Source organism: Oncorhynchus gorbuscha, linkage group LG16 (assembly GCF_021184085.1).
Source record: "Oncorhynchus gorbuscha isolate QuinsamMale2020 ecotype Even-year linkage group LG16, OgorEven_v1.0, whole genome shotgun sequence".
NCBI lineage: Eukaryota > Metazoa > Chordata > Actinopteri > Salmoniformes > Salmonidae > Oncorhynchus > Oncorhynchus gorbuscha.
The window spans coordinates 81,656,875-81,717,822 of record NC_060188.1 but is presented as its reverse complement, the minus strand read 5'-3'; the positions used below and the strand labels follow the sequence as shown (position 1 = coordinate 81,717,822).

Below are 60,948 nucleotides of genomic sequence, written 5' to 3'. Positions count from 1 at the left end.
AGATTTTTTCCTTTGCCTCAATTCGTCAGTCTGGTCCAGATCATCATGGCATTTGTAGTCCTTTATGATAGCCACATTATCAGCTAATTAGTATGTGAATATATTGATAAAAGTCACCTTGTCCTAAAGAGATTTACACAGTTATCAGAAAAGGGCAAGCCTACACGAAACACAGCCCTTATTTTAAATGTTTGTTAAATCCCATATGGGGTAAAATGTATGGTGGAAAAAAGATTGGAACCATTTCCCTGTTTGATCTCTAGGTTTTATGACTGATTGCGGTGGATTAACACCAGATATCTATATCTCTAGTGTAAACAAACACATTTTTATGGGGATTTTTAATTATGATAATTAGATTTCCGCAGGTGCGCAGACATCGACTCTAGGGGTCTTACACACACACACTCTCTCTTATGCGAACATGCACACAAGTGTCCCTGAAACACAAGTACGTGTAAACAAACAAACACTACTTCCTTATACACAGACAAAATGTAGATTCAAAGTAATGGTCACTGTAAAGTTGGATAAAAGGCAAATGCTACAGAACGTAGAATATAATTGTCATGTAAAATATGGAATCGTATTGGCCACACATTGGGCCACAACCTGTGCAATGTTCTGAATGTTTCATCTCATTGAATACATCCGAGAGCTACATAATATGCTTAGTGTGTGTGTGTAGGGGGGGTTTACATTTTGGATTATATTTTTTAAACCTTTATTTAATTAGGCAAGTCAATTAACAACAAATTCTTATTTACAATAAATGCCTAACCGAGATGACACTGGGCCAAATGTGCATCGCCCTATGGGACTTCCAGTCACGGCCGGTTGTGAATCAGTCTAGGATCAAACCAGGGTCTGTAGTGATGCCTCTAGCACTGAGATGCTGTGCCGTAGACCGCTGCGCCACTCGGGATTTGGTGTAAGATTGCTGGCAGGCACACCCAATGTGCCTTCAGTTCCCCCTATAGGCCAAAGAAACCAGACACATCTCAGTAAATGTTTGAGTCTGTCCCTGAGAGAAGACAATACATTGTCACATCACACCAGCCGTTTAGGGAGAGACCATGTCACCACATACCTTACAGGCCCAACTCATTGAACAGACAATGTTGCACTGGCGAAAAGTCTTTATTGGAGTCAAATAGACGATGAACAGTACACATTTCATTGTCCTGTATACAAGATTCACTGGAGAATGTCAGAAACAGGAACCTGAATAGATATACATAGTGCATATAACATATCTGTTCAGTATTTACAGATAGGGAGAGATGAAGGAAGAGGTCAACTTTAGAATATCAGTGGTATGAATATGAAAATGATTGAATTTGAACCAATGCTATACGATGAGGCATTGTCCCAGAGAGGTGACATGTACAGTGCTTCGTTCTCTCTCTTCCCAGCTGTAGCATCACAGTAGACCGAACATCACAAAGCCCACCACATTTGACTCACCATCTCCTAGGTACACACATGACACAGTAGACTGTGTTGTGTTGGGTGTCATTATGGTGGACAGAGAAAAGAACACGCAGTAGCTTGTAGAAGTGTTATTTCTATTTTGACAACATTTTGGAACAAGCATGTACAGCATTAACTGCTGCCTCTTCACTCACTTTCTCCTCGTGGGTATCAGGCAGAATACAACAGCAGTCCGTTGTGTTGGACGAGAGAGGCAACAGAATTGGCTGTACTCTAGTAACTCCCGCTAAGCCAAAGGAAATTACAACAAAAGACCCAGTATTGTGTTGGATTTCAGCATGGTAGACAAAGAGGACCTCTATACAAGGTGTCCCCAAAAGTGGTGTTTTTTATGGTACTGTACTAAGAACTCTTTCTGTCAACCCTTATCCTCAACCCAACCATGATACGCTAACATATCCCAATGGACTCTGGACCCAAAGAGGCACATCTCCCAGCCTTTTGGCAGGTTGAAAATCAGCACTGGTGACTAAGAGGTAAGCATTAGAGGTCACACTGATTCTGACTTTCAGAAACAAGGTTCATCCTCTACTGATCTGACGTGGAAGCATATGAAAGGTGAAAGCAACATGGGACTAGGTTCATACCTTCACTAAAACAACTGTCTTATATTAATTTATCTTAATTCAACCGAGGAGGAGAGGAGTTAATGTAGATGAAGGAAAGAAGACGAGGAGAGGAAGCAACTTAAGACTTGTGAGGTGCCCCATCAGTCATCCCTCCTTCCTGTGGGGTCTAGTTGGTGGTAGTTGGGGTGACCTGTGAGGAGGAGCTGCTGCTTCCAGAGCTCTTGGTGGTCTTCTGCCCCCTGGTGGCGCTGGGCTGGCGTGGCACCCTCTGGCTGGAACCCTCTCTGCTCTTCTCCCCGTGGCCAGCACCCGTTTTACTACGCACTGCAAAAACAAAGAGAAGGGTGAGAGGGATGGTTTGCAGTGTGTGTGTGTGTGTGTATGTGTGTGTGTGTAGCTGTCATGCAAGGCAAAATGGCTGTGTTTGGGGTGGGATAAGAACATGCAGATGAGCATGTTCAGATGAGAGACCAATGAGACACTTATGAGAGCATGACAGACAGCAATGAAGATGGAACACGTTATTCAGTCTAGACTCTTCCTAAATCGCCCTATGGGGAAAATGTCCACCCCCTCAAGCAGGTGTATCAAATTCAAAACCATGCAGTCAAAAACTTTTTGTCAAATATAGCGCTGCAGTCTACATGAGTAGAGAAAACACAAAAACAGCAAGATGAGGTTAACGAACAAACGCACATACACTCAGAGTCCAGTTTATTAGGTAGACCTATTTAGTACTGGGTCGGACCCCTCTTTGTCTCCAGAACAGCCAGAATTATTTGGGGCATGGAAATGTTGCTCAATTGGTATCAAGGGACCTAACGTGTGCCAGGAAAACATTCCCCACACCATTACACCACCGCCACCAGCCTGTACTGTTGACACCAGGCAGGATGGGGCCATGGACTCATGTTGCTTATGCCAAATCCTGACTGTGCCATCAGCATGACGCAACAGGAGCCAGGATTCGTCGGTCCAGGCAATGCTTTTCCACTCCTCAATTGTCCAGTGTTGGGGATCACATGCCCACAAGAGTCGCTTTTTGCTTTAGCCGATAGGAGTGGAACCCAGTGTGGTCGTCTGCTGCAATAGCTCATCCGTGAAAGGACAGACATGTTTTGTGTTCCAAGATACCGTTCTGCACACCACTGTTGTACTGCTATGTTATTTTCCTGTTTGTGGCCCATCTGTTAACTTGCACAACTCTTGACATTCTCTTTCGACTTCTCATTAACAAGCTGTTTTCACCCACAGGACTGCTGCTGATTGGATGTTTTTTGTTTGTTGCACTATTCTCGGTAAACCCTAGACTGTTGTGTGTGAGATACTTGAAACGGTGTGTCTGGCACTGACGATCATGCCACGCTCAAAGTCGCTGAGGTCACTCGTTTTAGCCATTTAAACTTTCAAACGAACAGTAACTGAATGTCTCGATGCCTGTCTGCCTGCTTTATATAGCAAGCCACGGCCACGTGACTCCCTGTCTGTAGGAGCAACCCATTTTCATGAACAGGGCGGTGTACCTAATACACTGAGTATACCTGAGTCCACACGCACACACACTGCTAAGATCCTACACACTGTACACGTAAACCCAGTGCACAAGGTGAAGACATTGAAGTACTGGAGCCAGACGGGCAAAAAAACAGAGAGGTTCAAGAGTTTCTGGAGAGAGATGGAGGGATAGAGGGAAGAAAATGAGTGAGTGAAAAGGGGACCTTGAGAGTGAGGAGAGGAGGTGTCGTAGACCATCTTAGAGTTGACCCTGGTGGGCCTGGGGCCAGCAGAGGAGGAGGAGGAGGCGGGGGGAGGTGCAGGGGGCTTAAAGCTTTTAGTGCCAGACACAACAGAGTCCTCTTCTTCAGCAGCGAGATAGATACGCACATAGAGTGTTTGTGCATACACACCACAGGTACACAGAAACACACATAGAGAAGAATTGGAGAGGAGTTAGAGTGCAAACTGAAATATACAGGTAACATTGTAAAGTTAGTGTTTGACTGGAGGCCAATGTATCCTATTCTCTTCTCCATTCATTTATATTCAGCTGGCTGGCCAAGGCCACAGTGGAGTGAAGTGGAGAAGACAATAGCAGCAATGTGTTAGTTAGTGGGGGGAATAGGAGACATTGGAAGATTAGGTGTAGAGACTCTGGGGAAGTGAAAGGGGGAAATATCCTGTCTGAGCAGGATACAAGGGTTTAATCAGAAGGCTGCAAAGCAAGCAAAGCAACAGAAAGATATTTATATTTTCTATTCCACCTAAATAATAAAAACAATAATTATCTGTCCTTACCCGACAGAAAGACATACAGGTCCAGTTATGCTACGGTAGAGTCTCCCGTGGCTCTCCTTCCAAATCTGGTTGACTAAACTAGCGGAAGTCTGGAGAACTTTAGTATTGGTCTTTGCATTACAATGGGAGCGCTGGCATTCAACGCTCACATTTGATTGGCTTTGAGTAGAAATTACATTTCCCCTCGGGAGAGGTATTTCATTGTGTCTCGCTTTTCCTACTTCGTCAGACAACGTTTTAGTAAGCTATACAACATTAGTTTTGAATCTAGGTTGCAAGTCTGAACATTTTTCAGAAACACAACTTCTGTTTGGAGCACCATCCACGCTAAATATTGAATTGGTTTGATAAGTGGAAAACATAACACTAGTTTCTACACTAGTTTCTACCACATTCCACCCTTTTTTTTATCATCTTCATAAAGGGAAATTCCCTAGGATTTCTAACATAACTTCTGAGGCTATAGAAACATTAACACTCTTCCCTGTCTGTCCTTACCCGAGAGACATGTACTGTTATGTAGAGGAAACAATGAGCTATATAGTCTGGCTGGGCTACCAATGAGAAAGCAGTATTGTTTTGCGGAACAGAAAACCACAATCCCTCTTTAGCGCTCTCACCACCTGATCCAGACCCTACTGACCTCTGGGTTCTGTGGGGGCTGTGGTGGTAGTGGTGGTGTTGGGGTAGGAGGCAGTGGAGGAGTCTCCCATGGAGGTGTCAGCTATCCTCTGGCCAGCACACATGGCCTTCAGGGTCTGGAACACAGCCAGTGGAGCTACGTTCATCTTCAACAGGTCCACAATGATCCTACAGGAGAGGACAAGGATTAAACTAAGAATACAGTGTACACGCTCTCTCTCTCTCTCTCGCTCTCTCACACACACACACACACACACACACACACACACACACACACACACACACACACACACACACACACACACACACACACACACACACACACACACACACACACACACACACACACACACACAAAATCAGTCAGTGTACTGGCCTGATCAATGCATTAGTCCGAGTCTAGGTCTGTCGTATAAGATGGGTTAAAAATACCAGCTCAGAATAACACAGGTGATTGTGTGTTCAGATCAGAGGAAAAGGAGAGGATTGATGAGGAAAGGAAGCCAAGTTAGACTATTGAGATGCCCCCTCTCAGACCTACTTGAAGACCTCCTGGTCCATGGCGATGCCTGCGGCCTGCGTCAACTCAAATAGCTCACTCTCCTCGGCGTTGAGGATCTTCTTCTTCTTCATGGCATACTTGGTGACGTTGCCGCTGACCGTCACGCCCATGGCAGGGGAGTCTGGGGCCGTGGGGAGGGGCCCGGGGGCGGACTGCTGCTGAGAGTGAGACATGACGGGTCACTTCAGTCACCTGGGGGCCAAGAGAGAGGGAGGAGATCAGTATGAAGGCATCTCATTAGCAATTCAATCAACAACAACAAAAATGTCATGCATTTTCTCCATTGTTTACATTTTTTTGATGAGTCCACTCATTGGTGGTATGCACGTCTCTAGTACCATACAACATTCCAATGTCATTTTAGCAACTTCGTCAGCTAGCTAGCAATCTATATTTGTTTGGTAAGAATTGTGAATGTTGGCTACGAAAGGTAGCTAACGTCGCTATTTAACTAACTTAGCCCTATACGGCGCCGTGCATCCACTCGTGGAAATGCGCGGCGTCCGCTTGCCAATACCTCAACTCTGGTAACATTATTGCACATGAAAAGCTTCTTACCTCAGCACTAAGTGGGGGTAGAGGTTATTGAATGAGTGTGGTACTTATTTAGGGGGAATGATCAGGCTGTTTGCCCTGACGGTTGTCATTCGTGTTTGTTCAAAACATAGGCGCGGAATAATTACGTCACAGTTATACAAAAAAAGGAAAGTGTTGCAGAAAAACGCAAGAGGGCGTTAAAATCTAAAAACCTCAGAACCGACGCGAACAGCTAACGGACTCTTCCATGTCCATATAAGGGGTCATGGATAGTCTCCAGTTTCATTGTAGCTTACATTTTTTGTATATATATATATATATATGAAACGTATTTTCTAATTCTTATCGATCCAACACAAAATAAGCACCAAAGTTACATTTTATAGTTCTATTTTGTCAAATTAAATTTGTGGCCTACAGATATTCGGCATATGTATTTTCGAATCCACACTAACTGTGTAAATGGTTTAGTCCTAGGTCTAGGATGGCCGCTGCTGTGGGTGTAAACAAGCAGGGGACCGCAGCAACGATGGATGTCTGTGTTCGGCACGTCAGGGGGGCCACAAGCAGCACCGTGAAGGTTGGTTGAATACTTGCACGTCTAAATAAGAATATAAACAACGTTTGAAGGCGATACGCCGTTTGCTCAAATTACCGACCAGGGCGCTCGGATCGGGGGAACTCTCAATTCTGCTGTTTTGCGGCCGGGCCGGGCCGTAAACCCATTGTCAAACGATCGGCCTGAATTTTTGTGTGTGTCTGCGTAGACAATAAACATGCAATCCACAAGATTACAGACAGAATCACCATCTGGGTTAAGTGCCATGATCACAGCTTTTTGTATCAACCATGCAACTGCATCAGCTAACTCCACCTCTCATTAGCAGCATAGCATGCTAACGTTATGGCGCTAATCCGCTAGCTGATACACAGTCTAACATTTGTTAACTTGCTACTTCTTTGTGTAGAACATTGTGTACCACCTGAAAAGTCACTAGCTGGGTACAGTTGAGTCAGGAATCACCCTCAAAACAAATTTAACACCTTCATAAAGTTGTGCGGTTTTGCATGACAACTTCAATGAAATGGAGATTTCGCAGGCAGGCTAGTGTTGTCGCACTAGCTAGCTACGCACTTTAATAACAAACCACCATGTGTAGTGCGCTGTGTGACTTTTCGTCAACACTACACTAACCAAATGAGTTCCATGAGAAGCCAGATGAATTTGCCTACAGGAAACATGACACAGACACCATCTCAGTCCATGCAGAAATAAGTCCATTTTGAATTGATATGCAATGACAAGGGGTCCATCTAAGTAAACTCAACCTATGTGTGTGGTTGACGCGACCTGTATGTGTGTTGTTGTCCCCAGGTGTTGGAGTGTGGGGTGTGTGAAGATGTCTTCTCTCTCCAGGGGGACAAGGTCCCCCGGCTGCTGCTCTGTGGTCACACAGTCTGTCATGACTGTCTGACCCGGCTGCCCCTGCATGGTAGAGCCATCCGCTGCCCCTTCGACAGACAGGTCACAGAGCTGGGTGAGTTCCGTAGGATTTAGTTTCTATACAGGCCTTTTGTGTTCCTGTGTCAGTGAGCGTGATGTAACATCCATCACAATATAAGGTCTAACATCTCGCTGGGGCGGCAGGGTAGCCTAGTGGTTAGAGCGATAGACTAGTAACCGGAAGGTTGCAAGTTCAAATCCCCGAGCTGACAAGGTACAAATCTGTCGTTCTGCCCCTGAACAGGCAGTTAACCCACTGTTCCGTCATTGAAAATAAGAATTTGTTCTTAACTGACTTGCCTGGTTAAATAAAGGTAAAAAAACAACAAACAAAAAAAACGTGTTTACTTGTAAGCTTTTAGTCCATCGCCTCTGGGAAATGTGTGAATGATTTGATGATGAATGAATGCTTTTTATTGACTGTGTCTCCCAGGGGACTCTGGTGTGTGGGGTCTGAAGAAGAACTTTGCCCTGCTGGAGCTTCTGGAGAGGCTGCAGAATGGAGCGTCCAGCCAGTTGAGCATGGCAGAAGATGCCCTAACAGGCATGGGAGAGGTAGGCAGTAGTTAGCCCCACCCTGGGCTCCCATCTTGAGGTAGGCAATAGTTAGCCCCACCCTGGGTTCCCATCTTGAGGTAGGCAATAGTTAGCCCCACCCTGGGTTCCCATCTTGATGTAGGCAATAGTTAGCCCCACCCTGGGTTCCCATCTTGATGTAGGCAATAGTTACCCCCACCCTGGGTTCCCATCTTGAGGTAGGCAGTAGTTACCCCCACCCTGGGTTCCCATCTTGAGGTAGGCAGTAGTTACCCCCACCCTGGGTTCCCATCTTGAGGTAGGCAGTAGTTACCCCCACCCTGGGTTCCCATCTTGAGGTAGGCAGTAGTTACCCCCACCCTGGGTTCCCATCTTTCATCTGCAATTATCTGAAAACACAGAAAGGATAGGTTAAAGCTACGCTATGGGAATTGGCTTTGATCTGCCTAGTTCTTTTAACATGCATCCATCTAATTCTCAAGGACACTTACTTAATGACAACGACACATGAAATGCAACACTATCGTATGTTCTCCCCTCCAGTCAATAATCCGCTGTGACGAGGACGAGAGCCACACGGCGTCTATGTACTGCACGGTGTGTGCCACCCACCTGTGTGCCGACTGCTCCCAGCTCACCCACTCCACCCGCACCCTGGCCAAGCACCGGCAGGTACCCCTGGCAGACAAGCCCCACGAGAAGACACTATGCCCGCAGCACCAGGTCCACGCCATCGAGTTCGTCTGTCAGGAGGAGCTCTGCCAGCCTGGGCCGCTCATGTGCTGCGTGTGCAAAGAGTACGGCAAGCACCAGGGACACAAGGTACGGAAGGCGGAGGAGGACGAGTCAGCTGGGAGTAGCCTCACTGGTTGCTGTATTTATTTATTTATTGACTGACTGACAGGTCAATCACTGAAGCAACGTTCCTAGCAGCACTAGAGACAACAAGCAAATCAGAATAGCTAAATGAATGGTCACTTGTCGTTGTACTGGTTGGTAGTTCAGCTGGTGTGATTTAGAGCTGTGACGATCCCTGTATCGCAATATTTTGTCCATGGCAAAAATAGAAAGCAGACCAAACTCGTTGGTCCTTTAAAAACCTGTTGGATGTCAAATATTGTGTGCTATATTGTAGCTAAATAAATAAACGTGACTCTGGATGACAACATTTTCATAAAGAAGTTGAATACGCTTCGTGTTTTGTTTCCTTGCCACGATACTAATGAGGATTGTGTTAATTTCTCCTTGCTGATTGCTTCCTTCCTGTAGCATGCAGTTCTGGAGGCAGAAGCCAATCAGATCCGTGCGTCTATCCTGGACATGGCCCACTGTATCCGGACGTTCACAGAGGAGGTGTCGGAATATTCCAGGAAGCTGGTTGGGATCGTACAGCAGATTGAGGGAGGAGAACGGATAGTGGAGGATGGCATCGGCATGGCACACACCGAGCATGTAAGAACAGCTGGCTGTGGATAACAACTTTTTGCATACAAAACAACAGATTGACTTTAGATTTCAAAGTGGATAGATAGGCTATTCAAATGTAATTGAGGTATAATCGTTATAAAGCAGTTACTGTGTTTACAAATTACGGTAGCTACATCTCAAAGTCCTGGGAAACATTATTGTATTTCCTTCCAAAAAGTCATAACATTGCTTATGGTTTATCATAGTGTATATTTCATAATGCGGTGTGTAATCTGTGTATTCCTGATGGACTGTCGTCTGTGTGTATTCCCCAGGTCCCAGGCACGGCAGAGAGCGCGCGGTCCTGCGTACGGGCCTACTTCGCCGACCTCCACGAGACGCTGTGCAGACAGGAGGAGATGGCGCTCAGTGTAGTGGACGCACATGTCAGGGAAAGGCTCATTTGGCTCCGGCAACAGCAGGAAGACATGACCATCCTACTGTCCCAGGTCTCCACAGCCTGCCTGCACTGCGAGAAGACACTGCAGCAGGTAGGAGCCAAATGGGCCACTGGTGGGGATAACATCTCTAGAGCACACTGTAGGAATGTCATTTCTGCTTGCACTGGATGGTACCCTCTTTTTCAACAAGAACCACTAAGGTCTTCCTAAGGACTTTTGTATGGTCTGAAATCAGATAGGAAATTTACAAATGTGATTTTCCTAAGTCCTGACTGATGTCTTCCCTGTCTCTCTCTGTAGGATGACTGCAGAGTGGTCCTGGCCAAGCAGGAGATCAACAGACTGTTGGAGACTCTGCAGAAACAGCAGCAGCAGTTCACTGAGCTGGCCGACCACATCCAGCTTGACGCCGGTATCCCTGTCACCTTCACCAAGGTACAGCACTCTGCTTTACTCTGTAGGACTACAGAACGTCATACACTCCATTGAAAAACAATTAGTAACTTAATTTAGACTACATTGTTTTCTCTGTTCCAGGACAACCGGGTCCACATCGGCCCTAAGATGGAGATCCGGGTGGTGACCCTGGGACTGGATAGTGCAGGGAAAACCACCATCCTCTTCAAGCTGAAACAGGACGAGTTTATGCAGCCCATCCCTACCATAGGTAAACCCACAACAGTGTCAGTCATTAAAATGTACCTGAATTGAATAGCCACGAGCCACTCCTCCTTGTCATCTGTAGGTTTTAATGTGGAGACAGTGGAGTATAAGAACCTCAAGTTCACCATCTGGGACGTTGGTGGGAAACATAAGCTACGGCCTCTATGGAAGCACTATTACCTGAACACACAAGGTATCTGTTTACCTCTTTCTGCCATATTACCTGCTTCCCTAACATATACTGTATACTAAACATTAGGAACACCTTCCTACTATTGAGTTGCCCTCAGAACTCAGAACAGCCTCAATTCGTCAGGGCATGGACTCTACAAGGTGTCAACTGTTCCACAGGGATGCTGGCCCAGGTTGACTACGATGCTTCCCACAGTTGTTTCAAGTTGGCTGGGTGTCCTTTGGGTAACAGACAATTGATACACATGGGAAACCGTTGAGTGTGAAAAACCCAGCAGCGTTGCGGTTCTTACCACATTCAAAGGCACTTCCATTTTTTTTGTCTTGCCCATTCACCCTCTGAATGACACATACAAACAATCCATGTCTCAATTCTCTCAAGGCTTAAAACTCCTTCTTTAACCTGTCTCCTCCCCTTCATCTAGACTGATTGAAGTGGATTTAAAAGGTGACACCAGTAATCGATCACAGCTTTCACCTGGATTCACCTGGTCAGTCTCTCATGGAAAGAGCAGGTGTTCCTAATGTTTTGTACACTCATTGTATATCTAACTATGACAAATGTACTGATTTTGAAAAGAGAATTGTAAAGTGTTATCAGGATGATTTGGGTGAAGAGACTTATTTTTTCTCTCTCCTTTCGCTCTTCAGCGGTGGTGTTTGTGATTGACAGCTGTCACAGGGATAGGCTGATGGAGGCCCACAGTGAACTGGCCAAACTTCTGACAGAGAAGGAGCTGAGAGACGCCCTGCTGCTCATCTTCGCCAACAAACAGGTACGCACACACACAACCCCTTGGTCCAACAAACAGGTATGCACACACACAACCCCTTGGTCCAACAAACAGGTACGCACACACACCCCCTTGGTCCAACAAACAGGTACGCACACACACAACCCCTTGGTCCAACAAACAGGTATGCACACACAACCCCTTGGTCCAACAAACAGGTACGCACACACACAACCCCTTGGTCCAACAAACAGGTACGCACACACACAACCCCTTGGTCCAACAAACAGGTACGCACACACACAACCCCTTGGTCCAACAAACAGGTACGCACACACAACAACCAGGTACCACACACACAACCCCTTGGTCCAACAAACAGGTACGCACACACACAACCCCTGGTCCAACAAACAGGTAACAGGTCCAACAAACAGGTACGCACACACAACCCCCAACAAACAGGTTTGGTCCAACAAACAGGTACGCACACACACAACCCCTTGGTCCAACAAACAGGTACGCACACACACAACCCCTTGGTCCAACAAACAGGTACGCACACACACAACCCCTTGGTCCAACAAACAGGTACGCACACACACAACCCCTTGGTCCAACAAACAGGTACGCACACACACAACCCCTTGGTCCAACAAACAGGTACACACACACACAACCCCTTGGTCCAACAAACAGGTATACACACGCACATTGATGTGTCTGAGACTACTAGGTGAAAAATCTGTCTGAGCAAGGCACTTTTATTTTTACACCTTTATTTAACTAGGCAAGTCAGTTAAGAATTTGTTCTTATTTTCAATGATGGCCTAGGAACAGTGGGTTAACTGCCTTGTTGAGGGGCAGAACGACAGATTTGTACCTTGTCAGCTCGGGGATTCAATCTTGCAACCTTTTGGTTACCAGTCCTAATGATTACACTAGGCTACCTGCTGCCCCTAACTGCTCCTGTAAGTAGCTCTGGATAAGAGTGTCTGTTAAATTACTCAAATGTTGATTGGCTGACGTGACCATTGACTCGTTTATCCCTTCCTGCAGGATGTCCCTGGGGCTGTGTCGGTGGAGGAGATGACGGAGCTGCTGAGTCTCCATAAGCTGTGCTGTGGTAGGAGCTGGCACATCCAGGGATGTGACGCCCGCAGTGGCATGGGGCTCCACGAGGGCCTGGACTGGCTGTCCCGACAGCTGGTGGCTGCAGGTGTACTGGATGTGGCCTAGACCTTCCCTTGCTGCAGGTGTACTGGACGTGGCCTAGACCTCCCCTTGCTGCAGGTGTACTGGACGTGGCCTAGACCTCCCCTTGCTGCAGGTGTACTGGACGTGGCCTAGACCTCCCCTTGCTGCAGGTGTACTGGACGTGGCCTAGACCTCCCCTTGCTGCAGGTGTACTGGACGTGGCCTAGACCTCCCCTGATGACTGACTTCTGTTACCAAGTAAAACCCCTTACCATAGATCCCAGAACGATCTTATTAAACCACCCACACCCTAAAAACATGTCCACCATAGACCTGCACCAGTCACATCTACATAAACCTTTTACCTGATGATTGGCTTATGGTAGACCCAGTCCAACCCATACCCTAAAGACCAGTCCTACCAAAGTCTCATCCCATACCTTTCAGTTCTACCCTACATCCCATACATTTCACCCCATACCAAGGCCCTAGCCCTACATCCCATACTAACGCCCTAGCTCTACATTTCAACCCATACTAAGGCCCTAGCCCTACATTTCACCCCATACTAAGGCCCTAGTCTTTCACCCCATACCAAGGCCCTAGTCTAAGGCCTTAGCCCTACATCCTATAGCCGTTCTACCCTTCTCACCCCTAACCTGCAGATAAGCTTCTTACCCACAGCCAGTGAATCCATCATTAGTCGTAATGCTTTGTACTCTGGTCTATCCTGGGTATGCTAACAGGGCCAGGTTATAGGGATTCCCTCAAGCTTACTAAACTAACCTGCTTATAAGACTACACATTCCCATATTGCCTCAATGCAGATCAGATGAGATTCAGTTCATGGCGAAACTCCATGTTGTAGATTTTCTTCATTGGTACCAATGCACTTGACTTGTGATGATTTCATGTAATGCAGCATCAGGTCTTGAAATGACACCGGTAGTGGGCTGAGTTCAGCTATTATTGACATTGGTTAAATTGTGCAGTTGAGTGAAAAAGCTATTTATGTTGGGTGGGTAGGGGATATTGTAGTAGCTGTGGTGGGAAATATCTAAAGTGTTATATGAAATCTTTCTCCCACCTGTTTTGTGGAGTGTGTTGCATGCACTTTTCTGCAGCTTCAGTACATCTGGGTTGTGCTCATGAGGGTGCAACGGTTGACTCATGTTGCAGATGTATAGACTAGACATGATTCCTTCATCTAATTGACAGGATGATCTACACACTATATTTCTGAACCTTCCAGAATGTTGTGCCCTACTGGCTTATTTTGAAACCAGGACCCCTGGTTTGAATTTTTTCATCACAACCTGCGATGGTCTTCTGTTTTAGCCCATCTGTCTGGAGTGCTGATTGTTACATTCTACATTAATGTTACCCACATGTAGATGTGAAACTTAGTCGAAACATTAACCAAACACCTTTCAACTCCTGTTATTGTATGGAGGAACCATCCTTTGGTTTGAATTCACTTTCCTCATTGCTATGTAATGTTACAAATTCTATGTAGGAATAAAATGCATGTGTGAAGAGCCCTCTGTTAAAGCATCTCACATTCTGACAGGAGTTTTTGAAACATTTTGAAGCACATTGCACATCCACATGTTACTCGTGGATTTGATCTGGCTTTTGTAAATCGCGATTAAATAAACTGTCTGGATGTTGCTTTTTTTTTTAAAAATGTTACCTTAAGTAAAGTCAGTTAAGAACAAATTCTTATTTACAATGGACGGCCAAACCCGGGATGACGCTGGGCCAATTGTGCGCCACCCTATGGGACTCCCAATCACGTCCGGATGTGATACAGCCTGGATTCGAACCAGGGACCGTAGCGAAGCCTCTTGCACTGAGATGCTGCGCCACTCGAGAGCTTATATGATTCAACCCATTTAGTTATTATCCAGCTGCAACTTTTCTAAAATGATTCTATATGTTGCCAGTAACATGGACATTTCTATCTGAACGTTCTGGAATGAATGTTAACAAGACACTGGTTTATTCAAAGTACAGCTCTGTTGACAAACATGTTACTAAGCAACCAACAAATTCTTAATTTCTCACATCCAAGATAGAAAAATACAACAGGCGGCAAGATGCATTCTTCAATAATCCAACACTTTACTTTAAAAACGGAACGTAATAGTACACAACATATTGGTGAGATGGAAACATGATTACTTGATGGTGATGTTAATGATGCTGATGTCTTCGTACGGCTTGTCTGTTTTAGGGTTGACTTTGAGGTTGGAGATCCTCTGAACCACCTCCATTCCTTTGGCACTCCTTCCAAACACTGTGTGTTTGTTGTCTAGCCAGGGCTGTAACGATAAGCAGGGAGAGATGTTCACTTAGGTTTATTTGAACGTCTTTGTACATAATGCAGAAATGTACAATACTTGACAAAACAGGGATAAAAACATTACTTCAACTGAAGGAATGCAGAGAAAGTAAAAGATCAGACTTCACAGAGAGTGAAGAGTTACCGTGGGCACGACGGTGATGAAGAACTGTGATCCGTTGGTGCCGGGGCCTCCGTTGGCCATACTGAGTGTGTAGGGCCGGTCGTGTCTCAGCGTGGCATGGAACTCATCCTCAAACTCCCCTCCCCAGATACTCTCCCCTCCCATGCCCGTCCCTGTAGGGTCACCTGTCTGGATCATGAAGCCCTGGGTGGAGAGGAAAGAGAACAGTCAAAACAGTCTGTCACATCTTGTGATTCAGTTCCTACTACAAAGTCAAAACAATGAGCAGTGATTAAAATGTCCTACCTTGATGACGCGGTGGAATATGTGGCCATTGAAATAACCATTCCTGCTGTGAACACAGAAGTTCTCCACTGTTTTGGGACACCTGAGATACATAAAGTAGCCTATAAACATAAGTAAAATTGTCCAATAAAATATATCATAATTGCAAAACTGTATAGGTTCTGAGGAAAGTTAACAGACAGAACCCATGGCATTGCAAATGGAAAGTAAGCCCTCAAACAACAGAGGGTGACCTACTCGACAGGGAACAGTTTGATGTGGATGTCTCCCATGGTGGTGTGGATGATAGCGCTATCTGACACCCTCTTGGGCCCCTCTGCCTGGGTAGCAGCCATCACCTCCTCCTTAGACGGCTTCTCGTTGAACACGTCTCTGTCCGACTCTGCACTTTTAGTGTCCTCCGGCTCCCTCTTGGAGAACTACCAAGACAAAAGAAGGAATAGTGACAAAAATCCCAAGGAAATTATGTAATGCGGGTGAAAATATGGCAAAGAATGAAGCAATAAGGCCATGGCCTTATTGCCATGGCCAAGGGCTGTGTGGTATATGGCTGGTATAAGGGCTGTACTTATGCACACCGCATCGCAGAGTGCCTGGACACAGCCCTTGGCCATGGTATATTGGCCATATACCACAAACCCACGAGGAGCCATATTGCTATTATAAACTGGTTACCAACGTAATTAGAGCAGTAAAAATAAATGTTTTGTCATACCCGTGGTATACGGTCTGATATACCACAGCTTTCAACCAATCAGCATTCAGGGCTTGAAACCACCCAGTTTATAATAAATAAATAGCAGCACTGCAAGGGAGCAACAGTAATATACCATTTCTCTTTTGGACGGGCTACAATTGCCCTGCAGGGACAAATACAGTTGATTACCATGTAGAAGCGATTCTTCTTGAAAGCAGTACAGAAGATGGTGGGGTCTGGCATTGTGCTCTGCAGGGCCGGGTTGTCTGATGCCTTCATCTCGATAGTGGGAGCTGTATTGCATGCCCTGGCAACCCCCTGGAACAGGCTCAGCTTCACCACACGAATGTTCTCTAGCTTCCCCAGGATACGTACACACCTGAACACACATGGGTGGGAAATAAAAACATGTTAGACTAATGCTCTCGTCACTTTCACAAGACAAAGGGGTTTCATGAAAACATTGTTGGGGCAAGGGTTAGAGACAGTCCACAACCCTGGCCCTGGAGAGCAACAGTGTGTGCAAAATGTGTCCATCCAGCCTTAAAAACATCCGATTCAACTAATTAACGTATCATCAAGAGCTTGATAAGTTGAATGAGTTTTTTTGGTGCAAAAAGCCTGCTCTCCCTGTAGCTCTCAGTGGCTGACACCCACTGTGTTTTTAGAGGATATTACTGTCTTAAATCCATTTTGACCATTTAAATGCTACCTGTTGGTCTCCACATTGATGACCTTGATGCCCAGCATGGTTCCGTAGAGGACAAAGTGACCCGTCTCATCAAAGATGATGTTGGTCAGCCTGATGCCATCCACTTTCTCCAGTTCCCTCTCCACCGCCATCCTCCGACCAAACTCCATGTCTGGCAGCTGTTGCTTCATTTGCTGCAGCTCTGTGAACTTCTACAGGATCAGGTCAGAGATGGGCCATGATGAGAGAAATGAGCACAGTTCAGACAAATGCACTGGGGAAATGTGGGAAACAGTGATAAATTATAACAAGATGTAGCACAGTTTATTATTAAACTGTGCTACAGTTTGGAAACTTACCGATAACGACTCATCAAACACCCTCATCAGTTTTCCCGTCAGGAAGCGGAAGATCCTGACTTTCCTGTCGGTTGCGATGGTAGCCATCTTCTTCCCGTCGTGGGAGAAGGCCAGGCTGGTGGGGTAGGTTTTGTTTTTGGCAAACTCATAAAGGTCTGTGTCAGTCTTATACTGCCAGTCCACGTGCCTGGGGAATTTGAACTCGCTGGGGAGGCCGGTCCAATACTCCAGCATCCCAGCCTTGTCTGCGGAGACGATAACCCTGTATCTAGGGTTGAGGCGGATCTGGGACAGTGGAGAGGAGTGCATCTTGTCGAAGGTGTGGAGCTTCTCGTTGCTTCCTCGTCCATCATAGATGAAGATCTTCCCAGTGGATTTCTCGGAGCAGGCCACGCAGCAGATGGCATCGCCTGGGTTGTAGATCCACTCACACTGGCCAGGGTGGAAACTACACAACACACAGAGCAGAGGAATGGCAGATCAACTAGGAATAAAATATGTGCCGTAGCTCTATAACTCGTATGGTGTTTTTGAAGCGGGAGAAGGGATATCTTTAAGCTTTAAGAAAACAAGCTAAATTGCTAAATGTTTCACCTTTAAAAACAATAGGCAAAAGATGCAAACTCACCCCAGCTTCAGCATGTTGATCATGTCAAAGTTGACCACATCAAAGACTTTCATGGCCTGGTCGTCCCCAACAGAACAGAATAGAGCTCCATCAGCACTGACAGAAATACACTCTATAACTCCTGTAACACATAGAACAAGAATAACAGTGAATTATAGCCTTGAAATTACATTTCAGTCAATCTAAAGCCCAGTCTGAGGTTGCATAAAGATACATGTTAATTCATAGAGGCATTATTCGTACCAAGATGACTGCGGAAGTGTTTGACAAACTCCACCCCCTCATCTTCTTTCTTTTTCCAGAACTTCACATGGCCGTCCTGACTGGCTGTGATGATGAAATCTGTCCTGGAAATGAAAATAGAAGAGTTTATGAGGCAGAGTGATCACCATTGGTGTGTGTGTAACATTTGGCATCCGGGAAAACACAAATCAATGTACCAAGAAGTAACAAATCAGCAAGACAGAACCACAGCCGCAAGTAAAAATTGGCAATATCGTAAATATGAATGAAAACCCTAATGAAGGGTTAAGCATAAGGTTACCAGTGTAGTTAAGGGTTCAAAATCCGATGTGAAGAAGATCAACTGTAGACATAGGCAGGGTTTATGACTTTGTGGCTGTGGTAACTAGTGATGACCGAAAAAGAACCATATACCTGTAGCTAGAAAACTGCAATAGCTAGTTATCGAACGTTACAATACTTACTTGGAACAGACAATGTGCGTTATAACATCCCTATGCATGTAGCTCCTCTCGTACATTGCTGCCGATGGCAAATTGTCCAAATACACACGTTCATACTCCAGCACTGTACGAAAACAAAACCACTATTGTTAGAAGCAATCACAATGAGAGCAACACGATTTCAGCTTTGTTCTGGGAAATTGTTTTGAGCGCTAGGCACTCTGGCTAGCTTAATAGCGAGGAGCGCAGAAGTTAGCACACATCCAGCAATGCAACATAGCTCGCTAGCTCAAGTTGCTTTATCTCGCTGGTTAGCTTTTCCATCATAAACCTTTTCTCTTCTTGGTCTGTGTCGCCTCGCTTGGCATGGGTCCAACCCATTCCTCCTCTTCTCCAGCATCTCCATCATCCTGATTATCGTCTAGTTTTCGTTTCAGATCTGCGTTCTCTGTGGTGGCCGCCATATTTGCAAAATTCACTGTTTTCCCCTCGGTTTCCGTATCCGTTCACCGCGGGCTTGGAGAACAACTCAATAGCTTAATACCGCTCCCTGCAGTACAGACGTGGAATTAAAGTGCATGGCTCTGCATCTAACCTTTCTTTCATCTGCCTTTTCCATTCTGATAATTTACTTGAAAGATCAACACTTGGAAAATAAAACGTTCAAACGGTTTGCTAATAAATCAGATAATCTACAAGCTTTCTATGTATAGAATACCTTTAATAACAAATTCCATCAATAACAACAAAAATACTTTCAACATTCACCAAAGTCAAACAAGTAACAGTAAATGTGGGTCCATTGTTTCATTTGTAGCAGAGGCTATATTGACCAGACCTTGAATCTGTGAAACGCGAGGGCCAGATGCACTCAGTGTCTGCACCTATTACTTTCCATAGGACATAAATCATAGAACAAAATGTCAAATTAAAGTTTTTAAAAACTCTATAATATTTTATGGTAAAGTGTGTCTAAATACATTTCCATGTCTTAGTTTGATTCCTCTGTTAAATGACAGGTGCAAATACTCAGAAAATCTGTCCCTAAATGTTCCATCTTCTCAATCAGTGTCAGAGGACCTGCTGGAGCTGTCAGATGAGGAAGAATCATGTTTCTTCTTCTGCTTCTTCTTGTGACGTTCCTTCTTTTCCTTCTTGCCCTTTTTCTTGTGGCTTTTGTGTTTCTTTCTCTTCTTGCTCTCTTCTTCGTCACTTGATGAAAAGGACCTGCAAAAAATGACAACTTCCACAGTTATTAAACATACAACACCACTAATAATAGGCATAATTATTTATCACAGATACTGGAATTAGAAGACAATGTGACGTACCTCTTCCTTTCAGACTTTCTGTCTTTACTTTTCCTCCTCTTGTGTTTAATTTTCCTGGTGTCCTCCTGGGAACCTACAGCAATCAGGACAAATATACAAAACCATTCAGACAACAACAACAAAAAACAGTTGAATAAAAGTGAGCGCAACACAGGCGATGCAGCCAAGACTAGGTCATATAACTGTGTATGTTATAACAGAGGAATACAGCAGTGCTAAGTCTGTTATAACATAACTATTGTTCTGTTGTTTGTGGAACAAACTTCAAAATGTTCTTAAATGTGATGTTTTGGTGCCTCTAAGACAATTCAGAAAGCTGATTGAGGACCTTATTACTGATGAATGTCTTTTTTTATGGCCGTGTTTTTCTTTCTGCTTGCATTTTGATGTGTGTATTTTCTGTAATTCAGGGCTTATCTGCAAAAGAGACCGTGGTCTCAGTACTGAGAAAATAAAGGTTAAATAAATAAAAAATATTAAAAAAATTGTCTGTTGTACTGTATTGACCTTTTGAGTCTTTTCCTCCCTGGCCCAGCTTGTCGTTAGGCAGGTCCTCCTGCTCGTCCTCCGTACTCTCTTCGCTGCTTGTACTGCTCACGTCCAGGACAATATCTTTCCGGGGGTCCACACGCACAAAGTTACGGCACTCGAACGTCAGGTGGCCCGCTGATGAAATGACAAGGGTAGAGAAGAGAGTAATGAAGGAAATGATGATGATGATTATGATTATGACAAACAACATCTCCACTTCGCTGATCCTCAACACTGGGGCCCCACAAGGGTGCATGCTCAGCCCCCGCCTGTACTCCCTGTTCACCCATGACTGCGTGGCCATGCACGCCTCCAACTCAATAATCAAGTTTGCAGACGACACAACAGTAGTGGGCTTGATTACCAACAACGACGAGACAGCCTACAGGGAGGAGGTGAGGACACTCAGAGTGTGGTGTCAGGAAAACAACCTCTCACTCAAGGTCAACAAAACAAAGGAGATGATTGTGGACTTCAGGAAACAGCAGAGGGAGCACCCCCCTATCCACATCGATGAGACAGCAGTGGAGAAGGTGGAAAGTTTTAAGTTCCTTGGCGTACACATCACAGACAAACTGAAATGGTCCACCCACACAGACAGCGTGGTGAAGGCGCAGTAGCGCCTCTTCAAATTGGCTTGTCACATAAAACCCTAAAACTTTTACAGATGCACAATTGAGAGCATCCTGTTAAGCTGTATCACCGCCTGGTACGGCAACTGCACCACCCACAACAGAAAGGCTCTCCAGAGGGTGGTGCGGCCTGCACAACGCATCACCGGGGGCAAACTACCTGCCTTCATGGACACATACAGCACCCTATGTTACAACAAGGCCAAAAGGATCATCAAGGACAACAACCTACCAAGCCATTGCCTGTTCACCCCGCTACCATCCAGAAGGCAAGGTCAGTACAGGTGCATCAAAGCTGAGACCGCAAGACTGAAAAATAGCTTCTATCTCAAGGCCATCAGACTGTCCATCACTAACACAAAGAGACTGCTGCCTACATACAGACTTGAAATCATTGGCCACTTTAATAAATGGATCACTCGTCACTTTAATAATGCCACTTTAATAATCTTTACATATATTGCATTACTCATCTCATATGTATATACTGTATTTTATACCATCTATTGCATCTTGCCTATGCCGCTCGGTCATCGCTCATCCATAAATGTATATATTCTTATTCCATCCCTTTACTTAGATTTGTGTGTATAAGGTAGTCGTTGTGGAATTGTTAGATTAGATAACTTGTTAGACATTACTGCACTGTCGGAACTAGAACACAAGCATTTCGCTTCACTCGCAATAACATCTGCTAACCATGTGTATGTGAACAATAAAATGTGATTTGACACACTCAGGGGTCAGCAAAGACCATGTTGTAACTGTATTCACAAGGCTTGAATATGTAGAGTTAGAGACATGATATAAGCAATAAAGATGACTTACGATAACCACATTTCTTACACCCAGCTCTGATGTCCTTATTGGGACCTGCAAATTAAGTGAGAAATCAAATAATTTAGAAATGTTCTTGCTTTGTTGGTGTGTAGCAAAAATGTAGGCCTGTAACGTTATATTCCACGCCTAAAATAATTTGATTCCTTCTATGATTCACATTGAGACTAGCTATAACATAACACAACTATTATCAAATGAATAGGGAAGCTAAACTGCCATACACAAACTATTATCGAAATAACTTTAGCTAGCTATCTAAACATTGAGCACAATCACGCTAGCTAATCAGAGGTGCAAGGCTAGCTAACCTAGCAGTCCATAAATTCCATAAAAAAGGCAACTATTCGATAGTTAGGCTATAGCCAGCTAACTCCAATTGCCATTCTAATATGACATTCGATTAGTTTTAAGTTGGATCAAACATACCAGATGCAGCCATTATCACACGTTATTGACAAAAACCTTGTTGCGTTCATAAACTTCAAACCATAAAGTTCCCAGTGGGTCCTCTACAAAATAGCTCCGGTAGGAAATATCAACGGGTTTGTTCTCTGTAACGTCTTTGATAAAACCGCATTTTGAGCGGATTTCACGCACTACTTGAGAAATAATTCTAATTTACTAGTATTTGTGACTCTCTTCTTTTTCATATATCTTTTATAATGAGGGGTTTCTTGATATAAATGTGCACGCCTCCTTCAAGCTAATTTATGTTCTGTGCGATGTTTTAGTGGGATTGTTTACAATGTAACATACAATGTAACACACGGATGAATATGAAAATAATGATTAATCTATATTTTGACAGATTTGTGTAATTACGTAATTTTCCTACAAATATGTAATAATAGTTCGTTACTATTTGAAAAATATCACCCTCGAACTAATATTAGGGAAAAACGCTTCCAAGCATTGACTTGGCAAATATCCTTCACCCCCATTGACTCGAGGTAAATAAAGCACCCATGATTAAACAACATGGTGGTTGACAGTAATCTGGGTTAGCAAGAAATGTAGACATTCATCTCTACATCTTTGCAAACCACTTAGTGCTGAATTCTCGGGAAAAAAAAGTAAATTAGCTATCTATTCTACTGCTGAAAAAACAACGGATTTCCGGTTTCTAGTTGTTCGTTGATCTCAACGACAGAATGAGCAACATCTACATTCAAGAGCCTCCATCAAATGGAAAGGTGAGCGCGAGCATTTGTTCCTCTGGTGACACGTATTAATATCTCACTGTCACTACAATGGCTTGCGTGATAAAGTGATCATTCAGAACAAATGATCTTTGTCTAGAAACCCGACATTGAATTGCATTGAATCGTACGTTGGGCAGAAATGAGCGTTTGTAATCAGGAAAGTTTACTCTTACGATCTCTACAAGCCAGATTGTTAAATACCCGTTGTCTGTGCAGTTCGGACTTTTGGCGGTAGGGATTTGAGACAATATATCACAGGAAGGTATAATTACATCAAATGTTCAAAGCGCTGGTAGTACGTTCAGATTTCTATCACCTGAATTATATGCACAATATAAAATGCTCGAGATGCATGCGTACTTGCCTAGCTCGTGCACCTGTTTACATGGTTCTGCTAGAAATCTGAACCAGCACTTTGAAAAGTTGATGTAATTATACCTTCCTGTGATTTATTGTCTCACATCCCTACCAAAAGGACCAACTGTATGGACAACAGGTAAACTAAGTTAAAATATCATTCCATAGAGTGGTGCCAGAGTTTATTGTCCAAGGAGGAGATCCCAAAGGCACCTGGAGGGTGGAGAGTCCGTCTATGGATGGCAGTTCAAGGTTAACCTTCACTGTTTCATCACCTCATTATCTCGGATCATGTTCAATCCCCCCAAAAGATAAGATAAGACTAGACATAAACAGAATTCTTCTACTTGGAACCTTTGCCAACTCACCCATACTACTGCTACTAATGATAACATGGCCAACGCAGGGCCCCATGACAACGACAGCCAGTTCTTCTTCACCCTTGGCCGGGCAGATGAGCTCAACAACAAACACACCAGTTTTGGAAAGGTAAAACGCCTAAAGAAGATCCATGCATGTTGTAAATCTTTTAGTATGCAGCATTTGTAATCTGAGCCAACTGTTGTAAATGCAGCAAACAGATTCTAGAAGCCATCTTTTCCTGTAAATGAGTCTTCCTTTCCTTAATACAGGTGATACAGTGTACAACATGCTCAGGTTAGCAGAAGTGGAGTGTGATCAAGAGGAAAGACATTTTAAATCCACACAAGTTACGAACCACTGAGGTATGGGTTGGGTTTACATCACACTATAGTATTTTAGCACTTTGACCATTCATTTGTTCCAATTCCGCCAGACTTTGTTTCCTTAAATCTTCTCTGCAGGTGTTACATTCTCCCTTCGATGACATCATTCCACGTGAAACAAAAAAATTCCAGAAGGATCAAGACAAAAAATAAGGCAAGAAATCTGTCCAAAGCAACAGTGTTTAATTTACTATTATACACACTTTCTCTGCTCCTCACTCTCAATCTGTTGCTGACTTGGAAGCGTGGCACTGTAGTTATGAATGGTCGACCATACTTGTTTTGTCAGGAACTTTAGTCTGTTGTCATTCGGAGAGGAAGCTGAGGGGGAGATGGTAACTCAAGTCAGCCAGGTAATTATAACATGACCTGTGTTATTCTTATTATGCACTTCAAATCAAGCTCACCATCTTATGTATTGTGTCACCCATTCTTTGTCTGTCAGATATATATACACACACCTTGTTTCTTTTCATCCAGACACTGAAGGGGAAAAGCAAAAGCAGTCATGACCTGCTGAAGGATGTTCCACTGCTTAGCTCTGTCCCCACAGTCAACAAGTCAGTACACTAAGATGTAGTACAGACACCATGTTCTGCTGCCTCAACTTATCTTGTTTTGACAATGAATGAAATTAATTAGTTAATATATTATTTATTTGAATCTATTTGTCTTGTTATTGAAGGAGAAAAGCCACGGTGCAGCTGGAGAAGCAGCAGAGTTATGCTCTTATTCCTTCATGTTATCTGCTCAATCAAGACCAAATGCATCACATTATAATGCATCCCATTCAACTTGTTGGAAAACACATTTTCTCTGAGTGTTCTCCATTCCTTCTCTCATCTCTCTCTCACATTCTCTTGTGTTCAGGGAGAGGATGATGAGGCTGCGGAGGGAGATGCGGATGGTGATGAAAAGGAGTATGACTCTGAGAGGCAGGAAATGAGGGAGAGGATCTCTAAGAAGATGGAGGAGAAGAAGAGTACAGACCCCAGTGAGGAGAACAGAGGGAAGAGGACCAACTGCAGGTTGATTACACAAAAATGATATACCATCCACAGCATAGCCTAAATGCCTTTTACACACCTATTTTTAATTTGAGGAATGTTTTCTCACATGTTACGCTATAATAGCATTGTTTACGTTGCTTGTTCATCAGTGTTCAGAGTTTATGCCACTTTTTATTAAAGGCCCAATGCAGCTGTTTTTATATTATTATCAAATAATTTCTGGATAACAGTTAAGTACCTTACTAGCTAGGTTTCCATCCAATTGTCGACAGATTTGTATGCATAAAAACAATAGGGAATGTAAACTCTAGCCAACAGCTCACAAATACTCTACCTGTATAGCCTGCGTGGGATTATTATGGACAAAGGAGCAAGATTATTTTTATTTGTCAAACGACAGCCAAGGATCGATCATCATGTCACCAGAATGAGACCCTCAATATTTATTGGAAAGGTGTATCAAGCTCATCACCTTGCACTTTCACCACCCTGTGATGTTCATTACTGCCTTCCATCTGTAGCCTAATAAACTGCAGGCTTTCCTGAGTCGCGGTTGGAGGACCACACATGTCATTGCGTGACTCCAAGTTTACTTCGATTTTATCAATATTTGCGCATAAAAGCGTTTCAACTGACATTCTTGCATATTAATTTTACAGACGCAAAAAGATCCCACCATGTCTAGCGTGTTTTGTCGACATTTGGAAAGTTTACCGAAACATTTTCTGTTTCTATTAAAAAACAAAATGTCCCTTCACCACCCTCTTCTGAGGACAAATTTATTTGAGCTTTTGCTCGACATGCAATTTGCTCGTATTAAAAGGTTGTATTGAAACCTGGTTTGTGTAATAGATTTCCATTAAAATGGGCAAAAATGTTAGTTTTTTTAGCAAATAACTATTTCTCAGGCAAGAATTTTGCTAGGACTGTCAGAGTTTTCTGTGGGAAAAGGAAAATGGAAAACTAGCTGTCATAGGCAAAAGTTTTGAACTTTTTATTATTGGTCAGCAACAAGAAATAACACTGATCACATTTTTTTCACACTTTTCCAGTGTTAGTTTCATCAGCTCTTACACAATATGACACTGAATTTTGAGTGCATTGGGCCTTTAACTGCTACATTTCTTATAAGAGACCTGACTAGATATCCAACAAGTGGCGCTATTGTACAAGAGAAAGTGATGTCAAATCAGTGGTACAGAGGCAGTTGTAATTCTGTAGACTAGCCAGGCTGAGGTGCTGTTGTACTGCGTAGACGTACTGCGTAGACCTATGGCGTAGACCTATGGCGTAGACCTATGGCGTAGACCTATGGCGTAGACCTATGGCGTAGACCTATGGCGTAGACCTATGGCGTAGACCTATGGCGTAGACATGGGAGCCCAGCCTGACAGGTTGGTTCAGTTCACAAGGAAATCAGCCATGAAAGACAGATCATTTCATTTGATATTTTTTAACAAAAATAGGTGATCTTCAAAGGAATCTTGTGATAAATGTTATGATGCGGTATTACTGAACACACAGAAATAGATTGAATAGAACTAATAATAGACTTGAATGGGGAATCCTGTTCTATTCATTCTATGACTGAAAATACCAGCGGTCCTCTTTATAGAAATACAACAGTGTAGTTCAGCAGCTTTGCAGTAATGGCATTGGGCATCATTAATCCGATGGACAGGCTGTACTGTAGGCTGCATGCCGACACTGATAACTCAACAATGACTCCTCACTCTCCACATTTAACATTTTAACTTATGCAGAGCAACTCGGGGCTCAGACACTCCAGTGGCGTTTGCTGGCCGAGAGTACTGAGCACCTCTGAACAGAGTGCGTCTGTCATTTTGCCAACTGAGTGGGCACCCATTTTTAAATCGAGAATCTGTCAAACATGTCGGCTGTAAGACGTCTACAGCGGGTGATCCCTAAAACGCTGTGCTGAACGATCGGCAGACAATCTCTAGATCCACATTTGGTGTGATGTGTGCGAGCCTTTACAGTTAGCTACACTACTGTAGCTAAGTCCAAGGTAATTACAATGACAAACACCATATCTGATTGATTGAACACTATCTGTTGTAAAAGTACACACAAACATTTTAAATACAGTGACTTTTTGGTGACCTTGAATGAATGAATCAGAGGGTTGGTGGTACTGATGCTAGGGTGTTGATGAGGACTAGTGACACCCTGTCAGCCAAGCAGAACCCCCACCTCCCCTGCTGTTGCTGCTAACACATACACCTCGGGCCACTGGCCCCACATCAATGAACCCGGCCTGTCCACTGCAGCTAGTTCCTACTAGGTGAAAGAGAAATGCTGGCACCCACACTACATGATTTACCCTGCTGTAGTAGAGAGGATGGGGGGGGGCACGAGACCGAGGGAACGGAGGGAGAGTCGGGTAGAGAACCGTTGTGACAGTTTTTGTAACCTAGATTGAAAAGATGCATCACAGACCTCGAGTCCAAAATCAGTTGCTGAGAGAATCCTGTAATCCGTGTCGTAATCTCACAATACCACTGTACAGATTTCCATACAACAGCAGCATTATCAGAAACTCTGTTATCTAGCTGCGAGTTGTTTTTCCTCTTAACCCCAATGGGATAAGGATTCGGCCCCGCCAGTCAGCTGTACGTGTGACTGACAGGTAGGCCAACCCTAACAGACTAGAGTATATTAAACACAAGTGTAGATTGTTTGACTGTAGACCTGTACCCCAGCACTGTGATTTGTGTTGGCACAGAATCAAAGAGGAGGCTGGTCGGTACAGTAAAGTGTTGGCCTGGGACAAAGGGGCAATTGTTGTAGAGCAGATCTCCTCTCCTGTCTCTCTCGCTCTGAGATATTGTTTTAGACCACAAAGGTGTTTTTTATTGTTTGGTCCACCGAGTTATTCCTTTATGCTCAATTTCAGGGGATTAAACTGAAGGACAGGTGTGTGTGTGGTGTGAAAATTAGGAATCTAGCTGAAAAACAAAAATATATTTCACATCTACACAAAATGCCTTTACCGTATTGCCAGGCAATTGTTTCCCATAGTTGCCAAGTGACCAGACAACATTTCATTTACCTCATCAAGTGACGTAATCAGTCTGAGGTGTGTGCTATTTTCACAAGAGAGGCCATCATAATACAGTATATATTTACTATGACCAGATTGAAATTGAAGAGGGAACCCCAATTTGGTCCTGTATGTTACAGGAGAGATGAATAAACCTCTCTAGATATACTCACACTGCTGGTGGGGTGCAAACAGTATTTAATGTGAACTTAAAAAGCCTTTATCAAACTTACAACACAGGTATATACTTATCACATCATTATCCATTATTTGTGCTATATGGCCAATATACCACGGCTAAGGGCTGTATCCAGGCACTCCACAATGCGTTCTGCATAAGAACAGCCCTTAGCCGTGGTATATTGGCCATATACCACACCCCCTCGTGCCTTTATTGTTTAATTAATATAATAATAATAATAATATGCCATTTAGCAGACGCTTTTATCCAAAGCGACTTACAGTCATGTGTGCATACATTCTACGTATGGGTGGTCCCGGGGATCGAACCCACTACCCTGGCGTTACAAGCGCCATGCTCTACCAACTGAGCTACAGAAGGATATCAACCTCAAGATACAGCTATATACAGTACATTTGGAAAACATCAATATTTTGCACTTATTAACACTATATTTTGTTACATTACAGCATTATTCTAAAATCTATTAAATAGTTTAGCTTTTATTTATTTGTTTATTACTCATAATACTGCATAATGACAAAGCAAACAAAAACAGGTTTTTGGAAGTTTTTGCAGATGTATTACAAATAAAAAATGGAAATATCACAAGTATTCAGATCCTGTACTCAGTACTTTGTTGAAGCTCCTTTGGCAGCGATTACAGCCTCGTTTTTCTTGGGTATGACTCTACAAGCTGAAAATAGCTGTGCAGCAATGCTCCCCATCCAACTGGACAGTGCTATAGAGGATCCGCAGAGAAGAATGGGAGAAACTCACCAAATACATGTGTGCCAAGCTTGTAGAGTCATACCCAAGAAGACTGGAGGCTGTAATCACTGTCAAAGGTGCTTCAACAAAATACTGAGTGCAGGGTCTGAATACTTATTAAATGTGATATCAGTTTTTTCTAAACCTGTTTTTGCTTTGTCATTATGGGGTATTGTATGTGTGTGTGTGTGTGTGTATATTGATGAGTGGAAAAACAATTTAATACATTTTAGAATAAGACTATAAAGTAACAAAATGTGGAAAAAGTAAAGGGGTCTGAATACTTTCCAAATGCTCTGTACCTCAATCCCACTCACCTCCACAGCATTCACCAGAGAAAGATCTGAGCTCAACACCTCATCACCATTCCTATTGATTAAGTCAGGTCTCAGTCTGTATGAAGTGCCTGGGGCCTCTGCAGTAGTTTGTTAAAAAAAAAAATTATTGAAGTGAATCCTAAAAGCAGGGCATGTGGTAGCCGCCACTTTTGTTAAACCCGACGGGATATGACTGGGGAAGCAAAACGCTTCCATATGGGCCTATGTACACTATGTTGCTAACGAATAACCATGACCAGTCTTTTCCAATCTTAGTCATGGTTTAACTGAAAAATGTCTTGGTTAGGGGGTTTAAGGTGCATAGCCTGTTGAGCCAGTCCAGGGGGTGGTTTATCTCGTGTGGTGGATTGTATCCCCCCCCCCCATCAACGTATTGATCACATCTTTACTAATGCTGCAGAAATTTGCTTTAAAGTAGTATCCAAATCATTGTATGTAGTGATCACAGTATAATAGACATGTCTAGGAAAACCAAAGTTCCAAAGGCTGGGCCTAATATACTGTATAAGAGCTCATTCAATAAGTTCTGTAGTGATTCATATGTTGATGATGTAAAGAATATTTGCTGGTCTGTGGTGTGTAATGAGGAGCAACCAGACGCTGGTGCTCTGTGGTGTGTGATGAGGAGCAACCAGACGCTGCTGGTCTGTGGTGTGTGATGCGGAGCAACCAGACGCTGCTGGTCTGTGGTGTGTAATGCGGAGCAACCAGACGCTGCTGGTCTGTGGTGTGTAATGCGGCACAACCAGACGCTGCTGGTCTGTGGTGTGTAACGAGGAGCAACCAGACGCTGCTGGACTGTGGTGTGTAATGCGGAGCAACCAGGCACTACTGGTCTGTGGTGTGTAATGCGGAGCAACCAGGCACTACTGGTCTGTGGTGTGTAATGCGGAGCAACCAGGCACTACTGGTCTGTGGTGTGTAATGCGGAGCAACCAGACGCTGCTGGTCTGTGGTGTGGAATGAGGAGCAACCAGACGCTGCTGGTCTGTGGTGTGTAATGAGGAGCAACCAGACGCTGCTGGTCTGTGGTGTGTAATGAGGAGCAACCAGACGCTGCACTTGACACATTTATGAAATTGCTTATTCCAGTTACAAAAAAGGACACACCCATTTAAGAAAATGACTGTAAAAACGGTTAAATTGATGAGGAATTGAAAAATGTTATGGTTGAGAGGGATGAGGCAAAAGGTATGGCAAATAAGTCTGTCAGCGCAACCGATTGGCAAACATACTGCAAATTAAGAAATCATGTGACTAAACTAAATAAAAATAAACTATAGTATGAAACAAAGATAAAGAATGATGGTTAAAGGATTTGGGCATCTTAAATTATTATTTTTTTTTGGGGGGGGAAGCCAACTCGGCTCCATCGTTCATTGAATCCGATGGCTCATTCATCATAAAGCCCACTGATATTGCCAACTACTTCAATTACTTCTTCACTGGCAAGATAAGAAAGCTTAGGGATGACATGCCAGCAAACAAACGCTAACACTACACATCCAAGTATATAGAACCAAATTATGAAAAACAAGCATTGTACTTTGAATTCCGTAAAGTCAGTGTGGAAGAGTTTATTGTTGTCTATCAACAATGACAAACCACCGGGGTCAGAAAACTTGGATGTTAAATTACTGATGATAATAGTGGACAATATTGCCACTCCTATTTACCATATCTTCAAATTAAGCCTACTAGAAAGTGTGTGACCTCAGGCCTAGAGGGAAGCAAAAGTCATTCAGCTACCTAAGAATAGTAAAGCCCCATATACTGGCTCAAATAGCCGACCAATCAGCCTGTTACAAATCCTTAGTAAACTTCTGATAAAAAATGTGTTTGACCAAATACAATGCTTTTTCACAGTAAACAAATTGACTACGGACTTTCAGCATGCTTATAGGGAAGGACATTCAACAAGCACAGCACCTACGCAAATGACTGATGATTGGCTGAGAGAAATTAATTATACAATTATTGTGGAGGCTGTTAAACTTCAGTGAAGCTTTTGACATTATCGATCATAGTCTGCTGCTGGAAAAACGTATGTGTAATGGCTTTACACCCCCTGCAATAATGTGGATAAAGAGTTACTGGTCTAACAGAACACAGAGGGTGTTGTTTAATGGAAGCCTCTCCAACATAATCCAGGTAGAATCACGAATTCCCCAGGTTAGCTGTTTAGGCCCCTTAATTTAAAAAACAAACATTTTTACTAATGACATGCCACTGATTGAGTAAAAATAAATATATATATTTTATTTATTTCACCTTTTATTTAACCAGGTAAGTTAGTTGAGAACAAGTTCTCAAGTACAACTGTGACCTGGCCATGATAAAGCAAAGCAGTGCGACACAAACAACAACACAGAGTTACACATGGAATAAACAAGCGTACCGCCAATAACACAATAGAAAAAAACGAAGTCTATATAAAGTGTGTACAAATGGCGTGAGGTGGTAAGGCAATAACTAGGCCATAGTAGCGAAGTAATTACAATTTAGCAGATTAACACGAGTGATAGATGAGCAGATGATGTGCAAGTAGTGATACTGGTGTGCAAAAGAGCAGCAAAGTAAATAAAAACAATATGGGGATGAGGTAGGTAGATTAGGTGGACTATTTACAGATGGACTATGTACAGCAGCAGCGATCGGTTAGCCGCTCAGATAGCTGATGTTTAAAGTTAGTGAGGGAAATGTAAGTCTCCAGCTTCAGTGATTTTTGCAATTCGTTCCAGTCATTGGCAGCAGAGAACTGGAAGGAAAGGCAACAAAAGGAGGTGTTGGCTTTGGGGATGACCAGTGAAATATAGCTGCTGGAGCGCGTGCTACGGGTGGGTGTTGTTATCGTGACCAGTGAGATATACCTGCTGGAGCGCGTGCTACGGGTGGCTGTTGTTATGGTGACCAGTGAGATATACCTGCTGGATCGTGACCAGTGAGATGCCTGCTGGAGCACGGCTACTGGTGGCTGTTGTTATGGTGACCAGTGAGATATACCTGCTGGAGCGCGTGCTACGGGTGGCTGTTGTTATGGTGACCAGTGAGATATACCTGCTGGAGCGCGTGCTACGGGTGGCTGTTGTTATGGTGACCAGTGAGATATACCTGCTGGAGCGCGTGACCTGGTGACCAGATATACCTGCTGGAGCGCGTGCTACGGGTGGCTGTGTTATGGTGACCAGTGAGATATACGCTGGACCGGTGGCTGTTGTTATGGTGACCAGTGAGATATACCTGCTGGAGCTGGTGCGGGTGGGTGTTGTTATCGTGACTAGATATACCTGCTGGAGGTGGGTGTTGTTATCGTGACCAGTGAGATATACCTGCTGGAGCGTTGTTATCGTGCTACTGGGAGCGCGTGGGTGTTGTTATGGTGACCAGTGAGATATACCTGCTGGAGCGCGTGCTACGGGTGGGTGTTGTTATCGTGACCAGTGAGATATACCTGCTGGAGCGCGTGCTACGGGTGGGTGTTGTTATCGTGACCATTGAGCTGAGGCGGAGCTTTTTATTTTTTTACATTTATTTTCTTTTACCTTTATTTAACCAGGCAATTCAGTTAAGAACAAATTCTTATTTTCAATGACGGCCTAGGAACAGTGGGTTAACTGCCTGTTCAGGGGCAGAACGACAGATTTGTACCTTGTCAGCTCGGGGATTTGAACTTGCAACCTTGCGGTTACTAGTCCAACGCACTAACCACTAGGCTACCCTGCCCGCTTTTCCTAGCATAGAGAGCTAATATTGATAATATGCATGTCAATCTCCTGGCTTAGAGTGGAGGAGAGATTGACTTCATCACTACTTGTATTTATGAGAGGTATTGACATGTTGAAAACACTGAGCTGTCTGTCTGTCTGGTGGCACACAGCTCGGACACCCATGCATACCTCACAAGACATGCCACATGTATCTTCACGGTCCCCAAGTCCAAAACAGACTATGGGAGGCACACAGTACTACATAGAGCCATGACTACATAGAACTCTATTTCACATCAAGTAACATATGCAAGCAGTAAAATTTGATTTAAAAAAATATATATATATGGCCTCCCGGGTGGCGCAGTGGTGCCACCAGAGAATCTGGGTTCTCGCCCAGGCTCTGTCGCAACCGGCCGCAACCGGGAGGTTGGTGGGGCAACGCACAATTGGCCTAGCGTCATCCGGGTGGGTTTGGCCGGTAGGGATATCCTTGTCTCATCGCGCACCAGCGACTCCTGTGGCGGGCCGGGCGCAGTGCACGCTAACCAAGGTTGCCAGGTGCACAGTGTTTCCTCCGACACATTGGTGCAGCTGGCTTCCGGGTTGGATGTGCGCTGTGTTAAGAAGCAGTGCGGCTTGGTTGGGTTGTGTATCGGAGGACGCATGACTTTCTACCTTCGTCTCTCCCGAGCGTGTACGGGAGTTGTAGCCATGAGGCAAGATAGTAGCTACTAACAATTGGATACCAGGAAATTGGGTAGAAAAAGGTGGGTAAAAATTCAACAAAAAAATAAATATATATTTAACACCTTATGGAACCGCAGGGGCTGTGAAGCAACACAAACATAGACAGACACCCACACGATAACATACGCACTATACATACACATGGAATTAGTACTGTAGATATGTGGTGGAGTAGGGGCCTGAGGGCACACAGTGTGATGTGAATGTATTGTAATGTTTTTTTTTAATGTATAACCTGCCATAGTTTTGCTGGACCCCAGGAAGCAGCTAATGGGGATCCATAATAAATACAGTACCAGCCAAAAGTTTGGACAGATCTATTCATTCCAGGGTTTTTCTTTATTTTTACTATTTTCTACATTGAAGAATAACAGTGAAGACATCAAAACTATGAATTAACATATGGAATCATGTCATAACCAAAAAAGTGTTAAACAAATCAATATATGAGATTCTTCAAAGTAGCCACCCTTTGCCTTGATGACAGCTTTGCACACTCTTGGCATTCTCTCAACCAGCTTCACCTGGAATGCTTTTCCAACAGCCCCATATGCTAAACACTTGTTGGATGCTTTTACTTCATTCTGCCGTCCAAATCATCCCAAACCAATTGGGTTGAGGTCGGGTGATTGTGGAGGCCAGGTCATCTGATGCAGCGCTCCATCACTCTCCTTCTTGGTCAAATAGCCCTTACACAGTCTGTATATGTGTTGGGTCATTGTCCTGTTGAAAAACAAGTGATAGTCCCACTAAGCGCAAACCAGATGCTGATGAAGTGTACCTTGAATTCTAAATAAATCACAGACGGTGTCGCCAGCTTATTTGAGCTGTTCTTGCCATAATATGGACTTGGTCTTTTACCAACTCTGGCTATCTTCTGTAAACCACCCCTACCTTTTCACAACACAACTGATTGTCTCAAACGCATTAAGAAGGAAACAAATTCCACAAATTAACTTTTAACAAGGCACACCTGTTAGCTGACAAGGTAAAAATCTGTCGTTCTGCCTCTGAGTAAGCCAGTCAACCCACTGTTCCGAGGACGTCATTGAAAATAAGAATTTGTACTTAACTGTGTTATTTCATACTTTTGATGTCTTCACTATTATTCTATAACGTAGAAAATAGTCAAAATAAAGAAAAACCCTGTTATGAGCAGGTGTGTCCAAACTTTTGACTGGTATTATTTATTTATACATACATGCATACATACACAGTTGAAGTCGGAAGTTTACATACACTACACTTAGGTTGGAGTCATTAAAACTCGTTTTTCAACCACTCCACAAATTTCTTGCTAACAAACTATAGTTTTAGCAAGTTGGTTAGGACATCTACTTTGTGCATGACACAAGTCATTTTTTCAACAATTATTTACAGACAGATGATTTCACTTATAATTCACCACAATTCCAGTGGTTCAGAAGTTTACATACAGTTTACATACACTAAGTTGACTGTGCCTTTAAACAGCTTGGAAAATTACAGAAAAGGATGCCATGGCTTTAGAAGCTTCTGATAGGCTAATTGATGTGATTTGAGTCAATTGGAGGTGTACCTGTGGATGTATTTCAAGGCCAACTTTTAAACTCTGTGCCTCGTTGCTTGACATCATGGGGAAATCAGCCAAGACCTCAGAAAATAAATTGTGGCCTCCACAAGTCTGGTTCATCATTGAGATAAATTTCCAAACACCTGAAGGTACCATGTTCATCTGTACAAACAATAGTACGCAAGTATAAACACCATGGGACCACGCAGGCATCATACCTGTAACGGCGTTCGTCTGTTGAAAGAAGAGAGTCGCACCGAAATGCAGCGTGTTTGTTACTCATGATCTTTAATGAATGAAAACGTGATACATGAAATAACTATACAATACAAAACAACAAACGCAACGTGAAATCTAATTACAGCCTATCTGGTGAACACTACACAGAGACAGGAACAATCACCCACAAAATACAAAGTGAAACTCAGGCTACCTAAATACGGTTCCCAATCCGAGACAACGAGAATCACCTGACTCTGATTGAGAATCGCCTCAGGCAGCCAAGCCTAACTAGACACACCCTTAATCATTCACAATCCCAATAATACAAAAACCCCAATGTCACACCCTGGCCTGACCAAATATATAACGAAAACACAAAATACAATGACCAATGCGTGACAATACCGCTCAGGAAGGAGACGTGTTCTGCCTCCTAGAGGTGAACCTAATTCAGTGCGAAAAGTGAAAATCAATCCCGGAACAGCAGCAAAGGACCTTGTGAAGATGCTGGAGGTAACCGGTACAAAAGTATCTATATCCACAGTAAAGCGAGTCCTATATCGACATAACCTGAAAGGCTGCTCAGCATTGTCTGTCTTTTTTATGGTGGTTTGTTCCAAAACCACCATAAAAAAGCCAGACTACGGTTTGCAACTGCACATCGTACTTTTTTGGAGAAATGTCCTCTGGTCTGATGAAACAAAAATAGAACTGTTTGGCCATAATGACCATCGTTATGTTAGGAGGAAAAGGGGGGAGGCTTGCAAGCCGAAGAACATCATCCCAACCATGAAGGACGGGGGTGGCAGCATCAGGGTGCGGGGGTGCTTTGCTGCAGGAGGGACTGGTGCACTTCACAAAAACTGTCAGCTTCATTAAATAGGACCCGTAAAACACCAGTCTCAACGTCAACAGTGAAGAGGCGACTCCAGGATGCTGGCCTTCTAGGCAGAGTTGCAAAGAAAAAGCCATATCTCAGACTGGCCAATAAAAAGAAAATATTAAGATGGACAAAAGAACACAGACACTGGACAGAGGAACTCTGTCTAGAAGGCCAGCATCCCGGAGTCGCCTCTTCACTGTCGATGTTGAGACTGGTGTTTTGCGGGTACTATTTAATGAAGCTGCCAGTTGAGGACTTGTGAGGCGTCTGTTTCTCAAACTAGACACTAATATACTTGTCCTCTTGCTCAGTTGTGCACTAGGGCCTCCCACTCCTCTTTCTATTCTGGTTAGGGCCAGTTTAAGCTGTTCTGTGAAGGAAGTAGTACACAGCGTTGTACAAGATCTTCAGTTTCTTGGCAATTTCTCGCCTTCATTTCTCAGAACAAGAACAGACTGACGAGTTTCAGAAGAAAGTTCTTTGTTTCTGGCCATTTTGAGCCTGCAATCAAACCCACAAATGTTGATGCTCCAGATACTCAACTAGTCTAAAGAAGAACAGTTGTATTACTCCTTTAATCAGCACAGAAGTTTTCAGCTGTACTAACATAATTGCAAAAGGGTTTTCTAATGATCAACTTGGATTGGCTAGCACAACATCCCGTTGAAACACAGGAGTGATGGTTGCTGATAATGGGCCTCTGCATGCCTATGAAGATATTCCATAAAAAAATCTGCCGTTCCAGCTACAATAGTCATTTACAACATTAGCAATGTCTACATTCTATTTCTGATCAATTTTATGTTATTTTAATGGACCAAAAAATGGCTTAAATAAAGGGGCATTTCTAAGTGACCGCAAACTTTTGAATGGTAGTGTGTGATACATACATACATACACACAACTTAGTCAGTCAGGCAGTAAAATGTCACATCTAAATCAAGGTCCAGGGTTAAAGAATAACCGTCATTAGACTTTTATTCACACACAAAGCACACACAAAGATAGTCTACCGTTGCTATTTCAGTAGACATTCATTCAGCCCTGCAGACAACGGAACTCGCGCTTAAAGGGAAATTCCACCACTTTTCACCGTAAATGTAATTATCTCCAGCACATTACCAGTGTCTACATACTTTTGTGTATATATAGTATATGTGGACACCCCTTCAAATCAGTGGATTTGCCTATTTCAGTCACACCCGTTGTTGACACGCATATAAAATTGAGCACACAGCCATACAATCTCTATAGACAAATATTGGCAATAGAATGGCCTTACTGAAGAGCTCAGTGACTTTTAACGTGGCACTATCATAGGATGCCACCTTTCCAACAAGGCAGTTTGTAAAAATTTCTACCCCAGTCAACTAAGTGCTGTCTTTGTGAAGTGGAAACGTCTAGGAGAAACAACGGCTCCGCTGAGAAGTGGTAGGCTACACAAGCTCACAGAAAGGGACCGCCAAGTGCTGTAGGAAGTAAAAATCGTCTGTCCTGCAACACTCACTACCGAGGTCCAAACTGCCTATGGAAGCATCATCAGCACAAGAACTGTTATTTGGGAGCTTCATGAAATGGGTCTCCATGCACTTCTAAAGATCCACCTCTTCAGAAATAAGTTCCTCACTGTTGCCGTTTATTATAGACCCCCCTCAGCCCCCAGCTGTGTCATGGACACCATATGTGAATTGATTACCCCCCATCTATCGTCAGAGTTCGTACTGCTAGGTGACCTAAATTGGGATATGCTTAACACCCCGGTCGTCCTACAATCTAAGCTAGATGCCCTCAATCTCACACAAATTATCAAGGAACCTACCAGGTATAACCCCAAATCCATAAACATGGGCACCCTCATCCTGACCAACTTGCCCTCTAAATACACCTCTGCTGTTTTTAACCAGGATCTCAGCGATCACTGCCTCATTGCCTGCGTCCGTTATGGGTCCACGGTCAAACGACCACCCCTCATCACTGTCAAACACTCCCTAAAACACTTCTGCAAGCAGGCCTTTCTAATCGACCTGGCCCGGGTATCCTGGAAGGATATTGACCTCATCCTGTCAGTAGAGGATGCCTGGTTGTTCTTTAAAAGTGCTTTCCTCACCATCTTAAATAAGCATGCCCCTTTCAAAAAATGTAGAACTATGAACAGATACAGCCCTTGGTTCAATCCAGACTTTGACCAGCACAAAAACACCCTATGGCGTACTGCATTAGCTTCGAATAGTTACCGCGATATGCAACTTCTCAGGGAAGTCAGGAACCAATACACACACACAGTCAGTTAGGAAAGCAAAGGCTAGCTTTTTCAAACAGCCATTTGCATGCTTCAGTATGCAAATGCAGAATAAGAGAATAAGAGTACGTCCTCCCAGCTGCCCACTGCACTGAGGCTAGGAAACACTGTCACCACTGATAAATCCACGATAATTGAGAATTTCAATAAGCATTTATTTACGGCTGGCCATGCTAGACCCTCTCTTCCTAAAATTATCCACCTCCATTATTGCAACCCCTATTACTAGTCTGTTCAACCTCTCTTTCATATTGTCTGAGATCCCTAAAGATGGGAAAGCGGCCACGGTCATCCCCCTCTTCAAAGGGGGAGACACTCTAGACCCAAACTGTTTCAGACCTATATCCATCCTGCCCTGCCTTTCTAAAGTCTTCAAAAGCCAAGTGAACAAACAGATCACCGACCATTTCGAATCCCACCGTACCTTCTTCGCTATGCAATCTCGTTTCCGAGCTGGTCACGGGTGCACCTCAGCCACGCTCAAGGTCCTAAACAATATCAGCCGTCTTCGTTGACTTGGCCAAGGCTTTCGACTCTGTCCATCACCGTATTCTTATCGGCAGACTCAACAGCATTGGTTTCAATAATGACTGCCTCGCCTGGTTCACTAACTACTCCTCAGACAGAGTTCAGTGTGTCAAAACGGAGTCTCGCTGCGGGTGATTCTTTGATCCACCTCTATGTAGACGACACCTTTCTGTATACATCTGGCCCTTCTTTGGACACTGTGTTAACTAACCTACAAACGAGCTTCAACACCATACAACACTCCTTCTGTGGCCTCCAACTGCTCTTGAATGCTAGTAAAATGAAATGCATGCTCTTCAACCGATCGCTGTCCGCACCCGCCCGCTCGATTAGCCTCACTACTCTGGACGGTTCCAACTTCCGACTATGTGGACAATAACAAATACCTAGGTGTCTGGTTAGACTGTAAATTATCCTTCCAGACTTACATTAAGCATCTCCAATCCAAATTTAAATCTAGAATCAGCTTCCTATTTCGCAACGAAGCCTCCTTCACTCATGCTGCCAAACATACCCTCGTAAAACTGACTATCCTACCAATCCTTGACCTGGGCAATGTCATTTACAAAATAGCCTCCATCACTCTACTCAGCAAATTGGATGCAGTCTATCACAGTGCCATCCGTTTTGTCACCAAAGCCCCATATACTACCCACCACTGCAACCTGTATGCTCTCGTTGGCTGGTCCTCGCTACATATTCGTTGCCAAGCCCACTGGCTCCAGGTCATCTATTAGTCTTTGCTCGGTAAAGCTCCGCCTTATCTCAGCTCACTGGTCACCAAAGCAACACCCACCCATAGCATGCGCTCCAGCAGGTATATTTCACTGGGTATCACCAAAGCCAACACCTGCTTTGGCCGCCTTTCCTTCCAGTTCTCTGCTGCCAATGACTGGAACAAATTGCAAAAATCACTGAAGTTGGAGACTTATATCTCCCTCACTAACTTTAAGCATCAGCTGTCAGAGCAGCTTACCGATCGCTGCAGCTGTACACAGCCCATCTGTAAATAGCCCATCCAACCAACCAACCAACTACCTATCTCATCCCCATATTTGTTTTTGTTTTTCTGCTCTTTTGCACACCAGTATTTCCTCTTGCACATCCTCATCTGCACATCTATCACTCCAGTGTAAATTGCTAAATTGTAGTCACTTCGCCACTATTGGCCTATTTATTGCCTTATCTCCTTACTTCATCTGCACACACTGTATACTGATTTTTCTATTGTGTTATTGACTGTACTTTTGTTTATCCCATGTGTAACTCAGTGTTGTTTTTGTCGCACTGCTTTGCTTTATCTTGGCCAGTTCACAGTTGTAAATGAGAACTTGTTCTCAACTGGCCTACCTGGTGAAATGTTTAAAAAAATACAGAGATGGTTTGTCCAGGGCGGTGTGGAAAACTTGACTGGCATGCACAGAGCCATGACCTCAACCCCAATGAACACCTTTGGGATGAATTTGAAACACCGAACTATGTGTATGTGACAAATAAAATTTGATTTGATTTGACTGCGATCCAGGCTTAATCACCCAACAACAGTGCCAGACCTCACTAATCCTCTTGTGGCTGAATGGAACCAAGTTTCTGCAGTAATATTCCAACATCTAGTGGAAAGCCTTCCCAGAAGAGTGGAGGCTGTTATAGCAGTAATATTCCAACATCTAGTGGAAAGCCTTCCCAGAAGAGTGGAGGCTGTTATAGCAGTAATATTCCAACATCTAGTGGAAAGCCTTCCCAGAAGAATGGAGGCTGTTATAGCAGTAATATTCCAACATCTAGTGGAAAGCCTTCCCAGAAGGGTGGAGGCTGTTATAGCAGCAAGGGGGGGGGGCAACTCCATAATAATCCCCTTAAAAAATAGATCAAGTTAAAACATTCCTGACAACATCAAGTTCAAATATATTTCAAACAGTGATTTTCAAACACTATGAGATTCATAGTGACGTAGGGAGCAAGGAAAACCCCTCCCATCTGGTTAGAAACTCGTTGCAGGTTTTAAAAATCACTGTTTTTCTTTTAATTCTACCCTGTGATGTCACAGATAAACATTTTTTAGGACCTTAGCTTTTTAACCACAGATCATAGAAATGTGATGTTTTCACATGTCGACACTGGTATAGTGCTGGAGATGATGAAAATGAGGTTGAAAAGTGGTGGAGTTGCCCTTAACTGGGACACGACACCAATTATCCAAGCCCAAGTGGCCTTACCCTCGACACACACACACCGGTGACACAGTGTGGCTAATTGGCTGCACCTGTCTGTTGTGATTGGTCATAACCCAGCGGACTCTCAGCGAAAGGTCATGGGGGTCAGGAAGCACTGGACTCTGTTCTCTAGTTGAGAACCACTAGAGGTAATCCAGTTCCTGACCCCCTCCTGACAGTCTGTCTGTCTACACATCTCTGCTGGCCTGACCTAGCATGTCTACCCAGCATGGGTCTCTCTCTCTCTCTCTGGAAACAGATGTGCGTGTTTAGCACTCTTTGTGTTTGATGGGCTGAATGGAATGAAGAACCTGTGGGGAATTTAGCCTACTTGGTAACAGAGAGATCCACATTGCTTCTTTCCTTCTCTGCACAGTCATGCAGATTCCTGCTTGTGCTGGTGCTGCGGTAAGATCCCCCCTCTCTGTCTCACTGTACTGCTTGGCTGTGAACCAAGCCATGAAGCGTCCCCCTCCAACCCCCCTGAGGGGAGTCAGTCAGTCCACCCAGACACCTTGTTATTCCAGCACATTCATCCAAATCTCTATGGCAGTCATAGTAGTGGGTTTTCATTTGGCTAGATTCCAGCCCCGGCCTGGTGCTTCAGTGTTGTCCAGAGATAGACACAAAAGGTTTAGATGTTGTTGTCATCCCACTCTCTATGGTATACCAGAGACCTGGCTTAGACTGCTGCTCTGAGGCAGGGGAATCACTCACTCCCTCCCTCTGTCTGTCTGTCTAAGCTGAGGGTTCCTTCTGGCCGCTGAAGGGTTAAACGCTGCCGGCTGAGCCCTCTGATGCAGCAGAGACAGCGAGAGCAGCTGGCTGGGCCATAGCCAGTCACTGTGTGTGCTTTCTTTATGAAAAGTAAATCATCCACAGCACCCTAGGTTTCGCTTATTTGAATTGTCTGAATGAGCGACAATCGCTGGCAGCCCCTGAGAGGCTGAGAGCCGCCCGACCCGGCGGAGAGGAGTGACAAGGACCTGTTCCTACTTCACTCTGCTCAGAAAAGGAGAGGAAAGGGAGGAAGTTTAATGTATATATGTTGGTCCTAGCCAAACGTCTAACAGGCTGTCTCTGTCTGCCTGTCTGTCTGACCACATCTGATCTCCTCACTCACTCTTCCTCCTTCTCCTCACTACTCCTCCTTATGGTGTTGTGGGAGGACAGTCCCAGTTCCAGGAAAGGTGCTGCTGAATGGCTGGCATTGTGCTCCAGTTGGGATGGTGGGAAGAAGGAGGGGTAGAGGGGAGTAGGAGAGGATGGATGGGTGTCTGTCTCTCGACTCTCCCCCCCGGCTGATGGAGGGAGGGGTAGGCAGTCGGAGAGAGTCAGCGCACTCTGGCATCTCTTCAAAGCCTGGTCTCATTAAGTGTGTGTGGGAGAGAGAGGCTGGGATGGTCCTGCTAACACAAGGCCACTGTATTCACTAATATGTTATTCAATGAAGTGTTATTCTTCATCTGGCTGAATGAATACCCACTGAGACCTCACATTGGGCAGGCTGAAACTAGGGCACACCTTGTGGTGTTTCTGCTATTTTTAACTGTACACCTCCACTCAGGCTCACTCTCAGTCATTAGCTGAGGGGTATACTACAAAGCAGTATTAATGAGTTAGCCAGCTAACTTTGATTAACATTCAGAAATAATAATAGTTTCTGGTTCATTCATTAAATTAGACATGAATCAATCATGCCCATTTTAAGCATATTTTCTTTAATGTTAAGCTATTTTAGAACATTGAAACAAGTCAGCTGTCTAACACATTGATGCTGCTTTGTAGTGCACCTCTCTGGTCAATATTTTAGGCTGTTCGTGACAGTTTACCACTTCTTGAAATAAGATTATGCGTAATTACTGCGCTATACACTTTATATGTAGCTAGTCTATATATGAGGCTATAGGTTACATGTCTATTTCTTGTAAAGTAATATAGAATTAACCATTTCCACTCACACCCTGTCATCCCATATATATGGCAGATTGTGTCATTGATAATCGCCTAAATTGGAATGCAGTGTCCGTAGTGTAACATGCTTATTATTATTATATTATTATTACTATAGCCTACATGAGCAAGGCTGTGAAAAAGAGAACAAGGTTCTCTTTTTCACAGCCTGTAGAAGTTTTAACTGACAGTCGTTATAAACATGTCCCCATCCCTCCCACTAATTGTGTCGTCACTAGTTACCACAACCACAAAGTCATAACCCCCACCTAAATGTGATTTTGTGTTTTTACCTTAACCACACTGCTAACCTTATGCCTAACCTTAGCCAATTTTGACTTCTGGCTGTGCTATCAAGTAGAAGCCCTCTGATTGGGCTGCTTTTGCACATTTGGTGTTCTCGGAGTGAGTACAATGCTTTAAATCAAGAGGATGTGTTCTGAAAGATGAGATGTTGAGGATTATAATAAATATTGTTTTGATATTGTACAAGCAAACCACACCCATAAGTCTAAACATGCACTTCACATTTCCATATTTGAAAACTCCTGTAATTTACAATATCAATGATTATGACCTCCATGTTTGTTCCAAAGTTACAAGATGGCATGAGTTATACCCTGGGTTGTCCTGAACACAATGAGTTTCTGTTTGTCGTATTGTGAAGAAAATCAGATGCGGAACACACACTTGAATGCATTCGTGACCATTCTATGCGCACCAAAATTACACTCTGTCTTAAGTGCATTTTGAAAGCCTAACACTGTAAGATTGTATTTTATAACTTAGCTAGCCATGTTGGCAGTAGAATAAGCTTTAAAATGTGCCTGCCTGACCCAGATTGCGATTTATAATGGAATGTTTTTGGATTGCTACAGTAGTCCTTGCTTCAGTTCCTCAATGGCAAATGTTCTAAAATTAATACAAATGTAAAAACTATTTTGGTCCCCACACCTTGCTATTGGTTTTAAGGTGATCCAGGGTTTCTTTTCCTGTAGTTGCACGTGTGACATGCTGGTAGAAATTTGGTAAACCGGATTTCAGTTTTCCTGCATTAAAATCACCAGCCACTAGGAGCCCTGCCTCAGGGTGAGCATTTTCTTGTTTTTATAATGGCCTTATACAGCTCGTTGAGTGCGGTCTTGGTGCCAGCATCGTTTGGTGCCAGCATGGTCTACAGCTTTTCATGAGGTATTCTAACTCGGGTGAGCAGAACCTCGAGACTTCCTTAATATTAGAGATCGTGCAGCAGCTGTTGTTAACAGAGACACTCCCCCACCCTTGAGTTCACGAGGCGCTGATGATCTGTCCTGCTGATGCCTAGAGAAAACAACTGCATTTACATTAACCATGTCCTCATTCAGCCACCACTCCGTTATGCATAGGATTTGACAGTTCTTCAGGTCACGTTGATATGATAGTCTCGAGCGGAACTTGACTAGTTTGTTCTGCAATAGGATGGAGGTGGTTTATCTACACGTCGTCGTAGTTATATCAGGCTCAGCCCACATCAGCCTCTATAGCGGCGTCTTTTCCTGTACCGAGTGTCTTGGATTAGGCCCTAGTTCCGGGTGAGCAGTATGTCCTGCGCGGCAGAGTCATGGAAGTAGAAATCTTAATCCAAATCAAGGTTAGTGATTGCGCTTCTGATCATAGGGAACAATGGCGGAAACATTGTGTACAAAAAAAGTTCAGATCAATGCGAAACACCACAAAAAAAGTGTGATTGGTCAGGAGCCCGTAAACCGGCCACGTAGAATCATGAGTGTTTTCAAGTGCGTGTTCCGCACCGTTCTCAAACAGCTGTTGGTGGAGGGTACCCCTCTATCATTGAAGAATTAGTGCATTTTGCTGCTGAAGAGTGGTCCACATTGCCAGAAAGGTGCAGCAAGCTCATTGATGGCTACAAGAAGAATTTGTTGGCAGTTATCTTGGTCAAAGGTTGTGCAAGCACGTACTGGCTCAGGGGTGCCAATCATTTTATCCATTCCATTTTTTATTTTATTTTATTTATTGTAAACTCAAGTTTCCAAAATATAATTGTTTCTGCAATGTTAAAAATCTATCCAATAACAAGGAGTAGAGACCAAAACTTTGTTTAAATTTCAACTTATTTTACGAGAAATAAGGATTTTTTTGTCACAACTGTAGTGCTTCTGTTAGAAACATTTTAAATTGGCCCTATCCATATAGGCCAATTTCCACGATTCTAAGGGTTAAAATGTTTTCACGTTGTCTACTTTTATCTTATGACACTCAATGCAGGTGGCTGCCAATCAACCAGTCTGGTCAAGAATAGTGTTTTTCGACTTCATTGATACTGTCATCTCTACAGGCAGGCAGATGGAGGCAGGCAGAATAGGTAGTTTACCTATGTGTTACTGAGGGAAACAAACACATGTGTCAGTGTAGCAGTATTGTAGGTCTTTGTGTGGAATGTGCTGAGCCCCCAGGATTGAATGAGCAGGTGTTGCTGGCTGGGTGTCTTCCCTCCCTTCGTTCCCCTCCTCTTTGGCCCCAATCCTTTATCTGGCCCCTCTCCCGCCATCATTCCCCGTCTCCTTTATTGGCACGGGGAGCTGCCAGCCACGCCATGGTTTGGCTGTTGCCTTGGAGATGTCTCTCTTGTTTTTCAAATGGTAGCGTGTCAAGACAAGCAGCAAATGATCACTCCGTCAGAAGTGTCTCCCTCCCAGTAGAATATATAGCCTTTGGTCTGTCTCCATCCAGATCCTCCCAGTAGAATATATATAGCCTTTGGTCTGTCTCTATCCAAATCCTCCCAGTAGAATATATATAGCCTTTGGTCTGTCTCCATCCAGATCCTCCCAGTAGAATATATATAGCCTTTGGTCTGTCTCCATCCAGATCTTTGTGCTGACAAAGCAGAGCTTGTGTAGTTACCGTATCAACAGCTAACAGCCCCAGAGTTGTTTTGCCAGTTAAGATAATGCAATCAAGTTGTGGTACCTCCTCTCGCTGAACTGGACATGACTAAGTCCTTGATTACTAAACAATGTATTCTGATTGATCATTACATTTTTCTACATGGTTAACATGATCAGCAAACATTATACTGTCTCCTGGTATCCATATTTTAAGATGGACTGGAGTTCCTTCATCTTGAGCCAATGTGACCTGATCGTGCCCTAACTCCTTATGTTTGAGTCCACTCAGCCTGGCTCCCCAAAACAAGCTCTTCCAGGAAATGAGCCTGCCAGCCCGTCTCTGACACAGAGAGATGGTTTTGAGACACACTGAGACGTGGCACTGAGCAGGCGACGGTTTTCAGAGGCCTCCAACAGAGATCCAGGCTGCTCCTGTCTGCCACCTCCGCTGTGAGGACCCGCTCTGGAATCAGCTCTGACAGTCTCTCTGCTGGATGGAGAGAGGAAACATAGCAACACCATGCTAAGCTGTGTTTGAGGCTCACAAACCTCAAATACCTCCTTTACCTGAGACCCAATAGAGGAAAAACATACCAACACCATGCATGGCTGGCTGGCTGGCTGGCTGACTGACTGGCTGCCTGGCTAACTGGCTGACTGGCTGGCTGCCTGGCTGACTGGCTGGATGGCTGTGTCTAAGCCTCACATGTATACATAATAGACCTACCATACTTGAGCCTCTAAAATAATAACATTAAACAAACCAACACCATGTCCAGCTGTGTCTGGAACTCACTACCTCATATACAGTATACCTCACATACCTGAGCCTCTAAGTAGGGGAAACATCTCCACCATGCCTAGCTGTGTCTGGGCCACACCTACAGTACCTTATAGACTCCCATACCTGAGCCCCTAAGGAGGAGAAACATCTCCACCATGCCTAGCTGTGTCTGGGCCACACCTACAGTACCTTATAGACCTCATATACCTGAGCCCCTAAGGAGGGGAAACATCTCCACCATGCCTAGCTGTGTCTGGGCCACACCTACAGTACCTTATAGACCTCATATACCTGAGCCCCTAAGGAGGGGAAACATCTCCACCATGCCTAGCTGTGTCTGGGCCACACCTACAGTACCTTATAGACCCTTACCTGAGCCTCTACTTGGACACATCAGGGAGCCAATCAAGGAAGAGACATGACAGGATCAAGTCAATCACCATAATACATTTTACTGAGGCAGACATATCAGACGTCACTAAGTTTGATGCCTCCATTTCTCCCCCGCCTCGCCCCCGAGAGCTTCTGATGAGCAATGGAGGGTTGAGGGAGAGCTGAGGAAGTACAGAAGGAGGAATAAAAGGAAGAGAGAGAGAGAAAGACTAGAAAAAAGTGTTTCAGTTCAGAGAAGCAGCTGTGAGGAGAAACAAAGGCAGCCATTGTTTGGAGAGATGCTTCCTTGATGTGTTTCTGGGCAGGGGCCCAGCCAGACTGAAGCTTACCTGTGTTACCTACCTGTGTTACCTGTGCTCTGCAAAGGGACCCAAACAAAGATGTCAGGCTGTGTATGTGATGTGTTATCTCCACATCACATACCTGAGTGGTAAACTACGAAGCAAGCTAAATCTCCTCAGTTTTTTCTAAAGCTAGCCAGCTTCAGTTAGCTTCACATTCCAGGTCAGGTTTTATCCATACGACGACGGTGGATGTTGCTTGTTCTTCTGCCACGAACTCTAGCAGGCTTGTAAATGTCACACGTGGCTAGTCGAAACACAGAACTATTCATTGAGACAGTGTTGAAACATCAATCCATAGTTGAGGCATTGCCACATTTTCATTTGTGCTGAAATCAAAATGAAGGTTCACTTGCAAATTCACTAGGATATGGTGTGAAGTAGGCTTTTGAGGTCCGTCTTCATTTTATTACTTAAAGTAAATGTCGTCTTTAGTGTGCTTATCAATGCACAAGCACCTTTCACCACTCCTATCAACTTGACCGTTAATGCTGTCTTGACTTGAATGTGAACTGCCATCTATGGATTAAAAATCTGTGGTTGGTTCTGCCTGTCAGTTTGCGTTTAGAATATATCAAAATACATGACTAAATGTGTAATGTGAGTGGTATTTTAACATTTATCTTTTTTTATACAAATAAATCTTTGTGAGAGGGAGGGTATCTGATTTCATTGGTCCTCAATTCGTGACTCGGACTCCTCATTCAGGATAAATGGAGTTAGCCCTGAGTTAGCCTGCCCCGGCACAGGTACATTCTGAATGATTTGTTGCCACAGAAATGTACCTGGCTAAAAGGTGAGCCACTTTTGCGATACCAGTTATCCTGAGTTGAAATCAGAGTTAACCAAAGTTGCCTCATTAACTCCTCAAACCTGATTTGTAGTACAGGGCTCTGGTATGGCCCTTGTTGCCTCACTAACTCCTCAAACCTGATTTGTAGTACAGGGCTCTGGTATGGCCCTTGTTGCCTCACTAACTCCTCAAACCTGATTTGTAGTACAGGGCTCTGGTATGGCCCTTGTTGCCTCACTAACTCCTCAAACCTGATTTGTAGTACAGGGCTCTGGTATGGCCCTTGTTGCCTCATTAACTCCTCAAACCTGATTTGTAGTACAGGGCTCTGGTATGGCCCTTGTTGCCTCACTAACTCCTCAAACCTGATTTGTAGTACAGGGCTCTGGTATGGCCCTTGTTGCCTCACTAACTCCTCAAACCTGATTTGTAGTACAGGGCTCTGGGCCTCACTAACTCCTCAAACCTGATTTGTAGTACAGGGCTATGGTATGGCCCTTGTTGCCTCACTAACTCCTCAAACCTGATTTGTAGTACAGGGCTCTGGTATGGCCCTTGTTGCCTCACTAACTCCTCAAACCTGATTTGTAGTACAGGGCTCTGGTATGGCCCTTGTTGCCTCACTAACTCCTCAAACCTGATTTGTAGTACAGGGCTCTGGGCCCTATGGCCCTCCTGTTGCCAGGGCTCTGGTATGGCCCTTGTTGCCTCACTAACTCCTCAAACCTGATTTGTAGTACAGGGCTCTGGTATGGCCCTTGTTGCCTCATTAACTCCTCAAACCTGATTTGTAGTACAGGGCTCTGGTATGGCCCTTGTTGCCTCACTAACTCCTCAAACCTGATTTGTAGTACAGGGCTCTGGTATGGCCCTTGTTGCCTCACTAACTCCTCAAACCTGATTTGTAGTACAGGGCTCTGGTATGGCCCTTGTTGCCTCACTAACTCCTCAAACCTGATTTGTAGTACAGGGCTCTGGTATGGCCCTTGTTGCCTCACTAACTCCTCAAACCTGATTTGTAGTACAGGGCTCTGGTATGGCCCTTGTTGCCTCACTAACTCCTCAAACCTGATTTGTAGTACAGGGCTCTGGTATGGCCCTTGTTGCCTCACTAACTCCTCAAACCTGATTTGTAGTACAGGGCTCTGGTATGGCCCTTGTTGCCTCACTAACTCCTCAAACCTGATTTGTAGTACAGGGCTCTGGTATGGCCCTTGTTGCCTCATTAACTCCTCAAACCTGATTTGTAGTACAGGGCTCTGGTATGGCCCTTGTTGCCTCACTAACTCCTCAAACCTGATTTGTAGTACAGGGCTCTGGTATGGCCCTTGTTGCCTCACTAACTCCTCAAACCTGATTTGTAGTACAGGGCTCTGGTATGGCCCTTGTTGCCTCACTAACTCCTCAAACCTGATTTGTAGTACAGGGCTCTGGTATGGCCCTTGTTGCCTCATTAACTCCTCAAACCTGATTTGTAGTACAGGGCTCTGGTATGGCCCTTGTTGCCTCACTAACTCCTCAAACCTGATTTGTAGTACAGGGCTCTGGTATGGCCCTTGTTGCCTCACTAACTCCTCAAACCTGATTTGTAGTACAGGGCTCTGGTATGGCCCTTGTTGCCTCACTAACTCCTCAAACCTGATTTGTAGTACAGGGCTCTGGTATGGCCCTTGTTGCCTCATTAACTCCTCAAACCTGATTTGTAGTACAGGGCTCTGGTATGGCCCTTGTTGCCTCACTAACTCCTCAAACCTGATTTGTAGTACAGGGCTCTGGTATGGCCCTTGTTGCCTCACTAACTCCTCAAACCTGATTTGTAGTACAGGGCTCTGGTATGGCCCTTGTTGCCTCACTAACTCCTCAAACCTGATTTGTAGTACAGGGCTCTGGTATGGCCCTTGTTGCCTCACTAACTCCTCAAACCTGATTTGTAGTACAGGGCTCTGGTATGGCCCTTGTTGCCTCACTAACTCCTCAAACCTGATTTGTAGTACAGGGCTCTGGTATGGCCCTTGTTGCCTCATTAACTCCTCAAACCTGATTTGTAGTACAGGGCTCTGGTATGGCCCTTGTTGCCTCACTAACTCCTCAAACCTGATTTGTAGTACAGGGCTCTGGTATGGCCCTTGTTGCCTCACTAACTCCTCAAACCTGATTTGTAGTACAGGGCTCTGGTATGGCCCTTGTTGCCTCACTAACTCCTCAAACCTGATTTGTAGTACAGGGCTCTGGTATGGCCCTTGTTGCCTCACTAACTCCTCAAACCTGATTTGTAGTACAGGGCTCTGGTATGGCCCTTGTTGCCTCACTAACTCCTCAAACCTGATTTGTAGTACAGGGCTCTGGTATGGCCCTTGTTGCCTCACTAACTCCTCAAACCTGATTTGTAGTACAGGGCTCTGGTATGGCCCTTGTTGCCTCACTAACTCCTCAAACCTGATTTGTAGTACAGGGCTCTGGTATGGCCCTTGTTGCCTCATTAACTCCTCAAACCTGATTTGTAGTACAGGGCTCTGGTATGGCCCTTGTTGCCTCACTAACTCCTCAAACCTGATTTGTAGTACAGGGCTCTGGTATGGCCCTTGTTGCCTCACTAACTCCTCAAACCTGATTTGTAGTACAGGGCTCTGGTATGGCCCTTGTTGCCTCACTAACTCCTCAAACCTGATTTGTAGTACAGGGCTCTGGTATGGCCCTTGTTGCCTCACTAACTCCTCAAACCTGATTTGTAGTACAGGGCTCTGGTATGGCCCTTGTTGCCTCACTAACTCCTCAAACCTGATTTGTAGTACAGGGCTCTGGTATGGCCCTTGTTGCCTCACTAACTCCTCAAACCTGATTTGTAGTACAGGGCTCTGGTATGGCCCTTGTTGCCTCATTAACTCCTCAAACCTGATTTGTAGTACAGGGCTCTGGTATGGCCCTTGTTGCCTCACTAACTCCTCAAACCTGATTTGTAGTACAGGGCTCTGGTATGGCCCTTGTTGCCTCACTAACTCCTCAAACCTGATTTGTAGTACAGGGCTCTGGTATGGCCCTTGTTGCCTCACTAACTCCTCAAACCTGATTTGTAGTACAGGGCTCTGGTATGGCCCTTGTTGCCTCACTAACTCCTCAAACCTGATTTGCCTCTGGTATTAACTCCTCAAACCTGATTTGTAGTACAGGGCTCTGGTATGGCCCTTGTTGCCTCACTAACTCCTCAAACCTGATTTGTAGTACAGGGCTCTGGTATGGCCCTTGTTGCCTCACTAACTCCTCAAACCTGATTTGTAGTACAGGGCTCTGGTATGGCCCTTGTTGCCTCACTAACTCCTCAAACCTGATTTGTAGTACAGGGCTCTGGTATGGCCCTTGTTGCCTCACTAACTCCTCAAACCTGATCTGTAGTACAGGGCTCTGGTATGGCCCTTGTTGCCTCACTAACTCCTCAAACCTGATTTGTAGTACAGGGCTCTGGTATGGCCCTTGTTGCCTCATTAACTCCTCAAACCTGATTTGTAGTACAGGGCTCTGGTATGGCCCTTGTTGCCTCACTAACTCCTCAAACCTGATTTGTAGTACAGGGCTCTGGTATGGCCCTTGTTGCCTCACTAACTCCTCAAACCTGATTTTGTAGTACAGGGCTCTGGTATGGCCCTTGTTGCCTCACTAACTCCTCAAACCTGATTTGTAGTACAGGGCTCTGGTATGGCCCTTGTTGCCTCACTAACTCCTCAAACCTGATTTGTAGTACAGGGCTCTGGTATGGCCCTTGTTGCCTCACTAACTCCTCAAACCTGATTTGTAGTACAGGGCTTTGGTATGGCCCTTGTTGCCTCAGTCAGTCATGTTAAAGTATGAGAAGGAATATTGGCATAGAGAGCAAACTTCCTCTCCAGTCACTCCATCTCTTGATCTGTCTTTCTCTCTCTTGATTTTCTTTCTTTCTTCCCTCCCTCCCTCCTTCTCTAGCTGGGGGTTTGGGCAACCAGCCAGCACACCCATCATGTCTGGACCTGTCTTGGCCTCAGTGGCCTGACTTTATCACTGTTGGAGGACTTCTCATTCAGGGTCAGAAAGGCTGGACAATCACACTTGATTGAACATTTGCAGTTTAAATGAATGTGCAGTCAGGCTCAGCACAGTAATTGTAACATACTTTATTTGTAGATCCAGTACATACCACTGCTTGTGTCCTGAAGTCTTTCTCTCTATTGTTGGCTCTGATGTATCTTTACATTTATTTGAGTCCATCTGAAGATAACACCCCTTGTTTTTTTTATTACTGTAATTGCACTCTATAGAAATAAACGTAGGAAGCAAGTTATGACAAGGGGAGCGATTTTTGAATAGAGCCTGGATTCTTCTTGCGAAGGGTATGAATATAGCCAGCCAGCCACAATTTAAAAACCAACCAAGGACATGTATTTTTAACTGGGAACAAATTGAAGGCAGTTTGAGCACCAGTTTCCCCGTCTCAAGCACTTCATCAAGTTAATTTGCTCAACAGCCGCAGTAGGGATCAGTAACTTGTTGCTCAGAGAGAGATGGACTTTACTCTGCAGGAGTTTTATGGCGCTGTGTTGTACTCACTCAACCACAACATCCCTTCTAGTGGTGCCAGAACCCTGGCCTGCTTGAAAGGCCGTTTCAACATCCCTTCTAGTGGTGCCAGAACCCTGGCCTGCTTGAAAGGCCGTTTCAACATCCCTTCTAGTGGTGCCAGAACCCTGGCCTGCTTGAAAGGCCGTTTCAACATCCCTTCTAGTGGTGCCAGAACCCTGGCCTGCTTGAAAGGCCGTTTCAACATCCCTTCTAGTGGTGCCAGAACCCTGGCCTGCTTGAAAGGCCGTTTCAACATCCCTTCTAGTGGTGCCAGAACCCTGGCCTGCTTGAAAGGCCGTTTCAACATCCCTTCTAGTGGTGCCAGAACCCTGGCCTGCTTGAAAGGCCGTTTCAACATCCCTTCTAGTGGTGCCAGAACCCTGGCCTGCTTGAAAGGCCGTTTCAACATCCCTTCTAGTGGTGCCAGAACCCTGGCCTGCTTGAAAGGCCGTTTCAACATCCCTTCTAGTGGTGCCAGAACCCTGGCCTGCTTGAAAGGCCGTTTCAACATCCCTTCTAGTGGTGCCAGAACCCTGGCCTGCTTGAAAGGCCGTTTCAACATCCCTTCTAGTGGTGCCAGAACCCTGGCCTGCTTGAAAGGCCGTTTCAACATCCCTTCTAGTGGTGCCAGAACCCTGGCCTGCTTGAAAGGCCGTTTCAACATCCCTTCTAGTGGTGCCAGAACCCTGGCCTGCTTGAAAGGCCGTTTCAACATCCCTTCTAGTGGTGCCAGAACCCTGGCCTGCTTGAAAGGCCGTTTCAACATCCCTTCTAGTGGTGCCAGAACCCTGGCCTGCTTGAAAGGCCGTTTCAACATCCCTTCTAGTGGTGCCAGAACCCTGGCCTGCTTGAAAGGCCGTTTCAACATCCCTTCTAGTGGTGCCAGAACCCTGGCCTGCTTGAAAGGCCGTTTCAACATCCCTTCTAGTGGTGCCAGAACCCTGGCCTGCTTGAAAGGCCGTTTCAACATCCCTTCTAGTGGTGCCAGAACCCTGGCCTGCTTGAAAGGCCGTTTCAACATCCCTTCTAGTGGTGCCAGAACCCTGGCCTGCTTGAAAGGCCGTTTCAACATCCCTTCTAGTGGTGCCAGAACCCTGGCCTGCTTGAAAGGCCGTTTCAACATCCCTTCTAATAAGGCGCCACTCAATTTATTTGAGCCAAGCTAGTTTTTAATGTACATGTTTCAACCCTTAAACTGTATAGAAGTGCTGCCTATGATCATTGTGTATTTATTCTCGTTTTACGACAGCTCAGTGAACACACACACACATTCCGTATGATAATTATATTGTGAGAAGCTTGGAGTAGGTGTCTTTGAACAATAAGTGTTTGTCAAAACCCACAACAGTGGATTGCTATTTATCCTATAGAAAGGTCTGGATAAATAAATGGTCATTTAAACTGACATAAGACCACATGCCAAAAGCTAGTAACCTTGGATCTCTTCAGTCCGCATGATTGACTGGGTGACATCAGTATTGATAGCTGTGACCTGTGGTAATGACCTGTTGATGTGTGGTATACCTGACCGTGAACTCCTCTTCTCCCTCCGTAGCGACGAGCTTCTCCAGAGAAGGAGGAGGAAGACGAGGGTATGTCACTACCTCAATTACTGTTTCAAATACCATGTACAGTGCCTTCAGAAAGCATTCACATCCCTTTGACTTTTTACACATTTTGTTTTGTTACAGCCTGAATTTAAAATGGATTCAATTGAGATTTTGTGTCACTGGCTTACCCATAATGTCAAATTGGAAATGTGTTTTTAGATTTAATTTTTTAAATATTTGATAAAAAATGAAAAGCTGTAATTTCTTGCGTCAATAACTATTCAAGCCCTTTGTTGTGGCAAACCCTTTGTTATGGCAAACCTAAATAAGTTTAGGGGTAAAATGTGATTAACAAGTAGCATAATAATTTGCATGCGCTCACTCTAATGTTTAACATGATTTTTGAATGACTACCTCATCTCTGTACACCACACATACAATAATCTGTAAGGTCCGTCAGTCGAGCAGTGAATTTCAAACACAGATTGAACCACAAAGACCAGGGAGGTTTTCAAATGCCTCACAAAGAAGGACCCCTATTGGTAGAAAAAAAACAGACATTGTATATGAGCATGGTGGAGTTATACTCCCAGTCACTACAAAGATACAGGTGTCCTTCCTAACTCAGTTGCCGGAGAGGAAGGAAACCGCTCAGGGATTTCAACATGATGCCAATGGTGACTTTAAAATAGTTACAGAGTTTAATGACTGTGATAGGATAAAACTGAGGATGAATCAACTACAGTGTAGTTACTCCACAATACTGACCTAAATGACAGAGTGAAAAGAAGGAAGCCTGTACAGAATTATAGATATTCCAAAACCTGCATCCTATTTACAATAAGGAAATAAAGTGCAAAGAAATTAACTTTATGTCCTGAATACAAAGTATTATGTTTGGTGCAAACCCAATGCAACACATTACTGAGTACCACTCTTCATATTTTCAAGCATAGTGGTGGCTTCATCATTTTATGAGTATACTTGTCATCGGCAAGGACTAGGGAGTTAAACTTTTTTTTTAAATAAACGTAATAGAGCTAAGCACAAGCAAAATACTAGAGGAAAACCGTGATCAGTCTGCTTTGTAACAGACACTGGGAGACACTCACCTTTCAGCAGGACAACAACCTAAAACACAAGGCCAAATTTACACTGGAGGTACATACCAAGACGACATTGAATGTTCCTTTGTGGCCTAGTTACAGTTTTGACTTTCATCGGCTTGAAAATCAATGGCAAGACTTGAAAATGGCTGTCTAGCAATGATCAACAATCAACTTAAACATTTGTTTTTTATAATAATGTGCAAATATTTTACAATCCAGGTGTGCAAAGCTCTTCAACTTACCCTGAAAGACTGCCAAAGGTGTTTCAACAAAGTATTGACTGGGGTGTAAATACTTATGTAAATTAGATATTTCTGTACATCATTTTCAATAAAAACAAGTTTTCACTTTGTCTTTATGTGGTATTGTGTGTGGATTGGTGAGAGGGGAAAACTATTTAATCCATTTTGAATTCAGGCTGTGACAACAAAATGAGGAATAAGTCGAGGGGTATAAATACTTTCTGAAGGCACTGTAGGCACCATCTTATAGAAGGGTTTTATGCATACTTTATATAGACTGGTAAAAAAAGTCATTCTTTACCTTACCCTTTATACTCTTTCTAAAGTGAAGTGTTACCGAAAGTTATTTCCTCTGGCTTGGTCCTCTTAAATCTCTCTTTGTGAGATAAGTCTCGAAGAGGGTGATCTTCTCTGGGCCACATTCTCTCTAATGGCAATGTATGTAAGCAGACAGTCCTCTTGTCTCTGACATTTTAAAGCAGACATTGTTGTCTTGTTTCTTCTATCCAAGGCTCTGCATTTTTGTGTAAAAGAGTTGCCTATCCCTTTGGTTGAAAACCAAATCCCTTGGTGTAGGTTGGTCACCAGCGTTTCCCGAAGTGATGGGGCAACAAAGTGGTTGTCTTTGTCAGTACTCCCGGCATGATGAACCTATTTCTGAACAATTATCGAAACCTCATTGGCTCAGAGTTAAGTATGGATGAGAAGGTTCAGATTGTGTGTGTTCTATTTGCAACTAAAAACATGGGCCATGGGTTCTTGTGGTAACATAAGTGCCAACAGAACTGCGGGGTTGAGATGTTCTCATCTCCTCCACACTGTTTGTCTTTTTTTACCAACACTGCCTCTTACTTAGTGCTTCCCACATGGTGGGTACCACTCAGAACCCACTATTGGGTCTCAGCTGAGACTGGATCCCAGCTAGAATCAATTAAGTTTTTCTGTCTATTTGGCATCTCGCAAGCAAACTACAAAAACTTCAGTTCAGCCTATTACTGTAGCCAGGGTTATCCAACCTAATGCTGTAGCCAGGGTTATCCAGCCTAATGCTGTAGCCAGGGTTATCCAACCTAATGCTGTAGCCAGGGTTATCCAACCTATTACTGTAGCCAGGGTTATCCAGCCTAATGCTGTAGCCAGGGTTATCCAACCTAATGCTGTAGCCAGGGTTATCCAGCCTAATGCTGTAGCCAGGGTTATCCAACCTAATGCTGTAGCCAGGGTTATCCAACCTAATGCTGTAGCCAGGGTTATCCAGCCTAATGCTGTAGCTAGGGTTATCCAGGAAGCCTTTATGTGAGTCTCTGGCAGGGCAGCAGCCTCTGAAGGTTCCTCTCATTACATGGATGTTTTGAATATGAGGCTTTATTCCGTTGGATGGAATGTAGAAGAGAAGTCACGGGCCAGTAGCCTGCATGGAGCTGGATGTCTGCTTAAACACTGTGAATCCTGAGACTCAGCTGAGGGAGAGGAATGCACTGTTGTGTGGTGTGGTGGGTTAGATACTGGAGGAGGTGGTTTTATCTCATTCTCGTCATTCCGGATGGATGGTGACGTTGGGTTTAAAGCAGCGGAGCAGCAACTGCTACATGTTTTCCAAGACTGAAATGGCACCGTATTCCAATGAAGTGCTCTGACTACTTTTGACCAGAGCCCTATTTGACCTGATCAAACTAGAGCTGTGAATAGGGAATAAATAGGTTGCCATTTTGGACTCCACTTTGCTCTGACGAAGACCTTGAGGCCGATATGTAAAGCTTAATAAAGAGCGGGTTTCTTCTTTTTTCTCAGGTTATTCAACTGTTACCTTGCAACTGCAATAAAGATAGCTCAGATGTGCGAGTGCCTTTTTAGAATTTTGGATTTTGCTGTTACTAAAAAAACTAAATCAGTGTGACCCAGACATGGTCAGTGAGTCTTGGTTTATTAATAAAACATGCCCTCTCTGCATGTTAAAGCATGTTTCTGCCCTACTTTCTCTAAGGATTAGTGTGGGCTCAGGAAAACCTTTTGACCTTTTTAAACCGCTTTGAATGGAGAGACTGTTGTCTGTCACAGTCCTCACATTGAATTTCCAGAGGGAGCCAAAGATCTGACCCCTCAGCCTAACCTCTGGGCAGCGGTCAACTGAAGAAGCCCAGATGCTGAAGAAGCCCAGTTGCAGCTGTGCTGTGGTGGGTTTGTCTGTAGTCTCTAGAGAAAGTCCAGATATGATATGGTGAGGGAACTTGCTGACATGATGTTCTGTATCATCATGCCCTCACTGGTCTGCTATTAAGACAGAGACATCTCTTCCAAAACATACCTATATTTCTATGCACTTGAATACCCTGTCAACATTCCTCACATTCTTGTGTCAAAGAAAGGGCTATTGTTCATTTATACTTTCAAAAGAGAGAGGACATTTGGAGAGGACCATTAGACCCAAAGACGTTTTGAATTTCTGACTGTTGGCAGAAGACTGGTGTGTTTGCAAAGCCGTTTTCCCTCAAATGTTTTCAGAGCGGCTTTTGATAAATTTCAATTGTGACCGAACAACAACAAAAAATCTAGATAGTTTTTTCAGCTTGCCAAACACACTGTTAATGAACACACACAAGAAGATGGACGTTTTCTGCATTTCTCTTTGAAGAGAATGAAATCTCAGAGAATGGAATTTTGGTCCTGTTGCGCACGTTGTGCTTGGATGGAGTCCTCACCGGTTGTATCCCAAATGGCACCCTATTCCCTATATAGCGCACTAGGGCACTGGTCAAAAGTAGTGAACCTATGTAGGGAATTGGGTGCGATTTGGGACGTACACCCCACCATGGCTACTTGGCCAAGATGGGTCATGGACTGTTTGGAGGAGGCATGTTCACCATGTACTCTGCAATCTCCAACAAAATACCAGGAAAAACAAAGAAGTGGAGCTCCATCTATCTGGGTCAGATAGGCTAGTGCCAAACGAATGCCTGGGCCTGTATCCATAAAGGGTCGCTTAGTAGGAGTGCTGGTTTAGGATCAGTTTGTCCGTTCAGATCATAATTGATTAGATTAAATGGATCCTATAGATCAGCAGTCCTACTCTGAGACACTTTGTGGCTACCGGCCCTGAAGTTTAATCACAGATTTTGTAATTGTAAGAATATGTTAAAAACAGCTGTTTTTCTGACCTGAAATGTCTTGCCTGTTTCTAGCTGTAAGATTCCCGTTTGATCTTATCACCTCAAATCACTTATGTCATTTAGAAGGGAAAATATTGTATATTAAATTAATGTTAATGCAATGTGCGAGCGAAATTTGAAGTGAGAGAAAACCGTCATTCAATGCATGTTATTGTCCTAGGTGTGAGTAGAGGCTATTTTCACTGGCAACGGATCTGTTCCCAGACACAAAGGGATCTGTTCCCAGACACAAAGGGATCTGTTCCCAGACACAAAGGGATCTGTTCCCAGACACAAACGGATCTGTTCCCAGACACAAAGGGATCTGTTCCCAGACACAAAGGGATCTGTTCCCAGACAAAGGGATCTGTTCCCAGACACAAACAGATCTGTTCCCAGACACAAAGGGATCTGTTCCCAGACACAAAGGGATCTGTTCCCAGACACTAAGGGATCTGTTCCCAGACACAAAGGGATCTGTTCCCAGACACAAACTGATCTCATTTTGTTTTCTAACAGCATGCCTTCAATCTGGTCCCCCTGTATTCCCTATGTCCACCAAGGTTACACACGTCTTTGTGCTCAGTCCCAAACGCATTCCTCCTTCATGCACTACCATCAGCAGCAGCCACTACCCGCTCTTGGCATGCGGAGTCATATTGAAATGAAAAAGCCAACTGTCTCCTCAGAATTCACCCAGCAGAGTGCTAAAAGAGACATTAGGAACCATTTTGAGTTATAATTTATTTTTTATTATCTCTTCAATTTTCAAGATGAATTATAGCATGTTCCTTTAGTCTGTTTTTTTCTTTCTTTGAATCAGTGTTGGTTCTGAGAGCCAAAATGAAGCATCACTGTCTAGTTTATACCTACCCTCAATGGTGTGGCAACATTCTTTTGACCACTCTGAGTTATTTACACAGGTTATGCCTGTGTGCACAGCGTGTCTTATTTCAATGGCGCCTTGTCAGTCAAATTGTGGATGTGGAAGAAATTCATTAAAAAAAATATCAATTGACTTAGATTTAACTTAGGTTTCTGTCAGTTCACAGGTTTCTGCCTCGTCTTGAAAAGGCGTTGATTGGGGAAAGAGAGGAGCCTGCTTCCCTAACGAAGAGGTGTCTGTCATCCACAACAACCCACATCAGGCCTGAGATTTGTAGCTCTCCAAGGCCCAGGGGACAGCTAGGGGAAGAATGTAGTTAGAATGGCCATCAAACTCAAATATAGTAGTTAGTGACAACAGCTGGAGAGGGTGAAGTGAGTTCCTCGTGTAGCGCCCCGAGGGAGTCATCATTCAGCCTGCAAGTCCCGGGCTGCTGCGAGGGGGCAGAGCGCTAGGGGTGAATGGGAAAGATGGAAAGAGATCACTTCTT

The 60,948-nt window shown here is 44.2% G+C and overlaps 4 protein-coding genes and 2 long non-coding RNA genes across 8 annotated transcripts; 3 read left to right on the top strand and 3 right to left on the bottom strand.

Annotated features, from left to right (window-relative positions):
* Window positions 1–1,121: 1,121 nt before the first annotated feature.
* On the bottom strand, window positions 1,122–6,263 carry mzt2b (mitotic spindle organizing protein 2B). 2 transcript variants are annotated; one of them, XM_046304731.1, is made up of 5 exons: window positions 6,121–6,263; window positions 5,542–5,754; window positions 5,002–5,168; window positions 3,782–3,922; window positions 1,122–2,387 (listed from the first exon to the last, which is right to left on the bottom strand). In XM_046304731.1, exons 2-5 carry the CDS (start codon window positions 5,733–5,735, stop codon window positions 2,230–2,232), a joined length of 660 nt encoding a protein of 219 aa, XP_046160687.1. In that variant the 5' UTR covers window positions 5,736–5,754; window positions 6,121–6,263; the 3' UTR covers window positions 1,122–2,229. The 2 variants fall into 2 exon arrangements, with proteins under 2 accessions (XP_046160687.1, XP_046160688.1); XM_046304732.1 differs by lacking the exon at window positions 3,782–3,922.
* Window positions 6,264–6,527: 264 nt separating this feature from the next.
* On the top strand, window positions 6,528–14,465 carry LOC123999198 (E3 ubiquitin-protein ligase TRIM23). 2 transcript variants are annotated; one of them, XM_046304730.1, is made up of 11 exons: window positions 6,528–6,679; window positions 7,475–7,637; window positions 8,037–8,158; window positions 8,684–8,962; window positions 9,410–9,592; window positions 9,883–10,098; window positions 10,309–10,443; window positions 10,546–10,675; window positions 10,754–10,864; window positions 11,515–11,639; window positions 12,657–14,465. In XM_046304730.1, exons 1-11 carry the CDS (start codon window positions 6,584–6,586, stop codon window positions 12,834–12,836), a joined length of 1,740 nt encoding a protein of 579 aa, XP_046160686.1. In that variant the 5' UTR covers window positions 6,528–6,583; the 3' UTR covers window positions 12,837–14,465. The 2 variants fall into 2 exon arrangements, with proteins under 2 accessions (XP_046160686.1, XP_046160685.1); XM_046304729.1 differs by having other exon boundaries at window positions 10,522–10,675.
* A 308-nt stretch (window positions 14,466–14,773) lies between these two features.
* LOC123999197 (peptidylprolyl isomerase domain and WD repeat-containing protein 1-like) lies at window positions 14,774–19,108 on the bottom strand. Its single transcript, XM_046304728.1, has 11 exons — window positions 18,961–19,108; window positions 18,651–18,753; window positions 18,187–18,290; window positions 17,944–18,064; window positions 17,316–17,763; window positions 16,978–17,168; window positions 16,455–16,644; window positions 15,806–15,987; window positions 15,569–15,650; window positions 15,284–15,466; window positions 14,774–15,118 (listed from the first exon to the last, which is right to left on the bottom strand). The coding sequence occupies exons 1-11, from the start codon at window positions 19,091–19,093 to the stop codon at window positions 14,975–14,977; spliced, it is 1,881 nt and encodes a 626-aa protein (XP_046160684.1). The 5' UTR covers window positions 19,094–19,108; the 3' UTR covers window positions 14,774–14,974.
* A 221-nt stretch (window positions 19,109–19,329) lies between these two features.
* On the bottom strand, window positions 19,330–22,483 carry LOC123999200 (protein SREK1IP1-like). Its single transcript, XM_046304733.1, has 5 exons — window positions 22,390–22,483; window positions 21,952–21,996; window positions 20,468–20,626; window positions 19,961–20,033; window positions 19,330–19,856 (listed from the first exon to the last, which is right to left on the bottom strand). The coding sequence occupies exons 1-5, from the start codon at window positions 22,400–22,402 to the stop codon at window positions 19,691–19,693; spliced, it is 456 nt and encodes a 151-aa protein (XP_046160689.1). The 5' UTR covers window positions 22,403–22,483; the 3' UTR covers window positions 19,330–19,690.
* LOC123999202 lies at window positions 22,457–24,423 on the top strand. Its single transcript, XR_006832408.1, has 4 exons — window positions 22,457–23,156; window positions 23,691–24,011; window positions 24,155–24,247; window positions 24,347–24,423. It is a non-coding gene; the product is annotated as an uncharacterized LOC123999202 (long non-coding RNA).
* Window positions 24,424–24,555: 132 nt separating this feature from the next.
* Window positions 24,556–25,473, top strand: LOC123999201. Its single transcript, XR_006832407.1, has 3 exons — window positions 24,556–24,621; window positions 24,749–24,828; window positions 25,139–25,473. It is a non-coding gene; the product is annotated as an uncharacterized LOC123999201 (long non-coding RNA).
* Window positions 25,474–60,948: the final 35,475 nt, after the last annotated feature.

Excerpts from the sequence above, each read along its gene's own strand:
- LOC123999200 (XM_046304733.1), bottom strand. Across the intron at positions 20,627-21,951 it reads GTGTAAGAAATGTGGTTATC|CGGGCCACCTGACGTTCGAG; the intron begins GTAAGTCATCTT and ends TCATTTCATCAG. Across the intron at positions 20,034-20,467 it reads GGGAGGAAAAGACTCAAAAG|GTTCCCAGGAGGACACCAGG; the intron begins GTCAATACAGTA and ends TGATTGCTGTAG.
- LOC123999198 (XM_046304729.1), top strand. The coding sequence starts at position 6,584 with ATGGCCGCTGCTGTGGGTGTAAACAAGCAGGGGACCGCAGCAACGATG. Across the intron at positions 7,638-8,036 it reads CAGACAGGTCACAGAGCTGG|GGGACTCTGGTGTGTGGGGT; the intron begins GTGAGTTCCGTA and ends TGTGTCTCCCAG. Across the intron at positions 8,159-8,683 it reads CCCTAACAGGCATGGGAGAG|TCAATAATCCGCTGTGACGA; the intron begins GTAGGCAGTAGT and ends TCTCCCCTCCAG.
- LOC123999197 (XM_046304728.1), bottom strand. The coding sequence starts at position 19,093 with ATGGCGGCCACCACAGAGAACGCAGATCTGAAACGAAAACTAGACGAT. Across the intron at positions 18,065-18,186 it reads ACACTTCCGCAGTCATCTTG|GAGTTATAGAGTGTATTTCT; the intron begins GTACGAATAATG and ends TATGTGTTACAG. Across the intron at positions 16,645-16,977 it reads ATCAATGTGGAGACCAACAG|GTGTGTACGTATCCTGGGGA; the intron begins GTAGCATTTAAA and ends ATGTGTGTTCAG.
- mzt2b (XM_046304731.1), bottom strand. The coding sequence starts at position 5,735 with ATGTCTCACTCTCAGCAGCAGTCCGCCCCCGGGCCCCTCCCCACGGCC. Across the intron at positions 5,169-5,541 it reads ATGGACCAGGAGGTCTTCAA|GATCATTGTGGACCTGTTGA; the intron begins GTAGGTCTGAGA and ends CCTCTCCTGTAG. Across the intron at positions 3,923-5,001 it reads AGCCCCCACAGAACCCAGAG|AAGAGGACTCTGTTGTGTCT; the intron begins GTCAGTAGGGTC and ends TCGCTGCTGAAG.